Source organism: Muntiacus reevesi, chromosome 1, assembly GCF_963930625.1.
Source record: "Muntiacus reevesi chromosome 1, mMunRee1.1, whole genome shotgun sequence".
In the NCBI taxonomy this organism is placed as follows: domain Eukaryota; kingdom Metazoa; phylum Chordata; class Mammalia; order Artiodactyla; family Cervidae; genus Muntiacus; species Muntiacus reevesi.
Window position 1 is genome coordinate 218,877,051 of NC_089249.1, and position 59,508 is coordinate 218,936,558.

General features: G+C 38.3%; 4 protein-coding genes across 4 annotated transcripts; all 4 read left to right on the forward strand.

The window, feature by feature from the left end:
* The first annotated feature begins 286 nt into the window (after positions 1-286).
* LOC136157500 (olfactory receptor 2G2-like) lies at positions 287-1,240 on the forward strand. The gene has a single exon (XM_065919367.1). The coding sequence runs from the start codon at positions 287-289 to the stop codon at positions 1,238-1,240; it is 954 nt and encodes a 317-aa protein (XP_065775439.1).
* A 15,339-nt stretch (positions 1,241-16,579) lies between these two features.
* Positions 16,580-17,524, forward strand: LOC136157511 (olfactory receptor 2G3). Its single transcript, XM_065919375.1, has one exon. It carries the CDS (start codon positions 16,580-16,582, stop codon positions 17,522-17,524), a length of 945 nt encoding a protein of 314 aa, XP_065775447.1.
* Positions 17,525-30,500: 12,976 nt separating this feature from the next.
* Positions 30,501-31,424, forward strand: LOC136157522 (olfactory receptor 5T3-like). Its single transcript, XM_065919383.1, has one exon. The coding sequence runs from the start codon at positions 30,501-30,503 to the stop codon at positions 31,422-31,424; it is 924 nt and encodes a 307-aa protein (XP_065775455.1).
* Positions 31,425-43,579: 12,155 nt separating this feature from the next.
* LOC136157532 (olfactory receptor 5V1-like) lies at positions 43,580-44,527 on the forward strand. Its single transcript, XM_065919393.1, has one exon. It carries the CDS (start codon positions 43,580-43,582, stop codon positions 44,525-44,527), a length of 948 nt encoding a protein of 315 aa, XP_065775465.1.
* Positions 44,528-59,508: the final 14,981 nt, after the last annotated feature.

A 59,508-nucleotide genomic window follows, 5' to 3' on the forward strand; every position in this document is an offset into this window, starting at 1 on the left:
CATTTACCTTTATGCCAATACAATACTGTTTTAATTACTATAGCTTGATCATTTAAAAAAAATCTGTTCTTTTCTATCTTGCAGAGCATCAGAAGACACTGATACCATTGAGAGAGTACGCACTGTATTTATTTAGAATGCACACAATAGGAAAATAGATATAAGTTATGAGGTTTAAGCATTTAACATATAACTTTGGGGAGAGATGACATTGTCATTTATCTGACCTTATGTAATATATAATCTTTCTCAGCTATGACTTAACTTTCTGGAACATACTTTGCACATGGGGATGGTGAAGAGCACCAATGAGGGAAACATAACAGGTTTTATCCTGTTAGGGTTTTCTGATTATCCTCAGTTACAGACGGCTCTCTTTGTGGTCATCTTGATCTTATATTTACTAACCATTTTGGGGAACAGCACCATCATTCTGATATCTCATCTGGAACCCAAACTTCATACACCAATGTATTTTTTCCTTTCTCATCTCTCTTTCCTGGACCTCTGCTTTACTAGCAGCGTTATTCCTCAGCTCCTGGTAAACTTGCAGGATCCCATGAAAACCATTACCTATGGTGGCTGCATGGTTCAGCTGTACGTCTCTCACGCTCTTGGATCTACTGAGTGTGTCCTTCTGGCTGTGATGTCCTATGATCGCTATGTGGCCATCTGCCGTCCCCTCCACTATGCTCTCCTGATGCATCCTCATCTCTGCATGGCCCTGACATCTTTAGCGTGGCTTAGTGGGGTGGCCACCACCCTGGTACAGTCCACTCTCACCCTGCAGCTACCTTTATGTGGGCATCACCAAGTGGATCATTTTATCTGCGAAGTCCCTGTACTTATCAAGTTGGCTTGTGTGGACACCACCTTCAATGAGGCTGAGCTCTTTGTGGCTAGTATCCTCTTCCTTGTTGTGCCTATCTCCTTCATCCTAGTCTCCTATGGTTACATTACCCAAGCAGTTTTGAAGATCAAATCAGCTACTGGGAGAAAGAAAGTTTTTGGGACCTGTTCCTCCCATGTGACAGTTGTCATCATGTTCTACGGAACCATCATGTTCATGTACCTGCAGTCAGCCAAAAGTACATACAAAGATCAGGGAAAGTTTGTCTCTCTCTTCTACACAGTGCTGACCCCCATGCTTAACCCTCTTATTTATACTCTGAGGAACAAAGAGGTCAAGGAAGCACTAAGAAGAGTTCTAGGGAAGATTCTGGTAATAAAGTTTATATGATTGTCAAAAAATTGTTTAAAGCACTACTATGATAAATACTGAATTTTTGTGGTTAAAGAAAATCACATAATGTTTTAAAACTATTTTTTCCCATTTCCTTTTGATTAACTTCTTCTAAAACATTCTGTAATATACTATGGAATGCATGTGTCTACTCCCAACTTTACAATTACACAGTTGTAACATAAATCCTTTGGCTCATGTTTTTTCTCCAAAATATATTATATATGCAGCATTTGAGGTTTAATTAGATATTTTATAAGAAATATATTTCTTGAAAATATTCAAGAAGTATTTTAAATTAGCCATTTAAAATTTTTTGAATAATATATTTGATCTCTTACCCTTTATGTTTCTCTAGATAGATGTATGGCTTACTTTTTTGCAAGGATGTATCTAAGATGGATGAACCATGGGCAAGCTGTCATAAAGCAAATTCTTTTACTTCACCTATACTCTATCCACTTAAAATGCGGTAGACATATACAGAGTTGCACGAACAGCATGAAGACAAAAGCCACACATTAAAGGTGGAGAATAAAGCAGAAGCAGAAACTTGATTTTATTATGTTGTAGTTGAATCAATTGAACCACTTTGAACTAACATCGGACTCTGATTCCTAAGAAAAAGCATAGACATGGACTATTCTACAGATTGCAAAGCCATATAAAGAAAAACACTATTGTTGTTAGTATAACCATGCACTTCTTAATGTTGTTATTTCACTTTTTAAAATATACAATAATATACTTTCTTTTTTTACCTTTAGACCACTACAGTTCTATATATATAAACATATTTTTTATAATTTGGAAACTCATTTTCCAGATGAAAGCTTAACAAAACTCCTTTTATTATTTATGCTACAACACTGATTTTTTTTTTTTTACCTATAACTTCATTCTGAAAGATCTTTGCTTGTAACATTCCTTTTCTGAAAATTAAGACTTTTGCACCTTGATTCTGAGAAATTTTGTACAAACACATAGTATTAAAATCTCCATTTCACTGCCCTGTAGCAAATATTAGGTTGTATAGCCTATAGTTGGCAAAAATACTCTACATTCCATAGATTTTGGAAAATTGTGTCTCCATTTTTATTGCCTCAAGGCATTTTAAAAATTTCCTCTTTAGTTTCTTTGCTGATCCATTAATTGTTCAGTAGAATGTTGTTTAATCTTCACATGTTCATGTTTTTTCCAGTTTTGTTTTCATAATTATTTCTAGTTTCATAGTGTTGCGGTCAGAAAAGATGTTTGATGTGATTTTAATCCTCTTAAATTTACTGAGACTTGTTTTGTGGCCTACCATGTAAACTACTATACAGTTTTTAGGTAAACTATTTTGTATATATTTATTAAGGCAATCTGGTTAATATATCACTTAAAGTCAATATTTTCTTATTGATCTTCTCTTTGGATGATTAATTGATTGATGTAAGTGGAGTATTAATGTTCCCTACTATTATTGCTTCCCTGGTGGCTAAAGAATAAGAATTCACCTACAATGTGGGAGACCTGGGTTCGATCCCTGGGTTGGGAAGATCCCCTGGAGGAGGGCATGGCAACCACTCCAGTATTCTTGCCTGGAGAATCCCCATGGGCAAAGAAGCCTGCTGGGCTTAGTCCATGGGGTCACAAACAGTCAGACACTACTGAGTGACTAGGCACACACAAACACTATTATTGCATTACTCTCAACTTTTCCCTTAATATCCATTATTATTTCTTTGCTTTATATATTCAGGTGCTCCTGTATCGGGAGAGTTAGCATTTATAAACATCACATCCTTTTTTCAGATTGACCCCTTTATCATTATGTAATGCTATTCTTTGTCCTTTGCTACAGTCCTTGTTTTAAAGTCTATTTTGTCTGATATGAGTATTGCTACTCTAATTCTCTTTTAATTACATATGTGAATAACTTTTTCCATTCTTTCACTTTTAGTCTGCATGTGTCTTTGCATTTAAAGTAAGTCCCTTATAGACTGCATATAAATGGATCTTTTTAAAAAAATCTGTTCAGTCACCCTATGTCTTTTGATTAGAGCATTTAGTTCATTCATTTACATTTAAAGTGATTATTGAAAGGTGTGGACTTACTATCATTTTGTTATTTGCTTTCTGTGTGTTCGTTGTAGGTTTTTGTGTGTGGTTATCATGAGGTCCATATAAATCGACCTATACGTACAGCAGTTTAAGCATATAGTTGCTTAAGGTTGAATGCAAAAGCCCTACAGTTTTACTCCTCTCCTCACTGTTTTTTCTTTTTAATAGCATATTTTACATCTTTTTATTTTGAATATACCTTAAGTACTTTCTGCTGCTGCTGCTGCTGTTAAACACTTACTAGTTACAGTTAATTTTACTATTTTTGCTTTTAATCCGCTGCCTTTATGATGTATTTTCCCTTACCAATGAGATTTTTCCTTTCATATATTTTCTTTTTTCTTATTATGGCCTTTCCTTTTAAGCTGAAAGAAGAACCTTTAATATTTGTTGTAGAGTGGTTAGTGATGATTAACTCCTTTAGCTTTTCCTTACCTGGAAAACTCCTGATCTCTCCTTCAATTTTATGATAACTTTGCTAAGTATTCTTTTTTTTCCCTTTTAGTACATTAAATATGTCCTGCTATTTCTTTCTGGCTTACAAACTTTGTACTGAAAGACAGCTGGTAGCCTTATGAGAGTTCTCTTGTATGTTATTAGCTATTTTTCTCTTGCTTCCTTTAAATTTTTCTTTCTAACTTTCACCACTTTAACTGTGATATGTCTTGGTCAAGATCTCTTTAGGTTCATCTTGTTTGAGACCTTATTTCCTGGACCTGGATGCTTGTTTTCTTTCCTATGTTAAAGGAGTTTTCAGCAACTGTTTCTTACTTTTTTAAAATAAACTTTTATTGGAGTACACTGCTTTAAATTCAGTCATTGTTTCTTCAAATAAGTTTTCTGCTCCTTTCTCTCTATCTTCTCCTTTTTGAACTCCTATAATGTGAATATAAGTATGCCTGGTATTACCTCAGGGGTCCCTTAAACTATTTTTAAAATTCCTTTTTCTTTTTATTGTTCTGATTGGGTGATTTTCACTAGTTTGTCTTCCAGATCACTTATTTATTCTTCTGTATTGTCTATTCTGCTATTGATTTCCTTTAAGTATTTATTTTTCCTTTCATTTATTGTATTATGTGACTCTGATTGATTTTTTAAAAATATTTTCTAACTCTTTGTTGAAGGTCTCAATTCTTCTCAGTCTGGTGAGCATCCTTATGATGATTACTTTGAACACTATCAAATAAATTATATCCATTTCATGACATTCCCCCCCGCCCCCGCCCCGGGGTTTTATTTTGTTCTTTTGTTTGGAACATAATTACTCTATCTTCTCATTTTGTTTGAATATCTGCAGTTTCGTCCTATAAGTTAGGTAATATAGGTACTCGCCTGGTCTTAAAGTCATGGTCTGGTGTAGGAGCATCCCCTATACACTGTGTATACTGGGCAGCTTTTTCAGGTCACATAAGCTCTTAGGAGTTAATTTTTAATTAATGCTAATCACACAGTATATTTCAATCATGTAATCTGATAATTATTTTTCACTATGGATGATAAATATCTTCTCCTTTAGTTCAATAAAACCTTAACATCTAAATAAAAACCTAAGTTTTGTGTCCTTAAATGGAACTATCTGAGTTTTCCCTTTCTGTAATGAGGAATACACTAATAGAAGGGGTTAACTTTAGCTGACCCTACTTCTACTCCTGCTTTATTGACTGTGCCAAAGACTTTGACTGTGTGGATCACAATAAACTGTGGAAAATTCCCAAAGAGATGGGAACACCAGACCACCTGACCTGCCTCCTGAGAAATCCGTATGCAGGTCAAGAGGCAACAGTTAGAACTGGACATGGAACAACAGACTGGTTCCAAATAGGGAAAGGAGTACGTCAAGGCTGTATATTGTTACCCTGCTTATTTAACTTATATGCAGAGTGCATCATGAGAAAGGCTGGGCTGGATGAAGCACAAGCTGGAATCAAGATAGCCGGGAGAAATATCAATAAACTCAGATATGCAGATGACAACACCCTTATGGCAGAAAGTGAAGGAGAGCTAAAGAGCCTCTTGATGAAAGTGAAAGAGGAGAGTGAAAAACTTGGCTTAAAATTCAGCATTCAGAAAACTAAGATTATGACACCTGGTCCCATCACTTCATGGGAAATAGATGGGGAAACATTGGAAACTGTGACAGACTTTATATTTTTGGGCTCCAAAATCACTGCAAATGGTGATTGCAGCCATGAAATTAAAAGACGCTTGCTCCTTGGAAGTAAAGCTATGACCAACCTAGACAGCATATTAAAAAGCAGAGACATTACTTTGCCAACAAAGGTCTGTCTAGTCAAGGCTATGGTTTTTTCAGTGGTCATGTATGGATGTGACAGTTGGACTATAAAGAAAGCTGAGGGCTGAAGAATTGATGCTGTTGAACTGTGGTGTTGGAGAAGACTCTTGAGAGCCCCTTGGACTGCAAAGGGATTCAACCAGTCCATCCTGAAGGAGATCAGTCCTGGGTGTTCATTGGAAGGACTGATGTTGAAACTGAAACTCCAATACTTTGGTCACCTCATGCGAAGAGTTGATTCATTGCAAAAGACCCTGATGCTGGGAGGGATTGGGGGCAGGAGGAGAAGGGGACGACAGAGGATGAGATGGCTGGATGTCATCACTGACTTGATGGACATGGGTTTGGGTAGACTCCGGGAGTTGGTGATGAACAGGGAAGCCTGGCGTGCTGCGGTTCATGGGATCTCAAAAGTTGGACACGACTGAGCGACTGAACTGAACACATATATGTGTTAATGTATCGTATTTGTTTTTACTTTTCTGACTAACTTCACTCCGCAAAATAGTTCTAATGGCTCTAAGTTCATCCACCTCACTACAACCAACTCAAATTCCTTTTTATGACTGAGTAACATTCCACTGCATCTATGTATAACATCTTCTTTATCTATTCACCTGTCAATGGACATCTAGGTTGCTCTGATTGCCTGGTTATTGTAAGTAGTGCTGCAGTGAACATTGTGGGGTACATGTGTCTTTTTGATTTCCCTGGTGGTTCAGAAGGTAAAGCATCTGCTTACAAGGCGGGAGACCTGGGTTCGATCCCTGGGTCCGGAAGATTCTCTGGAGAAGGAAATGGCAACCCACTCCAGTACTCTTTCCTGGAAAATCCCATGGATAGAGTAGCCTGGTAGGCTACAGTCCATGGGATTGCAAAGAGTCAGACACGACTAAGCAGCTTCACTTTCTACACTTGATCTTAGCCAAAAGGCCGAGAAGCGATAGCTTCACTTTCAACTTCACTTTCTCACAGTATATGTCCAGTAGTGGGAGTGTTGAATCATATGATAGTTTTATATCTAGTCTCTTTTTTTAAGGAATCTCCATTCTGTTCTCCATAGTGGCTGTACCAATTTACATTACCACCAGTGCAAGATGGTTCCCTTATCTACACATCTTCTCCAGCATTTATCATTGTAGGTTTTTTGATGATAACCATTTCATTGTTGTGAAGTGATGCCTCATGGTAGTTTTGATTTGCACTTCTCTAATAGTGAATGATGTGGAGCATGTTTTCATTTGTTTATTGGCCATCTGTATGTCTTCTTTGGAGAAATGTCTGTTTATATCTTCTCCCCACTTTTGGACTGAATTGTTTGTTTCTCTGATATTAAGCTATATGAACTGCTTATATATTTTGAGATTAATCCCTTGTCAGTTCCTTTGTTTGCAGTTTTTTCTCCCATTCTGAGGGCTGCCTTTTCATCCTGTTTATAGTTTTCTCAATTGGGCAAAAGCTTTTAAGTTTAATTGTGGCTCAGACAGTAAACAATTCACCTGCAATGTGGGAGACCGAGGTTGGATCCCTGGGTTGGGACGATTCCCTGGAGAAGGAAATGGCAATCACTCCAGTATTTGTGCCTGAAGCATCCCCACGGACAGATGAATCTGGCAAGCTACAATCCATGGGGTCACAAAGAGTCAGATATGACTGAGTGACTAAGCGCAGCAAGCCCCACTTGTTTAGTTTTGTTTTCATTTCCATTCTTCAAGAGGTGGGTCAAAGAGGATATTGCTGCAATTTATGTCAAAGAGTGCATTGCCTGTGTTGTCCTCTAAGAGTTTTATAGTTTCTGGTCTTAAAATTTAAGTCTTTAAACAATTTTGAATATGTTTTTGTGTATGGTGTTAGGAAGTGTTCTAATTTCATTGTTTTACACAAAGGTGTCCAGTTTTTCGTATACCATGTATTGAAAAGGCTGTCTTTTCTCCATTCTATATTCTTGCCTCCATTGTTAAAGATAACATGCCCATGGGTGGATGGGTTTATCTCCCGGCTTTCTATTTTGTTCCCTTTGTCTAAATTTCTGTTTTTGTGCCAGTACCACACTCTCTTGATGACTGTAGCTTTGTAGCATAGTCTGAAGTCAGGAAGCTGATTCCACCAGTTTTATTTTTGTTTCTCAAGATTGTTTTGATTATTCAGGGTATTTGTGTTTCCATATGAAACTGTCAAGTTTTTGTTTTGTTCTGTGAAAAATGTTACCTGGGTTATCTGGGTTCTGTGAAAAATGTTACTTGGTTATGTTACCATCATTACCTGAATCATTAGGATGCTATTGTATAGTTCCCTTGTGTATTCTTGCCACCTCTTCTTAATATCTTCTGCTTCTGTTAGGTCCATATCATTTCTGTCCTTTATTGTGCCCATATTTGCATGAAATGACCCTTAGTATCTCTAATTTTCTTGAAGAGATCTCTAGTCTTTCCCAATCTATTGTTTTACTCTATTTCTTTGCATTGATCATTAAGGAAAACTTTCTTACTTCTCCTTGATATTCTTTGGAACTCTGCATTCTGATGGGTGTATCTTTCCTCTTCTCCTTTGACCTTAGCTTCTCTTCTTTTCTCAGCTATTTGTAAGGCCTCCTCAGACAGCCATTTTACCTTTTGCATTTCTTTTTCTTGGGGATGGTCTTGCTCCCTGTCTCCTGTACAATGTCACAAACCTACATTCATAGTTCTTCAGGATCTAATCCCTTGAATCTATTTGTCACTTCCACTGTATAATTGTAAGGGATTTGATTTAGGTCATAGCTGAATGGTCTAGTGGTTTTCCCTACTTTCTTCAATTTAAATCTGAATTTGGCAATAAAGAGTTCATGATCTGGAGCCACAGTCAGCTCCTGGTCTTCTTTTGGTGACTTTATAGAGCTTCTCCATCTTTGGCTGCAAAGAATATAATTAATCTGATTTCAGTATTGACCATCTGGTGATGTCCATGTGTAGAGTCTTCTCCTGTGTTGTTGGAAGAGGGTGTTTGCTATGACCAGTGTGTTCTCTTGGCAAAACTCTATTAGCCTTTGCCCTGCTTCATTTTGTACTCCAAGGCCAAATTTGCCTGTTACTCTAGGTATCTCTTGACTTCCCACTTTTGCATTGCAGTCCCCTATGATGAAAAGGACATCTTTTATTGGTGTTAGTTCTAGAAGGTCTCGTAGGTCTTCATAGAACTGCTCAACTTCAGCTTCTTTGGCATTAGTGGCTGGGCACACACTTGTGATATTGAATGGTTTGCCTTGGAAACAAACAGAGATCATTCTATCATTTTTGAGATTGCACCCAAGTACTGCATTTTGGACTCTTGTTGACTATAAGGGCTACTCCATTTTTTTCTAAGGGATTTTTGCCCACAGTAGTAGATAAAATGATCATCTGAATTCAACTTGCCCATTTTAGTCCATTTTAGTCCAATGATTCCTAAAACATTGACGTTCACTCTTGCCATCTCCTGTTTGACCACTTGCAATTTACCTTGATTCATGGACCTAACATTCCAGGTTCCTATGCAATATTGTCCTTTAGAGCATCCAATTTTACTTCCATCACCAGTCACACCCACAACTGGGCATTGTTTTCTCTTTGGCTCTGTCTCTTCATTATTTCTGGAGTTATTTCTCCACTTTTCTCCAGCAGCATATTGGGCACATACCGACCTAAGGAGTCCATCTTTCAGTGTCCTATCTTTTTGTCCTCTTTATACTGTTTATGGGGTTCTCAAGGTAAGAATACTGAAGTGGTATATTACAGAAAATATAATCAATATTTTATAATAAAATTAAATTGAGTAAAATGTACATAAACTTTGAATCACTAGTGATGCTGTATACCTGAAACTAATATGATAATGCAATTACTATACTTCAATTAAAAATAAATATGTTTTGAGACTGAGATTTGAAAAATAGTTTTTTTTAAAAAATTCATAATCTCACAAAAATGTCAGATCTAGACATATCTTCAGATGATTTTAATTTTAAAGTTATTAATACTTTGTAAGTTAATTTCAAAATTATTAATACTTAACAAGGACAGATGCTCAGAGAGCAAGTTATATGGTTCATTGAACCCAATATTCAGAAGGAAAAAAATTGCTCTATTGATCTCTCTTGCAATTGGGGGCGTCCCTTGTAGCTCAGTCAGTAAAGAATCTGCCTGCAATGCAGGAAACTTGGGCTCAACTCCTGGGTCTGGAAGATCCCCTGGAGAAGGAAATGGTAACCCAGTGGGTTACCACTCCCCAGTATTCTTGACTGGAGAAGCCCATGGAGAGAGGAGCCTGGCAGTCTACAGTCCATGGGGTCACAAGAAGGGGACATAATTTAGTGACTAAACCACCACCACTACCTCTTGTAATTGGGATAAAGAAAGAAAAATATCCAGAAGTAGGCTATTTTTATTTATTTATTTATTTTATACTGGGAAAGTCTGATAACTTCTATTTCCTTAAGAAATTATAAGGTCCCAAAACAATATTCAAGGAAGAAAGGAAAATCTCACAGTTGGGAAATAAGTGTATCCTGTCTCCCTGGATGATCCTCAGAATTAGTCAGTGTCTTGACTAATTGTCTGTTGGGGACATAGGTTTTCCCCAGAAGACTTTTAACTGTAAACAAGTCATGGCCTTTTTGTGATATTGCCAACTTCCCCTTTTCAGGATCCCCTTCTGTCATAATTCTCATTACCACTAAAAGTTTACTCATGGTTGGCTTCTGTTGGAAATATGACTCTTTGATAGACACCATTTTGAAGCTTGTCATCTTGTGGTCAGGCTATGGTTTACACATGTAAACAGACAACTAAGAAAATGCTATGTAATGAACCTCCTGAAGATGTGAAAATTTCAAGCAGAACAAAATAGTCATAATAGTAAGTAAGGATTGTCTGTTCAGTCTTAATTGAATACACATGGATCTTGAAGGGGTTTATAAAAGTTACTGAGGTAGCAAGTTTTTGGTTTCTATTATTGCTGGATTTGATCTATCAGTTAAATAACAATGGTTTCTGATGAGACAGATAAGCTATCTGCACTCAGGTTTGCCTGTCAAGGGAATAGAGTAATTTATGCTATTCTTCATAGGTATAAACCATTGTCATTGACTTGTCTAGATGGCTAATATTTTTTGAGTTAATTGTGCTTTTACAGGAATACTATAGATGATTATGATGATAGACAACAGATAAATAGATATAGACACACTCAATTCCACATCAATACAACTCCACAGCTCAATTAGAGCACTTCAATTCAATGTGATTCAGTTTTCTGTAAAAATTTACTCATGTGAATTACCATAAGGAAACTTTCATTAAATAGGGAACCACTACAAGCTTTTCAACTCTGGAGCTCTCTGCCATTTTCGAAAAATGGCTCTAGTGGTGAAGAATCTGCCTGCCAATGCAGGAGATCCCAGAATCACAAATTTGATCCCTGGTTTGAGAAGATCCTCTGGAGGAGGAAATAGCAACCCACTCCAGTATTCCTGCCTGGAGAATTCCATGGACAGAGAAGCCTGGCAGGCTACAGTCCATGGGGTCACAAAGAATCAGAGATGACTGAGTGACTAAGCACACACAAATGCACACTTAAACCAAAACAAAGGGAGGGTTTGCTTTATTGATTGGATTTCACTGAGAAGAAATGTTATATTTCCTAGAGATCTATTCTTTCTTAATTCTAATGACATTATGGTCTCTTTTTTTGCTTTTCCTTATAGGATGTAATCTATTTTACTGAAACTTGAAGGTCAGCAAGAATACAAATCTTCATGGGTAGAGGGCACTTGATTACACCTTAGGCCAGGAACTTTACTCAGGAGAGCACTTCCAATCTGTTTTTTAAACACATGAACTGAGAAATCTACAATCACTGAAACTGAATTTTCACCAATAGTGCTGTGCTGAGTCAGCCATTCACTCAGTCATGTCCGACTCTGCGACCCTGTGGACTGTAGCCCACCAGGCACCTCTGTTCATGGGGATTCTCCAGGCAAGAATACTGGAGTGAGTTGCCATGCCCTCTTCTAAGGGATCTTCCCAACCCAAGGATTGAACCCAGTTCTCCCACATTGTAGGCAGATTCTTTACTGTCTGAGCCATCAGGGAAGCCCAATAGAGTAGCCATGAAGGAACACAGCATACGGAAAATATGCTAGATCAGAAAAACATATGTCTTACACTGAATTTCTCCAAATGGAGACAGGACAGAATTATGATTTTTTTAGGCTGTCCCAAAGCTTTCTACAAGCAGGCAGTTGAGGTAATGAACAAAGGCTGAGTGGCACAATAGCACAGGTAACAGAGGAGCTGATTCTGGCTATGTAATATTCCATTATGTATATGTACCACATCTTCTTTATCCATCCCTCTGCTGATAGGTGTTCTTCTTCAACCCTAAATTTAGGCACTTACAAAAACTTTGCCTAGCAGGCTTCATGGGAAAATCTGCCACCTCCACATGAGACTCACTGCCTAGCCAAGGCACTGCGATCTCTGAAAGGCTGCAGTCAGACTCAAGCTCCTGTGGCTAGTCATGTTCTTAGATACATTGGTATTTATGTCCTGGGCATCTTCGTTGCTAGGTCTGTTTGTCTGAAGCTTTGCAAAGAGGCTTTCCTCATGTGGCCTCCCCAGTGGCTCAGTGGTAAAGAGTCTGCCTACCAATGCAGGAGGTACAGGAGATGCTGATTCTACCCCTAGGTTGGGAAGTTCCCCTGGAGAAGGAAATGGCAACCCACCCCAGTATTCTTGCTTGGAAAATCCCATAGACACAGGAGCCTGATGGACTATGGTCCGTAGGGTCACAAAGAGTCAGACAGGACTGAGTAACTGAGCACTTCTTCAGGTACTTCTGCCAATGCCTCCTTGTAGGGGGAGAAGGGGAAAACTTTAAGACTTCTTCCACTCTGATTCAGCGCTCTACTTTTCCATACCTTGTCCTTTTCTTCTCTCCCTCCCCTTGGTTTTAGGATCATGAAATTGCAGGAGCTACTTTTTTTAGGGCACCCTCAACTGTGATGCCATTCCATAAAGGGACAAGAAACACAGAGGAGTAGGTGCTTTCTCCAGCTTTAGACTCATGCTATCACTGTAAGTGGTTAAGGGCTTCCCTTCACTTTGTTTTGGCTCATTGGTTTTTGTTTTTTTCCTATATATGCAGTTCAGCTCTCTCTCTCAGCTCAGCTTATCTGACCATAACTTATTTTTCTTATATTTTCTGTACAGAAATTATTTTTTAAAGAATCAGACTGTGGGAGACAGGACACCTGAAAATGCATTCATTTCTTCATCAAGCTGTTATTGAATTATTATGCCTCAGACATCATAAAAATTACATTAAATATCAGTAAAGTATGACCCTTCAGTTTAAGAAGTAGCTTATGATTGGCTAGGACTAAAATTAGGTCAGTAGAGTCTTATACTTTCTATTAATATGCTAGAAGTATGTTTAGAGTATAGCAGTGACACAAAATAAATCTTGTCAGCATGGAGAGTGGAGGTAAGTCAGAGTCAAGGGGGAGTTTGTATGTTACAGATCAGTGCTGAATTTTGAAAAGTGTGGAGATGATTTTCAGGTGAGGGATGTTGGAGATAATATTCTGGTAGAGGAATAAGAAAAGACATAGCTACTGAAGACAGGAGATTGCAAATTGCTCTGCATGGCAGGGTAATGAATCAGCTTGTGTGGGCAGAGGCAGAGGCTAGGTAGAAGCATGGACCAGCAGAAGGAAGACCTTGAGTGCTTTGCGTGTGGTATCCATTCCTCTGGTTGGTGGTTCATGCTTAGTTTGAATGAGAATTAAAGGCAAAGATCATGACACTTGGCTACACCTCATTTATCGATTCTTGTATCTGCTTATCACTTTTTTTCTTACCCAATCAATTCTACACAGTTAGATAAGATATTTTAAAACAGTCTTATTCAAAACCGTCAACATTTCTAGTCTCTTCGTCTGGATTAAAAAGTCTTTCACAATCTCAACTACAGAATACAATCTTTATTATTTCTCCTTTCACCCATATGCAATAGCTTAATTGCTACTTTTGAACTGTGGTGTTGGAAAAGACTCTTGAGGGTCCCTTGGACTGCAAGGGACCAGTCCATCCTAAAGGAGATCAGTCCTGGGTGTTTATTGGAAGGACTGATGCTGAAGCTGAAACTCCAATCCTTTGGCCACCTCATACGAAGAGCTGACTCATTGGAAAAGACCCTGATGCTGGGAAAGATTGAGGGCAGGAGGAGAAGGGGACGACAGAGGATGAGATAGTTGGATGGCATCACTGACTCAATGGACATGGGTTTGGGTGGGCTCCGGGAGTTGGTGATGGACAGGGAGGCCTGGAGTGCTGCGGTTCATGGGGTCACAAAGAGTTGGACACGACTGAGAGACTGAACTGAACTGAATTGTTACTTTAAGAAAATACAAGGAGCATCCCCCATTTTAAGATCTCTTGCACAATTTGGCCCTGCTTCCAACTTCTTTCTTGCTTAATATAGATATTAATACAAGAAGCAGACAGACACAAGCTATTTTTTAAGAAAAACATAAATCAAAAAGCATTGACTTATGTTTTTCTTAAAAATAGCTTGTGTCTGTCTGCTTCTTGTATTAATATCTATATTTTCCATATTTTATTCTTTTGTCATGTTTAGCATAACAATGTTCAATTATAGAGACAAACAGACATTAGAAACTTCTATAAATGTCATCATGAGCTAACACTGGAAAATATTTTTTCTACCTCTTTTGGATTGAAGAAAAACACACCTGGCTCACACCTGGCTTGGGGTATATAAACAAACATACTAGAAACAATCACCTCATTTTAAGACTCCTATACTAAAATTTCACAATCAGTCAAGAAGAAAAACTTTGACCAAAGGCATGGTAGAGGAGGATGGAATGAAACATGTTTTGAAATGGGAGTCTTGGTAAGTTGGGCAAAAATTTATCAGAATGGGAAATATAGTCTGTCATTTTACACTTCTTCAGTTTTCTCATTCTGAAAGCAAATTATCATAGAATCATCTTATAATCCTTCTCTTATCTCCCTTTCCATAACAAAATCACTATTCAATTAATTTTGATATTTTCATTCAATTAATTTTCCTCCAACTAATTTTTATTAAACTGCTGTCAATCTTTATTGAACTGCTGTCATTTCCAAGAGTTTTCAGTCCATTTGCATTACAAGGCCACTAGTTTATATGATAAGAACTATCAAAATGTTACTCACTGAACTCCCTGACAATAATTTTTCCACATCCATCTATAAATCATTACCAGGCCAATATTTCCAAAACAGAAATAGATAATATCATTCTCCCGTGTGCTCATAAGCCTCCAAAGACATTTCATTGTTTGCACAATGAAGTTAATAACTATCTTGCTCAGAAATTTCTACAATTTGGCTTCAAATACTTTTTTTCTAGGCAAAACTTTAACACTCTTTTGCTTCTTATAAAGGCAACTGAATTATCCACACATGTTCTACTTGTGTTTACCAAGTGATCTTGAAATTTCTTCACCTTTCACATAAACTCTTTTCATTTTTGCTTTTAATCTGTTTTATGATTTTATCATGTTGAAAGTTAAGGAGTTTTTCAAGGTTTATCTGACTCTTTCAAACAAACTACATTTATAGAGCTAATATATTTAGCTCTTCATTAATAATGTATATTCTCTTGAGTATGATATTTTCTGCATTGAATATTAGGAAACTTTAGCCAGCTTGTTTATATAATGCTGCTTTAAAATATAACTAAAAAACACATTTTATTTTTGGCACTTCAGTCATTGAATGAACATATATAATTTGATTTATATTATATAATCTGGCTTCTCAAACATACCTTTTTCATTCCCTCCTAGTTATTTCCGTAGCTTTCTCACATGTCAAAAATTGATCTTATATCCCTTCCCATCCTAGTATTACCTATCTTTAAACATACTATTTTAGTTAGTTTTGTACATAAAGACTCCTAGACTTCATATTTAAAAATGATATTTTTTCAAGTATTATTTTGCAAAATCTATTTGAAAATTATTTACTTAGATCATACTTTTAAATTTATTTTAAAATTTGAATTGTTTATCACTTAACTATTCAATTTTCCTTTGTCTCTCTAGATATACGATTAAACCCAGGACTATCTTACTTTTCTCTGTTTAGGCAGTGACTAGAGACGAGAGTTTAAGAGTGCCATCTCCATTTGTGCCTGTGATAAAACCTGAATATCACATTTTGCATGCAGATTTTGTCAACACTTAAAAACCATGATATGCTGTTCACTTTATTTTGAGAGACACTTGATTTCAGAAGTAAGTAGATTATCACACATTTCTTGACATGCATACAAATATCCACTTTGAATGAATTTAATAATCAGTTTCCAGATAACCCCAAAGCTGAAAGCATTTATGATTTTTAAAGAAGAGTCACTGGACCGGAATGAAGTAACACGGATTAATGTTCCGAGTCAGTAACACATTGCTCAGTTGCTTCAGTCCTGTCCAACTCTTTGCAACACCATAGGATCTTCTCTGTCCATAGGATTTTCCTGGCAAGAACACTGGAGTGGGTTGCCATTTCCTTCTCCATAGGATCTTCCCAACCCAGGGATCCAATCCGAGTCTCCTGTGTCTCCTGCACTGTAGACGGATTCTTTACCACTGAGCCACTAGGGAAGCCCAGTAACACATTGAGGATGAAAAATTAACAGGTTGGACAAGTCAGTCTTCTTGATCCTTTCCGCTCATACATTCTGTGATTCTGGGATGAGCTGTTTCACCACTACCATTGAACACAGTTTTGGAAGTTTTGCCCACAGCAATCAGATCAGAAAAAGAAGTAAAAGGAATCTAGATAGGAAAAGAAGAAGTCAAATGAATCTGTTTTTATTCCTCTTTTAGCAGGTGCACTTCCCTCTAGAGGATGGAAAAAGCCAATGAGAGTTCTCTGATTGGTTTTGTCCTTCTAGGATTCTCAGACCACCCTCGCCTAGGGGCTGTGCTCTTTGTATTTGTCCTTTTGTTCTACCTCCTGACCCTTGTGGGAAATATCACCATTATCATCATCTCATACCTGGATCCTCCTCTTCATACCCCTATGTACTTCTTCCTCAGCAACCTCTCCCTTCTGGACATCTGCTTCACCACTAGCCTTGCACCTCAGACCCTAGTTAACCTGCGAGGACCAGAGAAAACCATCACTTATGGTGGCTGTGTGGTACAACTCTATATTTCTTTAGCACTGGGCTCAACCGAGTGTATCCTCCTGGTTGTGATGGCCTTGGATCGCTATGTTGCTGTTTGCAAACCTCTTCACTATGTGGTCATCATGAACCCACGGCTATGCCAGCAGCTGGCATTTATCTCCTGGCTCAGTGGTTTGGCCAATTCCTTGATTCACGCAACCTTTACTTTGCAGTTGCCCTTTTGTGGCAACCACAGGCTGGATCATTTTATTTGTGAGGTACCAGCTCTCCTTAAGTTGGCTTGTGTGGATACCACCATCAATGAGTTGGTGCTTTTTGTTGTTAGTATCCTGTTTCTCCTAATCCCCCCAGCACTCATCCTTATCTCCTATGGCTTCATAACTCAAGCAGTGCTGAGGCTCAAGTCAGTGGAGGCAAGGCACAAAGCCTTCAGCACCTGCTCTTCCCACCTTACAGTGGTGATCATTTTCTATGGCACCATAATTTACATGTACCTGCAACCAAGCAACAGTTATGCTCAAGACCAAGGCAAGTTCATCTCACTTTTCTATACCATGGTGACCCCCACCTTAAATCCTATTATTTACACTTTAAGAAACAAGGATGTGAAAGATGCTCTGAAGAAACTTCTCACAGGAAAACTGTACTCTCTACAGACATGATGTGCAAGGAAGTGATCACAAGTCATGTAGTTACTCAGTTTCTACTTAGCCAAAACACTGTTCTCAGTTTTACACAAATTAAATTATTGTTCACTTGTTTTATCTATATAAGGAATCTCCTCTTCTTTTATGTGTAAATAACAAAATGTATATATCTTTATTTGTTGAGAGCTTGAACCATGGGAAACAGAATTGTGCATGGGTATACATTGTGACCTCACCACACAGTCTGTACTTTACTTCTGACACTTATTCCCAAGGATTCAAAAAAAAAAAAAGAAAAAGAAAAAGCAAACCATTAAGTATTTACCAACTGTTCACTGAAAGTTAAGAAATTTTGATAGACTTTTCTAAGACCACTTTCAAATAAAATTTATATTTTTAAAATAATTTTTGTCAGTTAAAGTAATAAAGAAGTCTCAGTCAAAGATTATCCAATGAATCTTAGTACATCAAGAAAACTTTAAAGTTATGAAAAGTTGGGTCACTTTTGGTATAATTTTTTTCTTTTTTGAATTGTACGGATCCCACTCCATAAACAAAACATGATTCTGTATAGGCTACAGTAGTAATTCTGTAAATATATGTGTGTTTAAGTGTGTGTATGTGTTTGTGCTATACTAGTTGGAAGAGAACAGAGAAAATATGAAAGTATAATGATAAGTAGCAGAAAACAGATTATATTTGAATGATAATTAATTCATTGTTCCTAGTACATTGTCTCATAAAGAGGGCAATGGGTTATCAAAGCTTTTCTGTTGTGTCATTTTCAACAAAGCAGTAAAATTTCTGACAAATCAATATTTTTCCTTTTTCAAAACAGGCATCAATGATGTGCAATACTATTCTACACTGAAATTTATAACGCTTATCATTTTATGTGGAGAATAAATCATTCCTTATAGCAAAAATGGGTAAGCTACCCATTAGAAATGGAAGTTTCTATTAATATGAAACTTCTAAAACTAGATTTGAGGCTTTCCAAGTGGTGATAGTGCTAAAGAACCCGCCTGCCAATGCAGGAGATGCAGGTAAGAGGTGCAGGTTCAATCCCTGGGTCGGGAAGATCTCCTGGTGGGAGGTATGGCAACCCACTCCAGTATTCTTTGCTTGGAGAATCCCATGGACAGAGGAGCCTGGCGGGTTACAGACCATAGGGTGGCAAAGAGTTGGACATGACTGAAAAGACATATCATCAAAACTAGATTTCAGAAATACAAATACAAGCTATTTTCAACTAGATATAAAAAGATAATGTGGAACTTTGCACAGTATTAGTAACTTAAATATGGAAAAGATGATTATAAAACTGAATGCTGGCAGATAAGTCAAAAGTAACTATGTGCAGAGTAAACAACTCTTGATTATGTGTGGTATAAATAAGCAGCAGCTTCAATAAACATTTTCTTTACCATGGAAAATTCAAGTTACAGAGTAGTATTTCACTTTATTTCTTATTGAAGTTAAAGTTGGTGTTATCTGTTGAATATGGCAAAGACTGAAAATGCTCCTTGGATAAGAGGTGGAGGATCAAAATTCACCAAATATTGTGTGTTGCAAGAAAATGAAAGGATTTGAATTAATAATGGGTTTTCATTCTGGTTAATGAACAGACATTTATAAAGACAAGATTTTTAATACTATGATTGTGACTATGCTTCCAAACTAATGAAAATAAGAAAGCTTCTGGATTTGATTAAACCAATGTCACAGAATATTTGTCTTTAGAAAATTAAGTTAAAAAGGAAGTTATATATTGACAGTACTTTTTTATTACATCAACTTTGCCTAGAGAAGAAAGGAAACAAAAAGGCATAGCTATGATCAAAAGTGTCCTAGCTCAGGGATAACTTAAACATTTAACTATATTTAGCCAGATAATATGACCACAAATTTGAAAAATCACGTTTTAAGGTTGAGAATTTACCTTTTTAATCAGATAATTAGCATGTGGTATAAATAGCTTACTTTCTGTGATTTAAAAAATAAGCCACATTTTGACAATATTTTCACTAATTGGGTTTTAAAATTATAAAATATTTGACTATCTTATAAATATCATCCAAGCAAAATTTAATCTTAGCATACTACAGAACATAATTAAGAACCAAATTAGTTTGCCAACATCTCTGAACAGAATATTTCCAACTTCAGGCATATGATTTAAATATTTTATTGATTTGTAACCGATGAAACAGAAATAATAGCCTATATTGGGAAATCTCTCCCTCTTTATGGATTTTTTGATCAATCTAAATAAAAAAAGCCATTAATACTTGTTTCCATGTTCAGAAACCTATAAATTTAGAGTAATTTTTAAAAATTTAATAAGAAAAATACACAAAATGCTTAGCTTAAGCTAATTTTTTAGCAGAATATTTTACTTAATTTTAATTTTATTGGAGTATAGTTGATTTACAATGATGTGTTAGGTTCAAGTGTACAGCAAAGTAAGAGTTATACACATATATGCTGCTCTATTTTTGGATTCTATTCCCATATAGGCCATTAGAGAGCACTGATTGGAGTTTCCTGTGCTATACACTAGGTTCTTATTAGTTATCTATTTTAAATATAGTACTGTATATATGTGTGTATATGTCAATACCAATCCCCAGTTTATCAGTCCCCTCTTACCTTCTGGTAACCATAAGTTTTGTTCTCTACATCTACTGTCTTTGTTTGTAGATAAGTTCATTTGTAACCCCCCTCCCCTTTTAAAAATTGCACATGTATGTGATAGCATATGATATTTGTCATTTTCTGTCTGACTTACTTCACTCAGCAGGATAGTCTCTAAGTGTTACCACAAATGGCATTATTTCATTCTTTTTAATGACTGAGTAATATTCCATTGTATATATGTTCCACACCTTCTATATCCATCCTTCTATTGATGGACATTTAGATTGATTCCATGTCCTTGCTATTGTAAATAGTGCTGCAGTGAACATCAGGGTGCATGCAGCTTTCCAAATTATGGTTTTCTCCGAATATATGCCTAGGAGTGGGATTATATGATGGCTATATTTTAGATTTTTAGGAAACTTCCATATTGTTCTTCACAGTGTTTCTACCTACTTACATTCCTCCAACAGTGTAGGAGGGTTCCATTTTCTTCACATCCCCTCCAGAATTTACTGTTTGTAGATATTTTGATAATGGTCATTCTGGCTGGTATGAAGTGATACATCATTTTAGTTTTGATTTATATTTCTCTAATGATTAGTGATGTTGAGCATATTTTCATGTCCTTTTTAGTCATTTGCATGTCCTCTCTGGAGATAAGTCTATTTAGATTTTCTATCCATTTTTTTATTGGGCCGTTTGTTTTGTATCCTGAATTGCATGATCTATTTGTATATTTTGGAGATTATGCCCTTATCAGTTACTCTGCTTGCAATTATTTTCTTCCATTTTGAGGGTTGTTTTTTTCATCTTGTTGTTTATGGTTTACTTTGACATCCCTGGTGGCTCAGAGGGTAAAGTGTCTACCTGCAATGCTGGAGATTTGGGTTCGATCCCTGGGTCGGGAAAATCCCCTGGAGAAGGAAATGGCAACCCACTCCAGTATTCTTGCCTGGAAAATCCCATGGATGGAGAAGCCTGGCAGGTTACAGTCCATGGGGTCGCAAAGAGTAGGACACAACTGACGACTTCACTTTCACTTTCTTTAATGGTTTACTTTTCTGTGCAAAGCTTTTAAGTTTAATTAGGCCCCATTTCTCTTTGTTTTTATGACCCTGGGACTTCCCTGGTGGTTCAGATGGTAATGAATTGGCCTGGAGTGCAGGAGACCTGGGTTTTATCCCTGGGTCAGAAAGATCCTCTGGAGAAGGGAATAGCTACCCACTGCAGTATTCTTGCCTGGGAAATCCCATTTACAGAGAAGCCTGGTGGGGGTACAGTCTATGGGGATGCAAGAGTTGGACACGACTGAGTAACTAACCTTTCACTTTCACTTTTAACTGTTTTTATTTTTTGCCAGTCTAGGCAGCAGATCCTAAAATATCTTGCTGTGATTTAAGTCAAAAAGTGCTCTGCCTATGTTTTCCTCAGAATTTTATAGTGTGAGCCTTATATTTAGGTGTTTAATATTTTTGTGTATGGTGCTAGAAAGTGTTCAAATTTCATTATTTTACATGGAGCTGTTCAATTTTTCCAGCATCAACTTATTGAAGAGACTGTCTTTTCTCCATTGTATATCCTTGCCTCCTTTGTCCTAGATTAGGTGACCATAGGTATATGGGTTTATCTCTGGGCTTTCTATCTATTCCTTTGATCTGCATTTGTTTTTGTGCCTGAACCATACTGTTTTGATGACTGTACACTGAAGTTTTGTGTAGTACAGGCAACAACACAATTAAAGTAATACAGAGGACTATTCAATTAATGTTTCTGGGGTGACTAATTATTCTTTGGAAATAAACTAGAGCCATGTGCCCACACTTTGCCTAAAATTGACTGGCATTTAAATAGGTAAATGTAATAACTAAGAAAACATAATAGACAAAGTGTGCTTTGAGCATGGTCAGCGGCAACTTTACATCACACATGTTATTTTATAAAATTCTATTTGTGCCTTCATCATATTTTATTATTTGTTTGGTCTTAGAGCATTCTTTTTTTTTTTTTTAATAGCAACTGATCATCCTATCTATTTGGCTGTGCTGGGTCTTAATTGAGCATGTGGGGTCCTTCACTGAGGCACGCAGACCCTCTGCTGGTATGTGGGCTCAGTGGTTGCAGCATGTGTGCTCTCTCGTTGTGGCTCATGGGCTTAGTTTCTCTGTGGCATGTGGGATCTTAGTTCCCTGACTAGGGTTTGAACCCAAGTCTGCTGCATTTAACCATTGGACCATCACAGAAGTCCCTCTTCATCATATTTTAATAATAAAGAGAAAAATCTTTACTTCCCTAGAGATGTGTTACCGTTTCAGTGTGTATGTAATTAAATATCTGTGTATTTTAAAAGTAATTTAGAGTAATTAAAAATAATATGCTTCCATTATGTTAGACACCTTTTTTTTTTTACTTAAATAGACTGTTAAAATGAAATTTTCAATTACTATGTGTATGTTTAAACAAGTTTATTTTACTTTGCCCTAAGTGATAATTATGGAACAACAGAAAGTAAATTTATAGAGCCTATGTCATAGACATGATATATATGCTATGTTCAAATTGTTCTTCAAGTGTGAATAAATTATGAGCTAGATCAATTCTTTACCTAGGCACACACACATCAGACAAACCATGGGTTTTACAACATGCCCTCATGAAACATAGCCCCACAAAATACATTTGAGTGGTCAAACAAGTTTTAATAGTTCAAAACATACTGGCAGTCTAATTTTAAATTTTCTGTTAACAAGTTTGATGTCTTTTCTAAAAATAAATGGGCACTTAACATGGCTTTTTATGCATACAGGCTGAATGACTAATTCCTGGATAGCATGAGTTGCTTAATTTTTTGAGTTGCTGGAAATGTTGCCAGTAATTTAGCCCCAGGGAAATCTAAGCTATCCACTCTGGTTAGCCTAAGGTCTAGGGAATAAACTGTAGTCCACACTCTGGAATTGCAGATTTTTGGTCTTCTACTGATTTTAGTAGCAGAGTTTAAATAATAAAAGATCCTGATATGAAAGAGATGGGTAATCGATTTATTCACATTGATATCAGATGAGAAAGAAAATTTTCAGAATTTTTCCTACAGCATCCAACAGCTGATTGGAAAGAATCCTTGTGCGTTCATCTAAGGTCATGGTCTACCAGGTTGAGGAGTCTGAGTGAGTTGATTGTGAGACTGATTTCTTATAGCTTTCATATAGAGGTCTTTGCTCCTACTCTGCCTTATGCCTCCAACTCCTGTTCATAATTAACTTGCATCCCTAGAAATTTTTTTTATCTGATCCATATCACCATCTTTGTGTTAGTACAGATTTCTGTTTTGTTTCTGTTGTTGTTGTCTCATCTCTGATTATTTAATTCTCATAATTTCTTTATCTACATGATAAATCAATGCAATGATTAATCATTAGAATGAACCATTCAGGAAGTACACCTTTATTCATTTTAATGTATAAACTTGTATATTTAAGACTTGGTAGACCGTTTTTGGAGAGATTGTTGACATTTTGTGAGGAAGACACTTTAGACTTACTTATCTATGAAATCAAGTTTATTTTTAATTTTTTAAAACTATACTCTTTAAGAGTCTTTGTTGAATATGTTACAATATTGTCTTTGTTTTATATTTTGGGTTTTTGGCCATGAGGCATGTGGAATCTCTGCTATCTGATCAGGGATTGAACTTGTACATTCTGCATGGGAAGGCAAAATCTTAACCACTGGACCACCTGGGAAGTCCCAGAAATCAAGTTTAATAATACGTCTTTACAGGTTGTTGTGATGAACACATGAGGTAATGCACTGCAAAACATTTAGAATTCATTCATGTACTGTTTATTCGATACTATTTCTTAGTCAGTCATCCATTTTATTAGTTTTTTCAAAATAATTCTATAAATTGCTTAACCAAACTGATTTTACTGGTCTTGGTATATGTTGTGTATATGGAGAGTGGAGAAAAAGAGAACAAAGATACTAAAACACAAACACTAAACTAAATAGATGTTTAGGATTTTTTAACGAAGTAAATATGGAAGATAATGATATTTTTCTTTTCATAGGTGAATGTATTAATGGTAATATGTAAAGATAAAAAGATAGGTAAAATATTAAAAAAAAAACTAAATTAGAATTTGTATAAAAAATATAGAATAAGTGTAACACAAAGTGGAGTTTGAAATAAGACTAAAACTACAGATTAATTGGAGTTGAGAACTGGTGGACAGTATGTCAGAAGTTTGGAGAAGGCAACGGCACCCACTCCAGTACTCTTGCCTGGAAAATCCTATGGACGGAGAAGCCTGGTAGGCTGCAGTCCATGGGGTCGCTAAGAGTTGGATATGACTGAGCGACTTCCCTTTCACTTTTCACTTTCATGCATTGGAGGAGGAAATGGCAACCCACTCCAGTGTTCTTGTCTGGAGGATCCCAGGGACGGGGGAGCCTGGTGGGCTGCCATCTATGGGGTCGCACAGAGTCGGACACGACTGAAGCAACTTAGCAGCAGCAGCAGCAGCGTGTAATGTAGCAACTAATAAAAGCAGAAAATCTTTGGTCTTCCCAGGTGGTGCTAATGGTAAAGAACCTGCATGACAATGCAGGAGATGCAAGAAACATGAGTTTGATCCTTGGGTCGGGAAGAACCCCTGGGGTAGGAAATGACAACCCACTTCCAACATTCTTGTCTGGAAAATTCCATGGACAGAGGAGCCTGGAGGGTGACAGTCCAGAGGTCGCAAAGAGTCAGACACGACTCAGCACAATGAACCTTTAGTTTTGTTAGACATCTCTTCTAAAGATCTCAAAACATAGATGTACTTCTTTCAGTAACTGGATAAATATTTTATTAAATCTAGAAATAAGCACACCAAGAAACCAACTTTTGTGGAAGTTACATTAGGACCATTCTGGAAGGGGAAGGGCAGATGATCATTGATTTAGTTCAGTGAGTAGAAAAGTATGATTTTTTATTTTGCAATGTTATTCTGAAATGTATTCCCCTAAAGATGACTGAATCTACATTTATAAAGCAAAAACTCACTGATTCAACTCCATCTTTATTCCAAATATTGATCAAGCACTTCCCAAGGTGTGATTTTATCCAACTCTTCCATACAAACCTGTCAAGCATATACTATTATTGTGCGACTCATATCTTTGAGAATTTGACTAGCACAATATTTTGTCAAAGAATGCTTTGTCTTCAGGGAAACACACACACACACACACAAATTAATGCTTTGAATTGGTGAACTAATTCAAGTTTACTTTTGATCAAATTAAATTGGTTAATTACCAAAAGAACATTCAAGGCAAAAACTGATTGGAAAGCCATTTTTTCCCTCTTTTTAAATCAGTACAGTTAGTTTTCCAAATCGTTATCAAAGACACAATTGTGCCCCTAAACAAAGTAACTACTCTTCTCTTAGATGCATTATTCTTTTTTAAGTCTAACAGGAAATCTTAATAATAAAAAAAATATTGTTTGAATATTCTTCTTTAGTTGAAACATTGAAGTTGCTTCTATAGATACTTATATAGTAGAAACCTGGAATTATGTAATCAAGATGTTATTTATGCAATTTTAACAAGTCATGGTAACTTGGATCTCCTTTAATACTTTTATTCATCCACAGATTATACAAATGCTAACTTCACACATGTGTGTTATTTACAATTCCATTTCCATAACCCTGCATCCTTCCTCCACCTGGAATCTGGATGCTTTCATTCATTCAAAATTCTTTGATTCTTCATAAGGCAATTAAAAAATTTACTTCATCAACAACTCAGCTTAAAAAGTTTTCTTTGGTATCTAAATTTCTGTGGGACCTGTTTCTGACAACTACATCCACTATATGGATAAATATAGAGGTGTGTGTTAGTAACTACTGATTTTCAAGCCTCACAATGTTTTTCAAAGGCATATATAAAATAATAATATATAATACAGTATGCAATAACAAAAAATATAACATTATATATTGCATAATATGTAATATCTGATAATACATAACAATTACAGAGATTATATAATATATAATACTATATGATAATATGTAATATTATGTAACAATATATTATATATAGTAATATAATATATAATTACTTTATCCATTATCCATAGCTTTAAAAAACACACAGTATATATATAGATTATGATATAATATTGGGTATTAATCATTGGATATATTTTATTCAATAATTTTATATACCTTTGTAAAACATTATGGGAACTTGAAAGGCAGAAATAATAATATATTTATTTTTAGACTCCAATGATGTTTCCTAAATGTTTGAAATATTGAATATTTTTGTTCCTAAAAAAAAATTAAAAAGACACTATGGTCCTGCAGACTATCTCATGCTCATATTTGACCTCAGGAATAATACTTTATTCACAATAAGCAAATTGGAGCATAAAAACAGATGCTATGAAGAAAATAAATAGGAAAGAATGGATTAGCAGTGAGAATGATCATGCTAAGTGCCAAACATAGTTCTTGTCAAAGAACAGGAACATAGTAAGTTTGCAGAAATTAGTCAGTGAAAAAATACGTTTTATACACAATTATAAATTCTTCTTTTTGGTCAGAATACCTGGCTTTTTGTTTTTATTATCTTTTCTATAATCAGTCTTACCTGCTTTTGTATTGGTCATTCAAGAGAAATAGTAATATTATGGATATCTACATTACCTAATTGAGCTACTTATAATGAACAACGGGGGCAAGCTATATACACTATTTCTGCCTGATATGTGAAGAAATTTACAGAAAGGTGACAAAACTGGTCTAAAATCAGTCTACTATAAGGACAGAACAACTATTACTTCTATTACCAGTGTGCATTCAATTCTTTAGCGATTCTTCATATGGTTTGCAAAGCTCATCAGCTTATTTCTTTGGATTCAACAACCATCAAGATCAAAGTAAACCAGGTACAATGGTACACTCAGAATTTTGAGAAATAGTTGACTTTAAACTTTTCTGTATTGGTCTGATTCCACAGGGCACATTAGATCCTGGTAATAACCGTGCTGTCTGCTAGTTTGCATATATCGGTACTGGTACTGTCCCATGTGCTATGTGCTCAGTCACTCAGTCATCTCTGACTCTTTTGTGACTACATGGTCTATAGCCTGCAAAGCTCCTCAGTCCATGGAATTTTCCAAGCAAGAATACTGGAGTGCATTGCCATTTCCTATTCCAGGGGATCTTCCCGGCTCAGGGATAGAACCACAGTCTCCTGCATTGGCAGATTTTCTACAGAGCCATCAGGGAAACCCACTGTCTTGCATATAATGAAACACTCATTCCAGTGTTATGCAAACACAAGGATTCACCAAATTAATAAGGCCCCCTGGCCTATCAGGAACAAGTTCATCTTATTTGATGAACCATAATTTAAATCAATGCATTAGTGCCTGAAAATGGCTAGAATAGAAGCATATTTCAATGATATGAAAATATTTAGTTTTAAATCCAGACATCACTGGCCAAGAAAACAGCTTAATTATACTGTGGTGCAAGTGACTGACACCAGATTTCTATCATCTGGATAAGAAGTGATGGGAAGGAGTGATGAGTCAGGCAGAGGTCCAAGTGAAGGAAGGAGTCAGTTCCAGCAGAGAGCACAGTGGAAGCAAGCAGAAGTGCCAGAGGCAAGTTTTCTCTTTTCCTGTGGCTTCTCCTGGACATTCTGCTTGATTCTAACTCATTTAGAATCTGAGACTATCAGGTCAAAATGGAATCTCAATGTCATTGTGTCCAAACTCCTTCATTAGGAAAATGAGGAAACATTGAGCTTGATTACACAACTTCACTGACTCTCAAGACAAACTTAGGACATAGGCATAATTTTCTTAAATGTTGAGAAAACTATGGTTAGTGTTTAAGTAATGTGAATATTATTAGCTGTGCTGAAACCAGCCACCCTAAGGCCCCACTCCTAAGACATCCAAAGTACATTATTTCAATCATTCTCACTAAGTGAATATTAGAGTAAACCAGGAAAAGAAAAAAAGTGAAAGTGTTAGTTGCTCAGTCATGTCCAACTCTATGCAAATCCATGGACTGTAGTCTATCAGGCTCCTCTGTCCAGGCAACAATATTGGAGTGGGTATCCATTCCCTTTTCTAGGGGATCTTTCCAAGCCAGGTAGCGAACCTGAGTCTCCCGCATTGCAGGTAGATTCTTTTACCTTCTGAGCCACCATGGAAGCCCAAATCAGGAAAAGAACAACACGCTTACTCTAGCAACTCTTATAGCAGAGGTGGCTTGGATCATGCTGGAGAGCAGACAAAAGCTAATCCGAATAAGTCAGTTTTCTCTGTCTCTCTTTGAAAGACACTGTCACTTTCATGGAGATCAAGGAACCCTTCCTATACTTCTAGTCTTGGACCAGATGAGCAGTCCTTAGACATCCCAATCTTTCTTCCACAAAGATAAGTTGTAGTATGCTTTGTTTCTTATTAACCATTATAAGTTGAATTGTATCCCCTCCAAAATTCATATGTTGAAATCCTAACTCCAGTACTCCAATTGTGACTTAGTTTGGAGACTGGATCTTTAGAGACAATTGAGTTAAAATGAGGTCATTGTGGTGGGCTCTAATGCAATATGACTTCTGTTTTTATAAGAAGGGGAATACAAAAATACCCAGAGGAAAGTCCACTGACATTCTCCAAAATTTATTCTTTTTCTCCTTCATGTCTTTATACTGTAATAAAAATATTAGAAAAGCAAAATTCTTAAATTGGTTCTTGAAATAACTTTTAAAATATTTTATTATTTAAAAAGTAAGATTATAATGGGCTTTCCAGGTGGCTGAGTGGTGCAGAATCCATCTGCCAAGTAGTAGACACAGGTTTGATCCCTGGGTCTAGAAAATCCCCTGGAGAAGGAGATGGCAACCCAGTTCAGTATTGTTGCCTGGGAAATCCCACGGACAGAGGAGCCTGGTGGGCTGCAGTCCACGGGGTCACAAACAGTTGGAAACTACTTAGCACCCAAACAACAATGATAACAACAAAGATTATAATAATAACACCAATGTGTATTCATTCTAACTGTTGAAAAAAAATTTTTTTTCTCATTCCCAGAGATAACCACACTTATTTCATAAATGTTAGAGATTTTTTTAGGTCCTAAAAATCTTTTATACTGTGATATATTAAAAATTCATTTACTCTAATGGCACAAAAATTATATTATGAACAATAAAAGTTGTAGAGGTGACAGATTTACTCAAAAGAAAATTTAAATTGATGTTTAAAAAGTCAAATTTTAATGGGTCCCAGATTGCTTTTATAGCACTGCTATTGGTTAAATACAAACGTTTTGGGGGATCATTTCTTAAGTAACTCTTTCCTTTTATTTGAACCACGTAGGTAAACAGGTTGTCTCTTTCTCAAGTCAAAGCTTTTTGCTCCATACTCACTTTCCTGTTCTTACTAAAATGTTAGGTCCTGTTAACATATTGATGACACCTTCCAGGTGCAGTGAGAGTGATGTACCATCAGACTCTCAAGTATCACAAAGTCAATCTTCAGTACCGGTAGGTCCTAAAACAAGGCCAGTCATGTGCTAATATTTCAGGGCACTGTCCCACATGCTTTTCCTGGAACATGACTTAAAATTGTGACTTTAAAGATCATAGGCTAGCAAGATTTCTACTGGAAGAGAAGACTCGGAAACAGGACACAGTCATGCATTTAGCAGAGACCACTAGGTTAAATCCAGGCCACAGTGCTATTTGGAACATTAGTAAATGTTATGCTAAACTCAAGTTTATTTCTACTAAAAGCTTTGAAAATTTGACATCACAGTAACTGAAATCTCATAGGAAAACCCATAGCAATTCCATCACTACCAGCTCTTGACCTGCTAAGATATTTATAGTACCTGCTCAACCTCTGTGAGTGGTTCTGTTACAGCCATTTCAGTGCCCCCCACCCCTGCCGAAAACTCACAAACTGCACTGTACCTAGTGCAGCACATTTATTAATAGTACTTGTTGAGTGGATAATTACTGAATGAATATGATTATTTCACCTTTTGCATTAGTTTTCACAACTTGTTATTATGAATGTATATAACCATAGTATCTGAAAAAATATGCTTGTTCATTTATAATCTGTTATTGCTCAGACTTAACAGAGAAAGAGCAAAAGAAAAAAGAAAAAGAAAAGTTAGTGGGATCCATGAACTATGCAGAGGACCAGATTTACTTTTTACCATCTTTATGGACCAATCTGTGAGCGTGTGTTTTGCACTAACTATCACTAAGACCATATCCATCTTGAATATTCTCTGACTATTGCTTTTCATGATTTGGGAAGGAAATGACAAATGAGACAACTGTAACTGAATTTATTCTAAAGGGCTTCTCAGACGTGCCTGAACTGAGGCTCATTAGCACCGTCTTTTTCCTTTTCATCTATCTCTTTGCCCTCCTGGGAAACAGCTCCATCATTGCAGCTGTGAGCCAAGACAGCCACCTCCACATCCCCATGTATTTCTTCCTGAAGAATCTCTCTTTCTTGGACATGTGCTACACCACAGTCATCATCCCCAAGGCACTGATTAATTCACTCATGGGTTCAGAAGTCATCTCCTTTTGGGAATGTGTGGCTCAGCTCTTCTTATTTGTAACGCTATGTGCTTCTGAGTGCTTCCTGCTCACCTCTATGGCATATGACCGCTGTTTGGCCATCTACAAGCCTCTCCTTTATGGTGTCATTATGAGCAGAAAGCTGTGTACAGAGCTTGTGATAGTGGCCTGGTTGAGCGGAGCTCTCTATGCCATCTTTCACACCATCAACACCTTCTCCCTCCAGTTCTGTGGGCCTAATGTCATTGACCACTTTTTCTGTGACAGCTCCCCTATCATGAGACTCTCCTGCAGTGACTCCCACACCAACGAGGAAGTTGGATTTGTGGTGGGTGGGTGCACTATTCTTGGTGCCTTTGCCCTCACCATCATCTCCTATGTTCTCATCATTGCTACCATCGCTCGGACCCACTCTGCTGGTAGCCGTTGGAAGGCCTTTTCCACCTGCTCCTCTCATCTTACTACCATCATTCTATTTTATGTCACTGGAAGCATTGCTTACCTGAGACCTACTTCTCGTTACTTCCCCCTTCAAGGACGGCTAGTGTCTGTGTTTTACTCCATTCTAACACCTAGTCTTAATCCTGTTGTTTACTGTCTGAGAAACACAGACATGCAGGCGGCCCTAAAGAAACTATTTGTCCCATCCAAATAGGCATATTTTTCATATATTAAGCATATTTCTCTGAACATTAACCTAGATGAAACAGTTTTTTGAAACACATAATCTAGTAAAGTGAATAGTGAAGAAACAGAAAATGTGAACAGATTAATAACAAGTAGGGAGATTAAAGCAGTAATAAAAAGCCTTCCAACAAAGAAAAGCCTTATACCATTGGTTTCATTGGTGAAGAGTACCAAACACTTTAAGAACTAATGCCAACCCTTCTAAAACTCTTCTAAAAAAACTGATTATGGAATACTTGCAAACTAACTTTATGGGGCCAGAATTATCTTCACACCAAGGACAAAGACACTACAAGAAAATAAAACTGTATGAACTTGGATGAACATAGATGCAAAAATCTTCAACAAAATACTAGTAAACCTAACTCATCAGCACATTAAAGGGTCATACACCATGACTAAGTGAGATTTATCCTGGGATTCCAAGCAGCATATGCAAACCAATAAACATATTGCACTGCATTAATAGAAGTAACAGTAAAAGTGTATGATCACCTCTATAGATACAGGAAAAACATTTGACAAAATACAGTTTTTCATGATAAAAACTCCCAATAAACTGGGTATAGAGGGAACATATGTGAACATAATAAAGCCCATATATAGCAAATCCACAGCTAACATCATACTCAATGATGAAAACCTGACACCTTTTCTTCTATGATTAGGAAGAAGACAAGGGTGCCCACTTTCACCCCCTCCCTCTTATTAAACAAGCACTAGAACTCCACCCAGAGGAAATAGGCAAGAAAAAAAATATTTTATGTATACTTCACTACAATAAATAAATACATGAAAGAAAAAAACAACTACAAGAATTATTGTGATCCCAAAATAAACAATAGTTTCTGCTTCTCATGGATAATTTAAGCTATTTATGAATCTGAGATACTAATTATATATCCCCCACTATCCCTTTGAAACTCTATAAAGGAAGGAAAAAAGCAAATAATTGAATCAAGTTTACAGGAGAAAACTTCAGTTTTACAAGAGAATTGTGCTATAACTTTGTTTTGTTGATTTTATTATAATGAAGTAAACTTTTGCAAAAATTCTCTCCATTAGCTCTGTCATAATATAAATAGGCATTTACTTCTAACATTCAGTTCAGTTCAGTTCAGGCGCTCAGTCGTGTCCGACTCTTTGCGACCCCATGAACTGCAGCACGCCAGGCCTCCCTGTCCATCACCAACTGCCGGAGTTTACCCAAACTCATGTACATTGAGTTAGTGATGCCATCCAACCATTTCATCCTCTGTCGTCCTCTTCTCCTGCTACCCTCAATCTTTCCCGGCATCAGGGTATTACAAATGAGTCAGCTCTTTGCATCAGGTAGCCAAAGTATTGGAGTTTCAGCTTCAACATCAGTCCTTCCAATGAACACCCAGGACTGATCTCCTTTAGGATGAACTGGTTGGATCTCCTTGCAGTCCAAGGGACTCTCAAGAGTCTTCTCCAACACCACAGTTCAAAAACACCAATTCTTCAGCGCTCAGCTTTCTTCATAGTCCAACTCTCATATCCATACAAGACTACTGGAAAAACCATAGCCTTGACTAGACGGGCCTTTGTTGTCAAAGTAAAATGTCTCTGCTTTTTAATATGCTGTCTAGGTTGGTCATAACTTTCCTTCCAAGGAGTAAGCGTCTTTTCATTTCATGGCTGCAATCACCATCTGCACTGATTTTGGAGCCCCCAAAAATAAAGTCAGCCACCGTTTCCACTGTTTCCCCATCTATTTCCCATGAAGTGATGGGACCGGATGCCACGATCTTTGTTTTTTGAATGTTGAGTTTTAAGCCAACTTTTTCACTCACCTCTTCAACTTTCATCAAGAGGCTTTTTAGTTGTTCACTTTCTGCCATAAGGGTGGTGTCATCTGCATATCTGAGGTTATTGATATTTCTCCCAGCAATTTTTATTCCAGCTTGTGCTTCCTCCAGCCCATTCTTATGATGTACTCTGCATATAAGTTAAATAAGCAAGGTGACAATATACAGCCTTGACAATACTCCTTTTCCTATTTGGAAACAGACTGTTGTTCCCTGTCCAGTTGCTTCCTGACCTGCATACAGGTTTCTCAAGAGGCAGGTCAGGTGGTTTGGTATTCCTATCTCTTGAAGAATTTTCCACAGTTTATTGTGATCCATACAGTCAAAAGCTTTGGCATAGTCAATAAAGCAGAAATAGATATTTTTCTGGGACTCTCCTGCTTTTTCAATGATCCAGCAGATGCTGGCAATTTGATCTCTGGTTATTCTGCCTTTTCTAAATCCAGCTTGAACAACTGGAAGTTCATGGTGCATGTATTGCTGAAGCCTGACTTGGAGAATTTTGAGCATTACTTTACTAGCATGTGAGATAAGTGCAATTGTGCAGTAGTTTGAGCATTCTTTGGCATTGCCTTTCTTTGGGAATGAAAACTGACCTTTTCCAGTCCTGTGGCCTCTGGTGAGTTTTCCAAATTTGCTGGTATATTAGGTGCAGAACTTTCACAGCATCAGCTTTTAGGATTTGAAATAACTCAACTGGAATTCCATCACCTCCACTAGCTTTGTTCATAGTGATGCTTCCTAAGGCCCACTTGACTTCACATTCCAGGATGTCTGGCTCTAGGTGAGTAATCATATCATCGTGATTCTTTGGGTCGTGAAGATCTATTTTATACAGTTCTTCTGTGTATTCTTGCCATCTCTCTTAATATCTTCTGTTTCTGTTAGGTCCATACCATTTCTGTCCTTTATTGAGCCCATCTTTGCATGAAAGTTTCCTTTGGCACATAGTTATAGAGGTTGGTCCAGCTTCTGCTTGTACAAATATATCAAATAATATTTGCTATCAATAGTAAGATAGGTTTAAGGATTTGACCTAAATTGGCAGAAGCCATCTAAATGAAAATTTTGTGAAATCTTTATGCAAGTAAGCTAGTTCTATAATTCTATCCTAATGACTCCAACATGCACTTAACCATAATCAAAGGTGTTTACTAAAGTATTTTGTTGAAATAATGAAAACTGGAATTTATATGCTCATTCACAGAAGTTTAAACAAATTATGGTTCAGCTATACAGTTGATGAAGTGAAGTTGCTCAGTCGTGTCCGACTCTTTGCGAGTCCATGGACTGTAGCCCACCAGGCTCCTCTGTCCATGGAATTTTCCAGGCAAGAATACTGGAGTGGGTTGCCATTTCCTTCTCCAGGGGATCTTCCCAATCCAGAGATTGAACCCAGGTCTCCCGCATTGCAGGCAGACACTTTACCCTCTGAGCCACCAGGGAAGTGTTTCGCTCAGTCATGTCCCACTCTTTGGAGACTCCGTGGATTGTAGCCTGCCAGGCTCTTCTGTCAACGGGATTCCGCAGGCAAGAATACTGGAGTGGGTTGCCATTCCCTTCTCCAGAGGATCTTCCAGACCCAGGGATCCAACCTGGGTCTCAAGCATTGCAGGCGGACTCTTTACCATCTGAACCACCAGGGAAGCTGGCCAAGCGCGCACAGGGAGCTGGGCGTGGGTGGCGGGCGGCAGGGCGGCAGCAACCCACGAAGAGAGGAAGAGGGAGGCGATCACTGGTAGCCGACTGACCCGCCTCACCAAGGAGGGCGCACCTACCCACGCCTGGTCCACTCGAGGCGCAGAGCATCACAGCGGCGGCGTGGAGGAACGAGGGGGCGTCCCCCGTGGCAGGCACCCTGCCCCGGCGGCCCGGGAGCGGGTCGGGGGACACCCGCCTGTCGCGTCGGGACCTGCAGATGGGCTCTCGCTTTCTCCCGCACAGGGGCGGTCGGCGCGTGCACGCGGCAGGTCCACGACGGCTGGCGGGGACCCAACCCGCGCTAGGGAGCGGCCGGAGCAGGGCGCTGCGGGGCATGGCGCTCCCCCTGGCCCAGCACTAAATGACGTCGGCGGACAGGCTTCGGCGTCGGGCAATGGAGCGGGGCCGCGGCGGCTCGCGAAGCGAACCGCACCGGGCGCGGCCCTGGGGGTCGGCGGACGGACTGACGGAGAAAGGGACCCACGGGGTGCAGCCAGGTAGGCCGGCGTCGCGAAGACGTGGCGGCGTAGTAGAAGCGGCTGTTGGGTGGGGCTGCCGCGCGCCATCGCGAGGAGCCCTGGGACGTTCAAAACGAGTCGCCATCGCGAGTCGGCCGCCCGGGCACGCCACGGGGTCTCACCGCCAGAGGCCCCCAGCACAGGGGCGGTCCCGCGGCACCCAGGACGCCGACTGGCCTCCCCAGCCACCAGGGGAGCCCTTGCGGGTCTCTCGACCACCACCGCCAACACCCAAAGTCGCAGCCGGCGCGGGAGAACGCTCCCAGGGCGCGTACCTGCGCCCCCACGTCCCTCACGCGCAACCCGGCGTCCCAGCGTTCCCCGCTCTTGAACGGAGGGCCCTCCGCCCCGGGGCGCCACAGGCGACGGAGGCCGGGGGACGACATCCAGGTGAGGCGTGGCCGGTTCGGTCCCAGACAGCGGAAGGGGGCGCGGGCGGTCACCCGTGCGGGACAGGGCAAGGGCCAGCTGCGACAGGGAGGGGCGGCAAGCACTCACCGCCAGGGCCGTGGCTCAGGGGCACAGGCGCTGTCCAGGGAACAGAGAGACCGAGGCACGGCCAGACCACCAGGAAAACGAGCGCGGGGTCCCACCGCCACACACACGAGGGCGCTTCGGCGACGCCTGGTAGGCCGGCCGGTCCCCGCCACCGCGGAGCTTCCCGCGACCCGGCTCCGCCGCCGGGGCGTCTTACCTGCGGCCCCAACGCGTGCCGCCGAGGGGCCCAGTCCACACAAATCATCCGTCAGTACTCGGCAGGTCCATCTTCCTCTAGTCCGACTCAAGACTCACGTCCTAGGGACAAGTTCTCCAGCGAGGCGGCCCAGTCCGTGCCCGCACACCAGCAGCGGCTGCGGCTCCTGGCGAGGGCAGGCTCTAGGGGCTTCAACCGCCGCGGGACCGGGGAGCAAGGACCCGGTGTCCGCGTCCTGGGCTCATCACGGGGTTAGCTGCCCGCACACAGCGCACGCGCGGTCTCACTTGCCAGCCGCCCCGTGGGCCCAGCGGGACCCTCCCCCAACTGGGAGTGAGGAGGCGTGGGCCCCGGATACTGTTAACAGACCTCTTAATTTAGGAATCACTTCATGGCAAATAAATGGGGGGGGGGGGGGAATGGAAACAGTGACAGACTTTATTTTCTTGGGCTCCAAAATCACTGCAGATGGCGACTGCAGCCTTGAAATTAAAAGACGCCTGCTCCTCGGAAGAAAAGCTGTGACCAGTCTATTGAAAAGTAGAGACGTTACTTTGCCGGCAGAGGTCCATCTAGTCAAAGCTATGGTTTTTCCAGTAGTCCTGTATGGATGCGGAGAAGGCAACGGCAACCCACTCCAGAATTCTTGCCTGGAAAATCCCTTGGACGGAGGAGCTTGGTAGGCTGCAGTCCATGGGGTCGCTAAGAGTTGGACACGACTGAGCGATTTCACGTTCACTTTTCACTGTCATGCATTGGAGAAGGAAATGGCAACCCACTCCAGTGTTCTTGCTTGAAGAGTCCAAGGGACGGGGGAGCCTGGTGGGCTGGTGTCTGTGGGGTCGCAGAGAGTCGGACACGACTGAAGTAACTTAGCAGCAGCAGCCATGTATGGATGTGACAGTGGGACCATAAAAAAAGCTGAGCACCAAAGAATTAATGCTTTTGAACTGTGGCGTTGGAGAAGACTCTTGAGAGTCCCTTGGACTGCAAGGAGATCAAAGCAGTCAATCCTAAAGGAAATCAGTCCTGAACATTCATTGGAAGGACTGATGCTGAGGCTGAGGCTCTAGTGCTTTGGCCGCTTGATGTGAAGAGCTGACCCATTAGAGAAGACCCTGATGCTGGGAAAGATTGAAGGCAGGAGGAGAAGGGGAGAGAGGAGGAGATGATTCATCACCAACTCCATGGACATGAGTTTGAGCAGGCTCCCGGAGTTGGTGATGGACAGGGAAATCTGGCCTGCTGCAGTCCATGGGGGTCGCAAAGAGTTGAACACAACTGAGTGACTCAACTGACTGACTGAACAGGCTTTTCCATGTTATTTCTTAACAGGGTATCCATCTCTGTTATCCAAAGATCTAAAAGGTGAGGGTAACATATAAATAAATTTAGGTTAAAATTTATTTTGTAAAGTACAACAGAAACCATGCGAAGGTCTAAAAAGAGATTACAGACCTTCCAAATAGTCAGTAAACAAACTAAAGAAAAAAAGAAAAAAGCAAACAGAAAAGTCCATGTAACTAAATTACTCTGAGTAAATGGGAAAAGTCTATCTCCAAAAGAAAATAGCATAGAGCTGAAAGAAGTTGCTATTTCATCATAACAGAATGGTTGAGTAGCCATGTGAACATCAGGATAGATGGCAAAACTGAGTTTTCCCTGTGTCATGTTTTATGTTTGTGTTTGATTTTTTCCCAACATTTTGTTTTGAAAAGTTACAAAATTATACAAAAATTGAAATTGTATGATGAACATCTGTGTACCCTTCACCTGTATTCACTAAACACACATAGAGAATGAAAGTATGAGTTGCTCAGTTGTGTCCAACTATTTGTGACCCCATGAACTGTAGCCCTTCAGTCCATGGAATTCTCCAGGGAATACTGGAGTGGATAGTCATTCCCTTCTCCAGAGAATCTTCCCCACCCAAGGATCTAACCCAGGTCTCCAGCATTGCAGGTAGATTCTTTACCATTTGAGTCACCAGGGAAGCCCCCAAAACATATAATATGCACATATATTTTTTGAAATATATATATCTGAATTTTTAAAATTAAAACCATTATTCTAGAAAATTGAGTTTGCAGTTAAAGGTTGAAATAAGTTTGAAATTCCATGCAATTTGAGTCTCAGTTCAGTTCAGTTCAGCCACTCAGTCGTGTCCAACTCTGTGATCCCATGGACTGCAGCATGCTAGGCCTCCCTGTCCATTGCCAACTCCCGGAGTGTACCCAAATTCACATCCATTGAGTCAGTGATACCAACCATCTCATCCTCTGTTGTCACCTTCTCCTCCTGCCTTCAATCTATCCCAGCATCAGGGTCTTCTCCAAGGATTCAATCAGGTGGCCAAAGTATTGGAGTTTCAGCTTCATTATCAGTCCTTCCAATGAATATTCAGGACTGAATTCCTTTAGGATGGATTGGTTGGATCTCCATGCAATCCAAGGGACTCTCAAGAGTCTTCTCCAGCGCCATAGTTCAAACACATGAATTCTTCAGCACTCAGCTTTTTGTAGTCCAGCTCTCACATCCATACATGACTACTGGAAAAACCATAGCTTTGACTAAGATGGACCTTTGTTGGCAGAGTAATGTCTCTGCTTTTCGATATGCTGTCTAGGTTGGTCATAGCTTTTCTTCCAAGGAGCAAGCGTCTTTTAATTTCATGGCTGCAGTCACCATCTGCAGTGATTTTGGAGCCCCCCAAAATAAAGTCTGACACTGTTTCCATTGTTCCCCATCTATTTGCCATGAAGGGATGGGACCAGATGCCATGATCTTAGTTTCCTGAATGTTGAGCCTCAAACCCAATGGTTATAATAAACAACTTTTCAGCTGGGTAGTCTTAGCACCATAAAAATATGTTTAATACATACATATTAAAACATATGTATTAAAATACATACATATTAAAATACATACATTAAATATACATGTATTATAAAACTGTATCTATCTCAAAAATGCAAATTATAGCAAGTAGATTGTATAATCATATTTTGCTGAAACGATTACTCTCATTACAGAAAAAATTCAGTAACATTAACTTTCTCACTTTTATCTGGCAGTTTAATTCCTGGAAAATATTTTATTTAATTGTATTCTAGACAATTATAAGAAACAAAATTTTTGCTCTTATGTATTGTAACTTCTTTTTCAACTTAGATTAAATTGGCTAGTTATGCATTAAGTGCCTGTTACTATTAATAAATGTCCATTATTATTAACAGGTGTCCATTTTTAGGTAGGTAATAGATGAGATCATGAAGAAGAAAAGTATATATTCTCCATAGTCCTTATTATTGTTTTATCCTCCCTAAGGAAGAAGAAGACACAATATAAACCATAGAATAAATTGCAGAATGCATGTTATATAGAGGTGGGTAAAAGTGTTAGTCATTCACTAGTGTCTGACTCTGCAACCCAATGGACTGTAGCCTGCCAGACTCCTCTGTCCGTGGAATTTTCCAGGCAAGAGTACTAGAGTAGGTTGCCATTCTCTTTTCCAGGAGATCTTCCCAATCCAGGGATCGAACCTGGGTCTCCTGCATTGCAGACAGATTCTTTACCCTCTGAGCTACTAGGGAGGTCCATAGACCTGAGTAGTTTACTTTAATTTACTGAGCTTTGGTGGTGGGTGGGGGGAAGGTGGGGGGCATGTTAGATCATTTACTTTCTTCTTAGTGAATGTTCATATGTGTAATGAGTTTGCTGAAAAGGCTAGAAAGTTGTATGTTAAATTCTAGACTTTTAAAACTGAGATAAAAAATAGGATGTTTGTAAAAATGTTAATATGGTGAGAATATATACACATGTTAAAAATTAGTTAAAACTAAATGCTAGATGGGTAAGATAAAGTGATAAATTTCAAATATCTTAAAATGAGTATTTTTATAGAGGTTTTAAATTGTTTAATTTCAGTCCTGAAAGTTGTGCATTCCCACACAAGTATATATCCAAAACCTCTCTATGGGAAATGCTGCTCTATCTAATCACTGTTTCTGACCTGTAGACATGAATGTATGTTCTCTAGAAACCTAGGTCCATGAGCCCTACAGGCAACAAAGATGTCACAAAGCAGATAAAACTTGGTAAAGGATATATTTTTAAAATTTCTTTAGTTTATTAGCTGTCACCTAATGAGTTAAAAATGGTTATAGAACTTCTCTAGCAATTTATCTTTAACAAAAAATCCTGTTTAAATGTAATTTTTCTTTGATATTGATATATAACTTAATTATAATTATAAATTTTCAATTATCTTAAGATGTAATAGTTTTAAGTGATTATTCCTGCTTAATTAACTAATTTTCTTTTTCTCTATATAGTGGAATCATCAAATAACTGCTAAAGAAAAAAGCTTATACACTTGATTACACCATATGCAAATACAGTAAGAAAGGTTGATTTCTGGGTAATTTCCAAACAAAGGCTAGTTTTAAGCCACTCATTTCTACTTCCAGTTCTCATTATTTGGCTGTTTATGATAAAAAACTGATTTTAACCTGGACTCTTCAAAAAAACTCATATGCTTATATTTATGCCAATTAATTTCACAAAGCAAGTGAGATTTTATTTTCTAAGAATTTTTTTGATTTTTTAATATACTACTACCAATCTCTTGGGTTAATAAGAAATGTTATAGAACCTCTTCCTCAGCAATGTATTATTAAAAAAATTATTTTCTAATCAGATGAGAAATACCTAAGCTTTAACTATGTTTGATTTAAGATATGTATTGTTCACATGAGTAAAAGTTTCTTCCCCTCATTAACAAATTCTGCATTCTATGTGCCAAGAACCTAAACTTGATTTAAAGTTATAAAGTACAAAATTTAGGAAAAATCTTATATTTTAAAAGATGCATGTTGATTATGTATCCTGATGTAGAACTACCTTATGTGTCTGTCAGGATGTTTTTGACTTACTTTTCATAATCGTCACTAAAAAAATTAGTCAAATTAGTAAGTGTGGGTATAAAGAAAAATGAGTACTTAGCATAGAAGTTAATATCTCAAGATACTACTTTTTTAATAAAGTATCTTCAAAAGTTTCATAAATTGAATATTATTTTAGAACTCTTAGCCTTATTAAGGTGTAGACTGAAACTGAACAGTGCCGTAGAATATTGAAAATTTGAGAATTTGAGAACTGACATGGTAGACGCTGTTGTTTTGATATTTTTCTTACTTATTAAACATCTTCTATTGATTGACTAACAGTATCCAGACACTGTAGTTATTATCAGAATTTTCTTTCCTAAATTTCATGATTTGAGAATTATTGAGAGTCTCTCTCTGTCTCGCTCTCTTTTTTTTTTCTCTCAAGCATGGTACAGATCTGGTGCTCCTTGTAGAAAGAGAAAAAACATCTCCCAAAGTTTCTCAAAGATTCTTATTTAAATATTGCATGGGAAAAAAAAAACATGGCAGAAAGTAATTTCATTTCACATGTATAAATAAATCATTGTGCATAAATTATATCATTTCTACTAATATATATTATCTCAGTAAGTAAATCATTAAGAATGTCCAGTAGGCAAAACAAATGTTGGGAAAGGGGGAACCACTGAAAATGACTTTTGCATTTTATTTTCTAATCAAGTTTTTCTGTTACACATATGATATAAAAAAAGTTAATTTCAAAGTGACAAAAAAAAAAAGTGATGAAAAATCCAGAGGTGTTGATTTGTAGATCTTCAACTAAAATCATTTTGTGTAAATATCGTAAACACTGATTATGTGGACTATTAATATCCATGCAGTTAAAATTAGAAAATTAAAGAATAATTAGTATGGCCAGTATGTTCAAGCATATATAATTCTGGAACCCCATATTTCTTTAAATATTCATATACACATAGTGATTTATTTAAATTTTAAGGAGAAAAAATATTATTAATGAATACATTTGTTTTGTGTTAGGCTCACATTCAGACACTCTCAGCCTGCATGCATGCTTAGTTGCTTCAGTCGTGTCCTACTCTCTATGGACTCTAACCTCCAGGCTCCTTTGTTCAAGGGGATTCTCCAGGCAAGAATTCTGGAGTGGGTTGTCATGCCCTCCTCCAGCAGATGTTCCCCACCCAGGTATCAAACTCATGTCTCTTATGTCTTTGACATTGAGAGGCGAGTTCTTTACCATTAGTACTACCTGGGAAACTCAGACCAGGTTTACTTTATATTATGTAGGCAAATTTAATTTTATTGAAGTATACTTTCTGTGGGCTTCCCTTGTGGCTCAGCTGGTAAAGAATCCACCTGCAATGCTGGAGACCTGGGTTCGATCCTTGGGTTGGGAAGATCCCATGGAGAAGGGAAAGGCTTCCCACTCCAGTATTTTGGCCTAGAGAATTCCATGGACTGTATAGTCTATGGGATCGCAAAGAGTCGGACACGACTGAGTGACTCACTTTCACTATACTGTCTGTGGAGAATACATGCTAATGTTGATATTTAAATTATTATGATTCTGAAGTTATGAAAACATCTCCATATTTATTTCTTACTTATAGAAACACTTTGTCAGAGGAAATTAAATGACACTCATTCCTTTGGGCTTCCCTGATGGCTCAGGCAGTAAAAAATATGCCCACAATGCAGGAGGCCTTTGTTCATTCCTTTCCTCAACAGTTATTTGGATGAATGTTCATATACAATATGTTTTCAAGTTTCTAGCATTTATTGAAATGTATATACCAAGGAATAATACACTACTTCTAACTGCAAGGTAGTTTATACTGAGATTGTGCATAAAATTGTACACATTAAGATAATATAGGCAAAATAAGGTAAATGTGCAAGGAGGTGTGGGAAGCACGTCTAGCTTCACTGAACTGTGAAATCCCAAACAGGTCCACAGTGGTTTAAAGGAAGGCAAATTTTGAATTTTTTTTTTAAAAATTTTCTCAGAGGGCTTCCTTTTGAAAATGAACAGAGAATGAATTTTCAAGAATTATAAAAACAGGAGATTTTTAAGTAGTAGTTATAGTAATCAAAGGACTTCCCCAGTGGCTCAGGGGTAAAGAATTCACTTGCAATACAGGAGCCATGAGAGATGTGGGTTTGATCCCTGGATCTGGAAGATCCTGTGGAGGAGGGCTTGGCAACTCATTCCAGTATTCTTGCCTGGAGAACCCCATGGATAGAGGAGCCTGAGGGGCTACAGTCCATAGCATCTCAAAGAGTTGGGCTCGCCTGAATGCACACACATAATAATCAAAATCTCTAATTAAAATATAATTTTAACATTACCCACAACTGCTCATCAACTATCATGTAAGAATTTCTCATTGCTTACCTCTTTGACTTTTCGCTTTAATCTGTTTTTGTTTGTTACATTTCCTCCAGAAAGACCACTGTAGACAGAGGAGATGGATGCCTACAATCAAACCACAGTGACTCATTTTATCCTCATAGGGCTTTCTGATCGCCCCGAGGTGCGCTACCCTCTCTTTGTGGTCTTTACCATCATCTATCAGGTCACCGTGGGGGGGAATGGGGCCATTCTCTTGGCCATTGGAACTGAGAAAAAACTGCACACACCCATGTATTACTTTTTGGCAAATCTGTCCCTCTTAGACATATCCTGCCCATCAGTTACTGTCCCCAAGATGCTGGAGAACCTCTTGACAGAGAAGCACAGCATTTCCTATATTGGGTGTGCTTTGCAGCTTTATTTTCTGGTGGCCCTTGTGGGAACTGAAGTCTTCCTTCTCTCTGTCATGGCTTATGACAGGTATGTGGCCATCTGTTTCCCTCTTCGCTACACCCTCATCATTACCAAGGTTCGCTGTGTTCAGCTGACTGCTGGGACTTGGGTAGCAGGGTTTCTCAATTCCCTCCTTCATACAGTGTCCACATTCCGCCTTTCTTTCTGCAAGTCCAACCAAGTTAACCAGTACTACTGTGACATCCCCCCAGTGCTGGTCCTCTCGTGCTCATCCACCTATGTGGCAGAAATGCTTATTTTAGTGGAAGGAGGTATCCTGGGGATCAGCTCCTTTCTGGTCACTTTTATCTCATACTTCTACATTGTATCTACCATCCTAAAGATTCAGTCTGCAGGGGGGAAGCATAAAGCCTTTTCCACATGTGCTTCCCACCTTCTGGTGGTTTGTTTATTTGGTGGCACGACAGTATTTACCTATGTACGCCCCTATTCCAGTCAACACTTCCCAGCAAGAGATAGACTCATCTCCATGTTATATGGAATTATTACTCCAATGTTAAACCCCATGATCTACAGCTTGAGAAATTCAGAGGTGAAAGGAGCAGTCAGAAGGGTCTTATGTCATAGAGTATATTCACTGAAAGTATAATATTCAAAGCAAACGACTCAAAGCTCAATTTATGATGATTTCATAGAAATAATTCATAGAATAATTTTCAATTAAGGTGAGTGTATATGGAATGCAAACTTGTCTACACATAGAAATTTTTATACATATATATGTATAGCATTAGTTATGTCTATCTATGAGTCACTATCTTCATGAACTAGAAACGTTAATTTTATCATCCAAAAGTTGATATTTTCTGAAAGGAAGCAGGGAACTGTTAACAATTACACTCATGTAACAGGTATAAACTGAACCTGTCTAAGTTAACTTAGATCTATTACCATATTCATATCTATATATTGTATTTTTATCTTTTTTGAATCTATATTTATGTATAAATGGTAACTATGCTTCTTTCTTTTATTTGATAGACTACTTATGACATTTATCCTTAGTGTTTTCATTTCATTCTTCCTCCTCTTCAATTGTAGCTTCCACTTATTCTGTATTTCTCTGTTTCTCTGTTTTCCCATGAGCCTTTCCATTCTCAGTTCTGCCTGTGCCTTCTAGGAGTGCACTTAGTTTTTTCTGTCTCTGATTTAGATATTTAATTCAGCTCACTGTATTATTCTCATCTTAGGATCAACATGGTCATTTACATAGACACACAGACACACACACAAGCACATCTATTAGCTACCTTGTATTTTATTATAAATTTTACTCTGCTTCTTAGACTGAAATTCATGAAACTAGACTTTGCATTGCCTTAAATTCTAGTACTTTTATTCCATTTGCTTAGAGAGCTATAGTTTCTGACTGTAGATAGCACATCATTTTCAGTGCATTCCCTTTTCTTGTCACATGTAGAGTAGGAGTATTTCCTACTGTTTTTAAATCAGAAGTCATGTATAATTTTCTTAGTAATTTTCCCTATCCTGGATAACCTGAGAGCTTTTGAAATTTAGTCTCCAGTCTGGTGATCACAATTAGTATGTCACAAAATCTCTGCATTTCTGATTCTCTTTTCACTCTGCCACATAAGTGTCTTCTAGCTTTCTCTTATCTGGATTCTGTCTTTCTATTAATCCCTAAGTGATGTGATAGCATCACTAATAAGGTAGTCTTACAAAGCTCAAAAAACATATATCACTTCCTTTTCTGGAATGTCATTGATTTCTTAGTCATTTTCAAAATTATGCCAAATATAGCCTGATTATTTGTATTTATGCCGCTTGAAATAGAGTAAAACACATTGAGATAACATTGTTTGGAATTAATTACATTTTCTAAGATTCAGCAGTGACCTGATATACATCTTCCACAACTTACAAGGCTGTTAATATTTGTGGTGGGTCAACTATATGTTACTTAATTTTAGAACAAGTGAGAAAATTCATGCATACCTGAAATAAGAAATGAAGTAATAAATTACTTAACCATTATAAATTTAAGGCTTGTTTTGTTTCTTAGTCCTCATTTTATTCTATATCTCCAAGTTTACATGTGGTATGAAATAACAAAGTTTTCATCATATAGCAACAGAATGCATAGGATTTGTTAAGATATTCATTTAAAATTGAATAAAACATTGAGAATTCAACAAGTGGTTCATTTTACAATCATATAACCAAATATTTATTTTATATTTTGCCACTTACTTGAGTACAATATTGTTTAAAGATACTGGGGTTATATCTCTGTTAGTAAATCTGGAAATGATTTCTATCCTGTTGAAAACAATGGGTCTCTCATCAATTTGCCGTGAATCAGACTTTAACCAATAGTGGAAACAGTTGTTGAAAATTTTTTAAAAAGTGAAAAAAGTTCTGGAATTTTCTATGCTCATTTAACAAAAAATTGTAGTTTGAGTTTCTTCTTATTAAGTGAAGAAAACAATGTTCTTAAAGTACAAGTAAAACCCTAGACTTTGTCTTTATATTCCTTTGTAATATTTTGGATGAATTGTATAGTACCCAAGATCTTAAAATCGCAAGATATTGAAACCAATAAGCAAGGTGTAAAGAAAACCCTCAGAATGGGAGAAAATAACAGCAAATTAAAAAACTGACAAGGAATTAATTTCCAAAATATACAATCAACTCATACAACTCAATACTAGAAAAGCAACCCAATTCAAAAGTGGGGGAAAGACCTAAACAGACATTTCTCCAAAGAAGACATACAGATGGCTAACAAACACGTGAAAAGATGCTCAACATCACTCATTAAGTCTATCAAAAAGTCTACAAACAAATGCTGGAGAAGGTGTGGAGAAAAGGGAACATTCTTGCACTGTCAGTGGGAATGTAAATTGATAGAGCCACTATGGAGGACGGTATGGAGATTCCTTAAAAAAAACTAGGAATAAAACCACCATATGACCCAGCAATCCCACTCCTAGGCTTATATCCTGAGGAAACCAAAATTGAAAGAGACACATGTATCCCATCATTCATTGCAACACTGTTTACAGTAGCTAGGACATGGAAGCAAACTAGATGTCCATCAACAGATGAGTGGATACAGAAGTTGTGGTATATATACACAATGGAATATTACTCAGCCATAAGAAGAAACGCATTCGAATCAGTTCTAATGAGGTGAATGAACATAGAACCTATTATACAGAATGAAGTGAGTCAGAAAGAAAGATAAATACCATATTCTAACACATATATACAGAATCTAGAAAAATGGTATTGAAGAATTTATTTATAGGGCAACAATGGAGAAACAGACATAGAGAATAGACTTGTGGACATGGGGAGAGGGGAGGAGAGGGTGAGCTGTATGGAAAGAGTAACATGGAAGCTACATTACCATATGTAAAATAGATAGCCAACGGGAATTTGCTGTATGGCTCAGGAAACTCAAACAGGGGCTCTGTATCAACCTAGAGGGATGGGGCGGGGAGGGAGATGGGAGGGAGGTTCAAAAGGGAGGGGACATATGTATACCTATGGCTGATTTATGTTGAGGTTTGACAAAAAACAACAAAATTCTGTAAAACAATTATCTTCCATAAAAAATAAATTAATTTTAAAAATATTGAAACTGGATGAAGTTACTGGATGACATTGCTCTCCCCTGCTTGGAAGTATTGGACTGTTTAGATTTATGGCTGGCAATACTTTGATGAAGGCATATCTTTTCTCTTGAACATATATCACAGTTTCTTGTCCTTGAATAAAAGTAAGGGATGGATATATCTTTTTTTATTCCCTCTCCTCTCTAAAAGTAAATTTAAGAAAATTGAAATTGTATCAAGCATCTTTTCTGACCAAAAAAACTGTTGAGATTGTAAATTAACTATAAGGGAAAAAATGCAAAAAGAAAAAAGAAACCAAAAAACAAAGGCTAAGCAGTATGCTATTAAACAACCAATGGATTACCAATATAGTCAAAGAGGAAGTCAAAAAATATCTAGAGACAAAATGAAAACATGATGAGCCAAAACTTATGGGATGCATCAAACGTGTTCTAAGAGGGAAATTGATAGCAGTACAACAAAAATATCAAATGAGCAATCAAATGTTACACCTAAAGCAAATAGAAAAAGAACAAACAAAATCCAAAGGTAGTAGAAGGAAAGCGATCATAAAGATCAGAGCAGAAACAAATGAAATAGAGACTGAAAAGATCACTAAAATTAAAAGCTGGTTCTTTGAAAAGATAAACAAAATTGATAAGCCTACAGCCGAATTGATTAAAAAAAAAAAAATGGGAAAGGACTCAAATAAAATTAAAAATGAAGAAAGAAAAGTTACAACTGACACAGCAGAAATGTAAAGACCATAAGAGACTACTGCAAACAGCCACATGCCAATAAAATGGATAACCTGAAAGAAAGCAAGAAATTCTTAGAAAGATAGAAACTTCTAAGACCAAACCAGTAAGAGAGAGAAAATATAAATTGACAAATTACAAGTACTGAAACTTAAATTGTGATTTTAAAACTTTCAGCAAACAAGTCTAGGACCAGATGGTTTCACAGGTGAATTCTAATAAAAGTTTAGAGAAGAGTTAACACCTATCATTCTGAAACTCTCCTGAAAAATTGCAGAAGCAGCATTCCCAAGTTCATACTGTGAGACCAGCATCACCCTGATGCCAAAATCAGATAAAGATAGCACAAAAAAGAAAATCAGGTCAATCTCATAATGAATATAGATGCAAAACTACTCAAAGTACTAGCAAACCAAATTCACAAAAAGATCACCATGATCAAATGCACAAATCAGTAAGTGTGACACACCATGTTAACACACTGAAGAATAAAAAAAAATCATTTCAACTGATGCAGAATAAGCTTTTGTAAAATTCAACATTCATTTATGATAAAAATTCTCCAGAAAGTGACCGTAGAGGGAACATGCCCACGATCAACTGCTCAGCCATGCCTGACTCTGTGCACCCTATGGACTGGAGTCTGCCAGGCTTCGTTTTCCATGGAATTTTCCAGACAAGAATATTGGAGTGGATTTCCATTTCCTACTCCAAGGGATCTTCCTGAGCCAGGGATTGTATCCTTCATTTCTTGCATTGGCAAGTGGATCTTTTACCACTGCGCCACCTGAGAAGCACAGAGGGAACATACTTCAATATAATAAAGTGGGTACAGGCTTCCCAGGTGGTACTAGCAGGAAAGAACTTGCCTTCCAATGCAGGAGACATAGGAGAAGTGGGTTCAGTCCCTGGTTCTGGAAGATCCCCTGAAAGAAGGCATGACAATTCACTTCAGAATTCTTGCCTTGAGAATCCTATATGCAGAGGAGGCTGGCAGGCTATAGTCCATAGGGTCGCACAGAGTCAGACACGACTGAAGTGACTTAACATGCATTCAGGCACATGACAACACCTCACAGCTAACTTCATACTCAGTGGTGAAAGGCTGAAAGCATATCATCTCAGATCAGGAATAAAACAAGGAGGTCCACTCTTACTTTTATTCAACATAGTTTTGGAAGTCCTAGCCATGGCAGTTAGAAAAATAAATAAAAACAGTACAAATTGGTAAAGAAGTAAAACCGTCACTATTTGCATATGACATGGCATACGTTTTTGTTGTTGTTTAGTCACTCAGTCATGTCCTACTCTTTGCAACCCCATAGACTGCAGCACGCCAGGTTTCCCTGTCCTTCACCATCTCCCAGAGCTTGCTAAAACTCATGTTCATTGAGTCAGTGATGACATTCAACCATCTTGTCCTTTTATCATCCCCTTCTCCTCCTTCTTTCAGCCTTTCCCAACATCAGGGTCTTTTCCAGTGAGTTGGCTCTTCACATCAAGCGGCCAAAGTACTGGAACCTCAGTCTCAGCATCAGTCCTTTCAATGCATATTCAGGACTAATTTCCTTTAGTATTGACTGGTTTGATCTCCTTGCAGTCCAAGGGACTCACTCTCAAGAGTCTTCTCCAACAGCACAGTTTGAAAGCATTAGTTCTTCAGCACTCAGCCTTCTTTATGGCCCAACTCTCACATTCATACATGACTACTGAAAAAATCATAACTTTGACTAAACAGATCTTTCTTGGCAAAATAATGTCTCTGCTTTTTAATATGCTGTTGGAGAAGGAAATGGCAACCCACTCCAATACTCTTGCCTGGAATATCCCACGGACGGAGGAGCTTGGTAGGCTACAGTCCGTAGGGTCGCAAAGAGTCGGACATGATTGAGTGATTTCTCTTTCTTTCTTTTCCTTCTAGGTTGATCATAGCTTTTCCTCCAAGCTATGATCTTGGAGCATGCATCTTTTGAGCACTGCAGTGATTTTGGAGCCCAAGAAAATAAAGTCTGTCACTGTTCCCACTGTTTCCGCATCTATTTGCCATGAAGTGATGGGCCCAGACGCCATGATCTTCGTTTTTTGAATGTTGAGTTTTAAGCCAGTTTTTTCACTCTCTTCTTTCACCTTCATCAAGAGGCTGTTTCGTTCCTCTTCACTTTCTACCATAAGGGTGGTGTCATCTTCATAACTGAGGTTATTGATATTTCTCCCAGCAATCTTGATTCCAGCTTGTGCTTCATCCAACCCAGCATTTTTTTCATTCTTTTTCCCTGTATTCTATTTAGTGGCAGTAATTTTCACCATTATGTCTTTCAGGTCACTTGTCCATTTTTCTGTGTCAATTATTCTGAAACTGATTTCTTCTGGTGTATTGTTCATCTCTATTTATTTGTTCCTTCATTCTTCCAGAGCTTTGTTAAGCATTTCCTGCATCTTCTCTATTTCTTTTTTGAGATCTTGCGTCATCTCCTCTATCATTATTCTGAATTCTTTTTCTGGAAAATTGCCTATATCCACTTCATTTAGTTGTTTTTTGGGGGGTTTATCTTGTCTCTTCATCTGGGACATGACCCTCTGCATTTTCGTTTTGACTAACTTTCTGTGTAATGGTTTTCATTCTAGCAGCTGTGGGATTGTGGTTCTCTTCTGTCTGCCCTCAGGTGGATGAAGCTAAAGGGCTTGTGCAAGCTTCCTGATGGAAGGGATTTGTGGTGAGAAAAACTGGATCTCCCTTAGGCCCCAGTGGTAAGGGACACTTAACACTTTAATCCAATTGTCAGTAAAACTTTAATTCAATTGTCTGTTGATAGGTGGAGTTGAGCTTTCTCCCTGTTCATTGTTTAACCTTATGCTACCCAGTTCCGGGGTCTATGGGATCTATGGTAGGGTTAGTGGTGGCCACCAAGAGGATTTATACCATTGGGCTGCTTCAAGGACTGCTGCTACCAGGGCCCCCATGCCTGTGGCAGGCCATTCTTGATCCATACCTCCACAGGAGACTCTCCGACACTAGCGTGTATGTCTGGTTTAGTCTCCTCTGGGGTTACTGCTCCTTTCTTTTGGGTCCTGATGCATGCAAGATTTTGTTTGTGCTCTTTCCCCCAGTCCTGTGGAAGTCCTATAATCCAATCCCACTGACCTTCAAAGTCAGATTCACTGGGAATTCCTAGTCTCTTTTCCAGATACCCAGCCTGGGAACTCTGATATGGGGCTCAGAACCTTCACAACAGTGGGAAAACTTCTTTGGTATTATTGTTCTCCAGTTTGTGCATTGCTCACCCAGTGTACCAGGATTTGATTTTATCATGTTTGTGCCCCTCCTACATTCTCATTGCAGTTTATTCATCGTCTTTGAACATGGAGTATTTTTTTTTTTTTTTTTTAGTGAGTTCCAGCATTCTCCTGTCGATGGTTGTTCAACATCTAGTTGAAATTTTGGAGCTCTTGCAGGAGAGATGAGTGCATGCTCTTCTACTGCACCATCTTGAATTGAGATCTGATTCGTGGCAATATTTTTATGGCTTCAACTCCTGGAATAATAGAAATAAGAATAACAGTAAACAAATAAGATGTAACTGAACTTGAAAGCTTTTGCACAGCAAAGGAAGTCATAAGCAAACAACAACAACAAAATGTCCTACAGAGGGGGAGAAAAAGTTTGCAAATGACGAGACTCTCAATAAATTAATCTCCAAAAGATACAAATAGCTCATGCAGTTATTTCACATATATATATGAAAACACACCAAGCAAAAAATGGTCAGAAAATCTAAAAAGACATTTCTCCTAAAAGACATACAGATGGCCAAATGCACATGAAGAAATGCTCAACCACTAATTACTAGAGAAACTCAGATCAAAACTACAATGAAGTATCACCTCATAGTGATAAGAATGGCCAACATCAAAAGTATACAAATGATAAATGTTGCATAGAGTGTGGAGAAAAAAGAACCCTCCTACACTCTTGATAGGAATGTAAATTGGTTCAATCACTATGGAGAACAGTATGGACATTCCTTAAAAAAAAAAAATTGAACTACCATATGAGTCAGCAGTTCTGGGCATATATCCACAGTAAAAGATAATTCTCAAAGACATGTGCACCTCGATATTCACAGCAGCACTATTTACAACAGTCACAACACAGAAGCACCCCACATGCTCATCAGTAGATTAATTGGTGAAGAAGATGTAGTTTATGTATATACAATGGGCTATTGATTACTCAGCCATAAGAAGGATGAAATGATATCATTTGCAGCAACACGGATGGACCTAGAGATTATCATACTAAGTGAAGTAAGCCAGACAAAGAGAAATATGATATATAAAAAAATGCATACAAATGAACTTATCTTAAAAACAGAAATAGACTCACAGACATAGGAAACAAACCTGTGGTTACCAAAGAAGAAGGGGAAGGGTAAATTAGGTGTTTGGAATTAAAGCATAAATAGGGCTTCCCTAGTGGCTCAGATGATAAAGAATCTGCCTGCAATGTGGGAGACCTGGGTTCGATCCCTGGGTTGGGAAGATCCCCTGGAGGAGGGCATGGCAATCCACTCCAGTATTCTTACTTGGAGAGTTCTCATGGGCAGAGGAGTGTGGCGGGTTACAGTCCATGGGGTCACAAAGATTCAGACATGACTGGGGGTCTAAGCATAGCACATATACAAAATAAATAACCAACAAGATTTTACTGTACAGCACAGGGAACTATACTCAATATTTTGTAATAACTTATGATGGAAGAGAAAGTAAAAAAGAATCATGTGGTAGTTCTAACTTTAGAGTTTAAGGAAAGAATTGGACATGACTGAGCTACTGAGAACACACCCACACAAGGAATCTCCATACTGTTCTCCATAGTGACTGTACCAATTTACATTCCTACCAATAGGACTGCAGCTTGCTAAGCTTCCCTGTCCTTTACTATCTCCTGGAGTTTGCTCAAACTCATATCCATTGAGTCAATGATGCCATCCAAACATCTCATCCTCTGCTGCCCCCTTTTCTTCCTGCTGTCAATCTTTTCAGGCATCAGGATCTTTTCCAATTAATTGGCCCTTCCCATCACGTGGCCAAAGTATTGGAGCTTCAGTTTCAGCATCAGTCCTTCCAATGAATATTCAGGGTTGATTTCTTTTACGATTGACTGGTTTTATTTCCTTGCAGTCCAAGGAACTCTCAACAGTCTTCTCCAGAACCACAGTTTGAAGGCATCAATTCAGAAATGCTCAGCCTTCTTTATAGTCCAATTCTCACATCCATACATGACTCTTGGAAAAACCATGACTTTGATTATATGAACATTTGTTAGCAAAATGATGTCTACGCTTTTTAATGATGTCTAGGTTTGTCATAGCTATCATTTCAAACAGCAAGGATATTATAGTTTATGGTTGCAGTTGCCATCCACAGTGATTTTGGGGCCTGAGAAAATAAAATCTGTCACTGTTTCCTTTGTTTCCCCATCTATTTGCATGAAGTCATGGGACTGGATGCCATGGTCTTCATTTTTTGAATGCTGAGTTTCAAACCAGCTTTTTCACTCTCCTCTTTCACCTTCATCAAGAAGCTCTTTGGTTCCTGTGACTTTCTACATTAAAGTGGTGTCATCTGCATACCTGAGATTATTGATATTTCTCCTGACAATCTTGATTTCAGCTTATGCCTCATCCAGCCCAGCATTTTGCTTAATATACTTTGCATATAATTAAATAAGTAGGTTGACAATATACAGCCTTGACATACTCTTTTCCCAATTTTGAACTAGTTTGTTGTTCCATGATTCATTCTGTTTTTTCTTGACCTGCATACAGGTTTCTCAGAAGGAAGGTAAAGTGGTCTAATATTCCCGTCTAAGAATTTTCCACACTTTATTGTGATCCACACAGTCAAAGTCCTTAGCATAGTCAATGAAATAGAAGTAGATATTTTTCTGGAATTCTCTTACATTTTCATGATCCAATGGACATGGACAATTTGATCTCTTGTTCCTCTGTCTTTTCTAAATCCAGCTTGTACATCTGTGAGTTCTCATAATTTTGAAGCCTAACTTGAAGTATTTTGAGCATTATCTTGCTAGCATGTGAAATAAGTGTAACTGTGCAATTGTTTGAACATTATTTGACATTGCCCTTTTTTTTTTCTATTTTATTTTATTTATTTATCTTTTTTTCATTTATTTTTATTAGTTGGAGGCTAATTACTTCACAACATTGCAGTGGGTTTTGTCATATATTGACATGAATCAGCCATGGAGTTACATTGGGATTATAAAACTGACATTTTCCTGTAGCCTGTGTCCTGTGGCTACCTCTGTGTTTTCCAAATTTGATGGCATATTGAGTGTGGTACTTTAACAGCAAATTCTTTTAGGATGCTAAAATTCTATCTTTTAGCTCAGCTGGAATTCCATCACCTCCACTAGCTTTGTTTGTAGTAATGCTTCCTAAGGCCCACTTAACTTCACATACCACCATGTTTGGCTCTAGATGAGTGATCACACCATTGTGGTTTTCTAGGTCATCAAGAACTTTTTGGTACAGTTCTATGTATTCTTGCTACCTCTTCTTAATATCTTCTGCTTGTTACGGCCATAATATTTCTGTCCTATATTGTTTGCATCTTTGCATAAAATATTCCCTTAGAATCTTGAATTTTCTTCAAGAGATCTCTAGTCTTTGCCATTCTATTGTTTTCCTCTATTTCTTCACATTGTTCACTTAAGAAGACTTTCTTATCTCTCCTTGCTATTCTCTGGAATTCTGCATTCAGGTGGGTTTATCTTTCCTTTTCTCCTTTGCCTTTCACTTCTCTTCTTTTCTCAATCATTTTGCCTTATTGCATTTCTTTTCTTGGGGATGGTTTTGATCACTGTATCCTGTACAATATTATGAACTCCCTCCATAGTTTTTCAGGAACTCTACCAGATCTAATCTCTTGAATCTATTTTCCACTTCTACTGTATAATCATAAAAGATTTGATTTAGGTCATACCTGAATGGTCTTCATCTTTCTGGAGTTGTTTCTCCACCGATCTCCAGTAGCATATTGGGCACCTACTGACCTGGGAGTTCATCTTTCAGTGTTCTATCTTTTTGCCTTTTCATACCATTCACGGAGTTCTCAAGGCAGAAATACTGAGGTGGTTTGCCATTCCTTCTCCAGTGGATTACATTTTGTCAGAACTCTCCACCATGACCTGTCCATCTTGGGTGGCCCTACATGGCATGGCTCGTAGTTTCATTGAGTTAGGCAAGGCTGTGGTCCATGTGATTTAGATTAGTTTCCTGTGATTGTGGTTTTTAGACTGTCTGCCCTGATGGAGGAGGATAAAAGGCTTATGGAAGCTTCCTGATGGGATAGACTGACTGAGGGGGGAAATTGGGTCTTGTTCTGATGGGCACAGCCAAACTCAGTAAATCTTTAATCCATTTTCTGTTGATGGGTGGAGCTGTGTTCCCTCCCTGCTATTTACCTGGGACCAAACTAATGTGGAGGTAATGAAGATAAAGGTGACCTCCCTCAAAAGATCCCATGCATGTACTGCTACACTAAGTGCTCCCAACCCTGCAACAGGCCACCAGAGACTGCACTGGTCATAGCAAACACCCTCTTCCAACAACACAAGAGAAGACTCTACACATGGACATCACCAGATGGTCAACACCAAAATAAGATTGATTATATTCTTTGCAACCAAAGAAGGAGAAGCTCTATACAGTCAGCAAAAGCAAGACTGGGAGCTTACTGTGGCTCAGATCATGAACTCCTTATTGCCAAATTCAGACTTAAATTGAAGAAAGTAGGGAAAACCATTAGACCATTCAGCTATGACCTAAATCAAATCCTTAACAATTATACAGTGAAAGTGAGAAATAGATTTAAGGGACTATATCTGATAGACAGAGTGATGAGCTATGGATGGAGATTCATGACACACAGGAGACAGGGAACAAGACCATCCCCAAGAAAAAGAAATGCAAAAAAGCAAAATGGCTGTCTGAGGAGGTCTTACAAATAGCTGTGAAAAGAGGAAAAGCAAAAAAGCAAAGGAGAAAAGGAACGATATACCCTTTTGAATGCAGAGTTCCAAAGAATAGCAAGGAGAGATAAGAAAGCCTTTCTCAGTGATCAATGCAAAGAAACAGAGGAAAACAATAGAAGGGTTAAGACTAGAGATCTCTTCTATAAAATTAAAGATACTAAGGGAATATTTCATGCAAAGATGGGCTCATTAAAGGACAGAAATGATATGGACCTAATAGAAGCAGAAGATATTAAGAAGAGATGGCAAGAATACACAGAAGAACTTACAAAAAAGATCTTCATGACCCAGATAATCATGATGGTGTGATCACTCACCTAGAGCCAGACATCCTGGAATGTGAAGTCAAGTGGGTCTTAGGAAGCATCACTATAAACAAAGCTAGTGGAGGTGGTGGAATTCCAGTTAAGCTACTTCAAATTCTAAAAGATGATGCTGTGAAAGTGCTGCACTCAATATGCCAGCATTTTGGAAAACTCAAGCAGTGACCACAGGAGTAGAAAAGGTCAGTTTTCATTCCAATCTCAAAGAAAGGTAATGCCAAAGAATGCTCAAATTGCCACACAATTGCACTCATCTCACATGCTAGTTAAGTAATGCTCAAAATTCTCCAAGTCAGGCTTCAACAATATGTGAACCATGAACTTCCAAATGTTCAAGCTGGTTTTAGAAGAGGCAGAGGAACCAGAGATCAAATTGCCAACATATGCTGGATCATCAAAAAGGCAAGAGAATTCCGGAAAATCATCTATTTCTGCTTTATTGACTATGGGGATCACAATAAACTGTGGAAAATTCTGAAAGAGATGGGAATATCAGACCACCTGACCTGCCTCTTGAGAAATCTTATGCAGGTCAGGAAGCAACAGAACTGAACAGCAAACAACAGACTGGTTCCAAATCGGGAAAGGAGTACATCAAGGCTGTATGTTGTCACCCTGCTTATTAACTTATATCCAGAGTACATCATGAGAAACGCTGGGCTGGATGAAGCACAAGTTGGAATCAAGATTGCCGGGAGAAATATCAATAACCTCAGATATGCAGATGACACCACCCTTGTGGCAGAAAGTGAGGAAGAACTAAAGAGCCTCTTGATGAAAGTGAAAGAGGAGAGTGAAAAAGTTGGCTTAAAACTCACCATTCAGAAAACAAAAATTATGGCATTCAGTCCCATCACTTCATGGCAAATAGATGAAGAAACAGTGGAAACAGTGGCTGATTTTATTTTTGGGGCCTCCAAAATCAGTGCAGATGGTGATTGCAGCCATGAAATTAAAAGATGCTTACTACTTGGAAGAAAAGTTTTGATCAACCTAGACAGCATATTGAAAAGCAGAGACATTACTTTGCCAACAAAGGTCCATCTAGTCAAGGCTATGGTTTTTCCTGTGGTCATGTATAGATGTGAGAGTTGAACTATGATGAAAGCTGAGTGCCAAAGAATTGATGCTTTTGAACTGTGGTGTTGGAGAAGATTCTTGAGAGTCCCTTGGACTGCAAGGAGATCCAACCAGTCCATCCTAAAGGAAATCAGTCCTGAATATTTATTGGAAGGACTGTTGTTGGAGCTGAAACTCCAATACTTTGGCCACTTGATGCGAAAAGCTGACTCCTTGGAGAAGACCCTGATGCTGGGAAAGATTGAGGGCAGGAGAAGGGGATAACAGAGGGTGAGATGGTTGGATGACATCACCAACTCAATGGAGATGAGTTTGGGTAAGCCCTGGGAGTTGGTGATGGACTGGAAGGCCTGGCATGCTGCAGTCAATGGGGTCGCAAAGAGTCAGACATGATTGAGTGAGTGAACTGAGCTGAACTGAATGGTCTAGTGGTTTTCCCTACTTTCTTCAATTTAAGTCTGAATTTTGCAATAATGAGTTCATGATCTGAGTCACAGTCAGCTCCCAGTGTTTTCTTTGCTGACTGTATAAAGCTTCTCCATCTCTGGCTGCAAAGAGTGTAATCAATCTGATTTGGTTTTGACCATCTGGTTATGTCTATGTGTAGAGTCAACTCTTGTGTTATTGGAAGAAGGTGTTTGCAATGACTTTTGTATTCTCTTGGCAAACCTCTGTTAGCATTTGCCCTGCTTCATTTTGTACTCCAAGGCCATACTTGCCTGTTACTCAAAGTATCTCTTGACTTTCTGCTCTTGCTTTCCAGTCCCTTATAATGTAAAGGACATCTTTTGGGGGTTTAATTCTAGAAGGTCTTGCAGGTTCTAATAGAACCATTCAACTTCAACTTCTTCAACTTTAGTGGTTGGGGCATAGACTTGGATTACTGTGATGTTTAATGATTTGCTTTGGAAATGAGCCGAAATCATTCTGTCTTTTTTGAGATTTAACCCAAGTACTGCATTACGGACTCTTGTTGATTATGAGGGTTACTCCATTTCTTCTAAGGTATTTTTGCCCACAGTAGTAGATATAATGGCCATCTGAATTAAATTAGCTCATTGCCATCCATTTTAGTTTATTGATTCCTAAAATGTCAGTGTTCACTCTTGCAGTCTCCTATCTGAACACTGCCAACTTCCCTTGATTCATGGACCTAACATTCAAGGTTCCTATGCAATATTGTTTTTTACAGCATCATACCTTACTTTCACCACCAGACTCCTCCAGAACTGGGAGTCGTTTCTGCTTTGGCTCAGCTTGTTCATTCCTTCAGGAGCTATTTCTCTGCTCTTTTCCAGTAGTATATTGGGCACCTCCTGACCTGTGGAGTTCATCTTTCAGTGTCATATCTTTTTACCTTTTCATACTGTTCATGGAGTTCTCAAGGCAAGAGCGCTGATGTGGTTTGCCATATCCTTCTCCAGGGGACCAGGTTTTGACAATACTCTCCATCTTCATATGGGTGGACATACATGGCATGGGCCGTAATTTCATTAGCTTACACAATGCTGTGATCCGTGTAATCATTTTGGTTAGTTTTCTGTGATTGTGGTTTTCATTCTGTCTGCCCTCTAATGGATGAGGATAAGAGGCTTGTGCAATCTACCTGATGAGAAGGACTGATCGAGGAACACTGGTTCTTGCTCTGGTGGGCAAGTAAATGGTGCCCAGTAAATCTTTAAGCCAATTACCTGCTGATGGGTGGGACTGTGTTCCCTCTCTATAATTTGGCCTAAGGGCAAACTATAGTAGGAGTAATGGCAACCTCA

Coding starts and splice junctions, on each gene's coding strand:
- LOC136157500 (XM_065919367.1), top strand. CDS start 287: ATGGGGATGGTGAAGAGCACCAATGAGGGAAACATAACAGGTTTTATC.
- LOC136157511 (XM_065919375.1), top strand. CDS start 16,580: ATGGAAAAAGCCAATGAGAGTTCTCTGATTGGTTTTGTCCTTCTAGGA.
- LOC136157522 (XM_065919383.1), top strand. CDS start 30,501: ATGACAAATGAGACAACTGTAACTGAATTTATTCTAAAGGGCTTCTCA.
- LOC136157532 (XM_065919393.1), top strand. CDS start 43,580: ATGGATGCCTACAATCAAACCACAGTGACTCATTTTATCCTCATAGGG.